The sequence below is a fragment of the Dermacentor silvarum genome, chromosome 4 (genome assembly GCF_013339745.2).
Source record: "Dermacentor silvarum isolate Dsil-2018 chromosome 4, BIME_Dsil_1.4, whole genome shotgun sequence".
Classification (NCBI taxonomy): domain Eukaryota; kingdom Metazoa; phylum Arthropoda; class Arachnida; order Ixodida; family Ixodidae; genus Dermacentor; species Dermacentor silvarum.
In genome coordinates this window covers 68,745,982-68,810,003 of record NC_051157.2, presented here as the reverse complement: position 1 = coordinate 68,810,003, position 64,022 = coordinate 68,745,982, and the positions used below count along the sequence as shown (strand labels likewise).

Sequence of the window (64,022 nt, the reverse complement as noted above, 5' to 3'; positions counted from 1 at the left end):
TACAGCGACGGCTGAAAATCCATTACCATTGCTAGAAGAACATGCGGCTGGTGTGGCGCCGACTTAAATCCCTCTCTTCTGTCACGCTGTGGCAAATTAATGGACTGGTACGATCGATGTAATGCACCGGCTACCGGCATACTTCTGATGCATAACGAATTATGATAGAGTGCGTGACGTCTGCACAATGCCCATCGTTCTTCCTTGCAGCTTCTTTGCCAACTATTATGCACAAACCCTCCCCGCGGCACGTCCCCGAAAAATCAAGTAATACGCAGGACAATGAAGAAAGCAGGAAGACACGAAGTCCTGCGTGTGGGACTCCGAAAGTAGGACGCGTTTGTGAGCGCTTAAGGTTAGCGAGAAAAGGACGCTAACTATGCTTTAAGTAGCAACGTAGCAAAATGCAGGAGCTTTACATATACTTTGAAAAAAAAATTTGAGGCTGGACTATAGCATGTACTTGCACATTCTGTGTCCAGAACATAAACTGCCGGGTCCCAGTGCACCAGGCGTCTGTACACAGAGGCCGTAGTCCATACATCCGGTGTATCAGATGCCGTGAAGACGTCTATGAAATATGTTTACATTCTAGTTTGTTTTATTGCGATAGCAATTATATGGACACTTCAACCGGGTTTATGCCGTCGTCGTCGCCGTGAGGTTCCGTATAGATTCCAAGGGCGATAAAATCGTCGACGCGAGCCGTATGCGCTAGCGAAAGCGCGCGGGGGACGCGCGCTATCACGGAGAGCGAGCGCACGGCGGAAAGCAAACGCGACCGTCGCGCGAAAGGCCGTGGGGGTATGGGAGAGAGGGAGGCGGGGCGACGCTGTGCTCCGGCACCAAAGGCGTATCTTGCAACCGGGCGTAAGGGGAACTTGCCACTTAATCTCTCACGCGAAAGCAAGAAAGCGGTAAGGCAGCGCGGGAAGGAGAGGGGGGGGGGGGGGCAGCTTCTCCTCTGCCAACAACTTCTCCTCTGCACAACTCCTCTGCACTTTTCCAGGCGTTGGTGGTCGCCCACACTGTCTCTTATCTCCACACGGCCTGACCTTTCTATGCGCTGTGCATTCGCCGCTCAGTTTCCGTTGAAACGTTAGACCGCGCGAGCCTTCGCCCGCTGCGGTGGCTGTGCTTGCTGCCAGCGTTTTGACAGTCGTTGTCTGCGGTCATTCAGTGTGATCTATTGATGTTTGCTTGTGCGCGCTGACACCACGATTGTTAATTCAGTTAGTGAGCGAATGTGTCCAAGTTTATGCAGCCGATAAAACAACTATCCGTACTCCGAATAGATCTCTACTAATTTGCTATCGCAATCGATGCTTCGCCTTTCGGGCGAAACTGCGACATTTTTTTTATTATCCCAGCATAAATCCCAATAGTAGCTTCATGTTTAAACCTATTATTCATATCAGTGGCACGATGCCAGAAGTTCCGTTTCTGGTTTGGCATAATGCCTCATGAACATTTATTTGAAAAAAACGTAAATACACAGTATATCAGTACAAATTTAATTCCTCCTATCAAATGTCACTTTACTTAAAGTTATTATGCGCCACAGAATGTCAAGCCGGAACGACAATATCATAAACCGAGGCTTGCCATATGAGCCCTTGTTTCTGTTTTAAATTTTCATTACCACACAAAGACCAAACTGTGATTTCCCTTGTAGGTTAGCGCGCACAGATTCATTTGACGTCCTTGGAAGTGTAGACTGCCTTCTGTGTTACTACAGCTCTTGCCTGTCGGTAGAGTTGAATATGCGTGCCAGTGAGTTCTTTGTTGCCAAAAGGCGGAGGTGAAAATAAAAACAATTTGAACCAATGCAGGTGTTGTTTATGGCTAATACTGCTACTTCTCTTATATCAGCATTAAAATGCCTTTAGCATTACCGGGGCAAAGCGGTTACTGTGTTCATCACCTGGGGAACTTGAGGCAAGTGCATCTATCAGCCTCTTGGTGTGTCCCGCGAAATATCCACCATCTCGTCTAATCTTTCCTCAACTTCGCCGGTCGACCAAGACTTCCCACTTTTTTCTTAGGCCTTCCCGTTGCGGAAGGGGCGAAATGACCGGTAGTAAACCGGTTTATGGCGTCAGTGATCTTTAAGTGTTTTAGTCGTCGTACGATCTTAGACTGTCCACCCAACGTCGTATACTTTCAAGCATCCCCGTTGGCACTTTTCTTCAAGCTTTGTGTTTTCTGCGGCTGTTTCTATGACTCTCCTAATTACTGTCGCATCGTTACAGTCTCATTGCATATCGCTGGTTGTATCGCCAGTACGTCTTACATGCCGCCTACCTGAACTGCTGTTTGTTCTATATTGTTTTTTAATATCTAAAAAAGATACCGATGCTAACTGGGCCTTCTAAGAATATGAGCTGAATCAATCATCTCCCCAAGACAGGTTTTACCATAGATCACCCTAATGACCCTTTAAAACCGTTTAAAAGTGTCAGCCTGGTGTAAGGGCATTGCGTCAATGGATTATCAAGACACCGAAATCTAAACGATTATCAAAGCAATTTTTATGGCATCTCTTCAGGTTGTCGTAGAGCCATCTACCTCACAATCACGCTCTGGCTCTTTGGCCGCTCACCCTTCAAAGGAAACGGGGTAAATGTCACCATATTATAATTGTGTGGCGATTGAAAACTCTGCCCTCGATAACAAACGAAATACAGTTCCACGATACACCTGAAACTCTGCAATTTATAAGCAAGAAGGTTCACAAGTTGTCGCTGATGGTGTTACATCTGACTTCAGCGTATCTGCGGGGTTACATTATGACAGCGCTAACTCGAGCAAGTAAAACATGAAACTGTATTTACCTTTGAAAACGGCTGATATGTTTCTATTATCGCTTCTCTTCCTCCAGTTAGTTCGCGCAAGCCGTAACCCCCCATCTCACCAAAGTCACGCAGTCTGCAACATCCGGTGCTGCGGCCGCTGGCTGATAGAGGTTACCGTATAAAGCAGACGTATATTGGAAGGCAGCCGGACTGCCGTAAAAAGTTTTGCCGAGCCTTATAAATACGGTTTCGCAAGTTTTACGAGCAGAGGCAGTTCGACGAGGTTCGTATCGAAGACTCCTCGGTATGAGACGGCTCCTTTTCGTTTGCGAGCCTATCAAAAGTTCATAAAATATATTTATTTGTTTACTTATGGCCCGAGTGCACTGTTCACTTGAATTTCTTGGTTGTGTTTGGCCCGGATCCGTCCCGCGACTGTTTGTTAGCTGTCCGAGAGAGTGGTATTTGAATCTCTATAATATTTTACATTAAATTTCCTGACGTCCCAGTGCACCCAGATGGTGTCTCTTCGTGGTTTTGGTATACGTTCGTTAAAGATCTCAGAACCTTCTTTTGCAACAGCGATGCGTACGCAAAACCAAGTGCAGTGATAGAGAGCGGCATACCTTAATGGCGCAAACTGCAAGAAACCAGTATCAATATGAATGTACAGACGTTTTTACGGACGTGTACTTTTTTTAGAAGAAAAACAGACAAAATGTTGCGAGAAGTATTACAAATTGATGCCTTAAAAGCAATCAAATTAATCAATTTGAGTAAAAATTCATTGAAGGAGAAGCAAGGCAACTAAATCAAAATGACTAAACAAAATGCATCGCATTAAACGCGATATACAGGCGTGAAAGGCCAGTGCCTTGTAGCCAAGCTACTCGACATAAAATGACCTAATTGCCGACAGGTGCAATGGTACATTACTATCTATATTGTGAAGTGTTCAGTGAAATGAAAATTGAACTGAGTTCTATCAAACGTAATATAGAAGTTGCTTTTCTCGCGCATCGCTTGTATAATAATCACGGCGTTATTTTCAAAAAAATTACAAGGATTGTAATGTTCTGCTCCTAATAGCAGCATATTATAGTCTTCACGTCTATAATGCATCAATTATTCTGGTGTAGAATTAGTGTAGAATGAGCCGCTCGACTTGTAAAACCTATCAAAAGTCTAGTGTCACCGTTAGTATTGTTACGATGGTGTGGGTTTATTTACAGGTGATTATAGATGAGAGCACATGAAGGGAGCAGCCGAAGGCGAAAACCAGTCCGGTACGATCAACCGCCCAGTTCAAGCGCGCGCTCCACGCGACCTCTTTGTCTTATAACCTCCGCGCATTGCCGCTACATTTTCCCCGGGGGCAGACGAAGCTCACCGAGCGATTAAATGGGTCGGTGATAATACTGCTTGAGGCGAGCCACATGAACAACTTGTGTCACGCGCGAGCGCCGATTATTTGCAGTCACTTGGGCGACAACGTAGCTTACGTCACTTAGACGAGCGAGAATGACGAAGGGTCCAGAGTAGGTGGCGAGAAACTTGCGGTGCAGCCCTTTTTTGCCAACTGGTGTCCACAGCCAAACATATTCACCGGGCGAAAAGCTCACGGGAATATGCCGGGCATCGTAGAGGCTCTTGCTGTGGCACCGTGATGACAATGTCCTCAGACGTGCGAGTCGCCGTGCTTCTTCTGTACGACACAAAGTTTGAGCGATGGACAGGTCTTCATGATGCTGGAAGGGTAGGAGAGTGTCCAGAAAGCTCCGTGGATTGCGCACGTAAAGCAAAAAGAACGGCGCTTATCCAGCAACTTCATGCTTGGCAGTGTTGTACGCGTACGTAACGAAAGGCAAGACGGTGTCCCAGTTTTTGTCGTCAGCGTCGACATACATCGACAGCATGTTGGTAAGGGTGCAATTCGTCCGCTCAGTGAGACCATTAGTTTGCGGGTGGTAAGGAGAGGAATGCCGATAAGAAGAACCACAAAGCCGCAGAAGTCCTTCAACAACGTCGGCAGTAAATTGCTGTCCACGATCACTGATACCAACCCGTGGAGCGCCGTGACGTAAGATGACGCGGTGCAGCAGGAAGGAAGAGACATCATCTGCTGTAGCAGATGTAAGTGCCCCTGTTTCCGTGTAACGAGTCAAGTAATCCACGCACACTATAATCCACTGGTAGCCGGATGATGTCTTCGGGAGTAATCCGAGCAAGTCAATGCCAACTTTTTGAAAAGGCGACGTCGGTGGCGTGACAGGTTGCAAATAACCTGCGGGGCCAGTCGTTGTTTGCCTGTGGCGCTGACAAACAGCGCAGCTGGCGACGTAGTGCTTCGTCGTTTTCCAGAGTTTCGGCCAGTAAAACCTCTGGCGGAGCCGGTGTAGTGTGCGTGCGAAGCCAAGGTGGCCGGACGCAATGTCATTGTGCATCGAACGAAGAACCGCAGGGCGCAGGTTTTCTGGCACTACTAAGAGCAATGGAGGGCCGCCAGCTTAGTAATTCTTCTTGTACAGCAAACCATTAAAAATAGTAAATGGCTGCCCTGGTGAATCATGCGCACATTCTAATAAATGTTTCAAGGCAGGGTCACGATGTTGCTCGCTCTTGAAACTAGAGGTCTGGGAAGTCGGACGAAATAGAAACTAAATAGTCGTCGAAGTCATCATCTTCAGCGTTTGCGTACGGTGACGGGAGGCGCGAGAGGCAGTCGGCATCCGTGTGGCGTCGTCCGCTCTTGTAGGTAATTGAAAAGCTGTACTCTTGAAGGCGCGGTGATCGCCGCTTGGGGGCCGAGCTGAGAAGCCGCACTATCCATGGGCTCCGTCAATTTTCCATGATTGTGAGCGAAAATTCAAGACTCTAAACCGTACTTCAACGAAGAGAGACGTCGGAACATCACTGCCTTCGGAGAACGACAAGTTTTTGGCAGGAGGGCTCCTCTCTGGGGCACAGTAACGACTTTCTTGAGCCGCCACGCCGGCGGCCCAGCTAACCCTTACCTGGCATACGACGACACCGACCCGCTGCGCCGGCGGGTCTCCCGCACCCTGGCCTGAGCGGAGACTGGGCCCCACTCCGCCAAGGGCCAACACCGGCAGAGGACATGGACGTCGTCGGAGTGGAGGGAGATACAATCTCCCCTGAAGAATACGAGGATCCAGGATGGATGGCGGCACACACCCGCCGAAAATCTAGGACTAAGGAACGCTCGAGTATCGGCGACAGCTTAAGGAACGCCGACGAGACGCATCGGCTGGCAACGAGACGCAACAGCTGGCGCAAGCACGGAACGCCGGCTCCACGACAGCCACAGCTACCAGAGGAGGACTACAAGGTAGTCATTCGTCCCAGAGGAGGTTTTGACACGATGCAGAGCTCTGCGATTATAAAAGACGGCGTTCTGCGTGCAGCAGGAATAACTATGAAAGACGCGGAAGAAGATATTCTTCGAGTGAACTCAAAGCAAAACACTTTCATCATGAGCACACCGAAGCTGGAAAACGCGAAGCGTTACAGTCAACTAAAAGAGATCCGGATTGGAACAGGCGTCTTTGGAGCAGCCGCGTATATCACGGCACCTGACAACACATCCAAAGGTGTTATAAGGGGAATCCCGGACTACGATGCACCAGAAGACATAGAGGAAAGTCTTGTAAATCGAAGAAATCCGACGATTCTCCATGCGAGACGCATAGGCCGAACGGACTCCGTAGTGATAGTGTTCGAAGGCACTTACGTGCCGCACTACGTGTACTATAGAGGCGCGGAATACCGCTGTGTGTTGTACCGAAAGAAACACGAGCTGTGCACTACATGCGGTCGCCTAGGACACCGAGCGGACGTCTGCCCGGCACCCAATACCAAGCACTGTAGAGGCTGCAGAATTCTGAATCCCACCGAGGACCACCAATGTGATCCGAGATGCTCTTTGTGCGGAAAGGCACACCTTAGGGCGCGTTCACACTGAGACATTCGGCGTCTGCAGCGGCGCGGAACCCAGTTCGGCGGCGGCGAGATCCGCCGGAATAGCCCTTTCCGCGCCGATCGGTCTCGGACCGATTTTTGCGGCAGCTGCCGCCGGATTCCCTCACCGCGGACCAATCGGAGCGCGAGTAAGAATTTCGAAGATGGCGGCCGAGTCGGACGCGCGCGCGTTGTGGCAGTCGTGTCTGTCGCGACGTCGTAAATGCTGATCGAATTGGTCCGAAACTTAATATTTGTTATCACGAATAACAATACATCTGAACTTACTCTCTGTAGTACTCCACGTCGCGATCTCGCAGAAGGGGTAGTAGTTTGGTGTCGTGACCAAGCTTATCGCGCTTTTGCAAAGCAGCATGAACACACCATCGCCGCTGGCGTTGTCTCTTCTGCGAATGCTTCTGCGCGTCATGCATCGCCAGAAAGGTGCTTGCCAACAAGCCTAGCAGTACTGCCTCTTCTTGCTCAGGGTTCATTGTCGTTGCTTGCAGCGATGAGGCGCAAAAATAAAACCACGCGAACTCTACGCGAGCGGAGATAACTGCGCAGTTTCGAGGCTGCGGGCACATCCGGTATATCCGGCGCTTGTTTGGAGGTTAGCGATTTACACCGCAGATGGCGCTGTATCGCGTTCCGGCGGCGCGGTGGGCTAGCAGTGTGACCGGCGCGAATTTCGGCGGCAGGAGAATTCCGTTCGCTGTAGACTCCAGATTCCCCAGTGTGAACGTGCCCTTACAGGGGACAAACAGTGCGGCGAGTGGTTCAAAACGCCGTGACTACTGAGAAAAAGGTACTGGGAGCGTGTGCAGCATGAACAACAAGAGACCAAGCAACCGAGGGACGACTCCACACTCACCACATCGGACCACCAAGGGAACCGCTCAAGCCATGAAACCCTCCGTACAAGACAAGACAACGCGATGCCGACGAGGGAAATTAGAAGGAGAAGCTGTTCCAGCTCCTTCCCAAGACTTCCCCCTCCGGAAGGGAAACACAGAGGACATCGCCAGTCACGGTCTCCATCAAGAACCCGGTCCCGGTCCCCATCGAGGACGAGGAGACAGGCGTCACCACAAAACGCGACCAGCAGCACCAGAGGAACGCCAGTAGACGAAGGTGTAAAGGTGAGCTGGGCAGATACGGTCTCCTCTGCTCCGAGGAACGGGAATAGATCCGCTCTAGAAAAAGAAATCTATGATATTAGGAAAGCACTCGAGGGGGTCATTCGTGAAAACGCGACACAGAGAGAGGAAATCCGGCGCCTCCGCATAGAAAATAAGGAACTTCGTCAAAACAAAGGGAAAGAGGCGAATCCCCCGACAACTTTGGGAGGAGAACCAGCAAAATGCACAACAGGAGCACCTCCAGCAAAGAGGAAAAATACTGAGGAATCTAGCACAGATGATATAACTGAGAGACTTGAAAAGATCGAGAGCATGATAACCAAACTGGCCGAAACCGTACAAAAACAGTATGTAGGCATACAAGCACCACTAGAAAAAATGCAGCAGATTATTGAAGGAATCGATTCTCGGGTTACAATGCTTGAGAACGTGCAAAAAAGTGGACGCTCGACGGGAATAGGACCGATAAAAATCCACAAAGCCTACGATAGGCCTGCGGGGACCGACGTCACTAGAGCCCCTGGTGAACTAGTTCCCAGTAAACATGGCGTCACGTAATCATTACAAAATTTGGCAGTGGAACTGCAGGGGGTACCGTCGGAAACGGAGTAACCTTCAGCAGTTCATAAATAACAAGGAGGCGCCAGACATCATTGCTCTGCAGGAAACGGGGGGACCGGCCAAACTGTCCGGATATAAAACGTATGGTACTTCGAGCGAGAAAACGCCCGTCTCAACTCTAGTGAACAGAAATTTAGCGGTATTAACGCACGATACAAGGGTTTTAAACGTAGACCACGTCCTGATCGAGATAATCCCTAGACGACAGCATCAGGGAAGTTTATTCGTACTAAATGTTTATAGCAGCCCTAGAAGCAACAAGATGAGGTTTGGAGAGTTAATTACACAAACACTAACTATAGCCAATCGCCAGGCAGTGGTAATACTCGGAGACTTTAATGCTCCACACCAGTGCTGGGGGTACAAAAACGACACCGCGACAGGCAGGAATCTATGGCTTGAGGCGCAAAGAGCCCACCTTACCTTAGTAACGGACCCACAAACACCCACCAGAATAGGCAATAGCGTTAGCATCGATACTACGCCAGATCTAACATTTATCAAAAACATGCCTGATGCCCATTGGACAAACATCCAGGAAAATCTTGGGAGGGACCATTACATTCTTGAGACAGTAATAAAGGCCGGCCCCCCGCAAAGGAAAGGAAAATCCCTCACCATGGTAGAATGGGACCTTTTCCGACAAATACGGGCGGAGGAAACAAACGAAGATGGCGACACAATTGAGTATTTTGAGGTCTGGACACAGAAACTTCTCAATAGTGTAAAGAGAGCCACAAAGAATATACCAGACGAGGCTGGGCTAGAACAAGCAGATGCAAAATTGCTACACTTATGGGAAGCACGGAACAGCATAGCAACACGATGGAAACGGAAACGGCTCAATAGAAATCTTAGGCGGAAAATGGCCGAACTAGACAGGGAAATCGAGAAACACACAAATAGATTGACACGGCAAAACTGGGAAGCTACGTGTAACAGAATGCAGAGAGAAGTAAACTCGGCAAAAACATGGAATATCCTACGGCACTTGATTGACCCTGAAAATGGCAAAATTGCACAAAGGCACAACATCAATAAGCTAACCCACCAATATGCAGGTACAGAAACAGAATTACTGCAAGAAGTCCAATCACTATACATAGGCGACCTAGCGCAGACTCCCTTACTGCACTATACCGGAGAGGAAAACCTTGAATTGGACATGCCTATAACGGAAGCAGAAGTTAGACAGGCGCTGCAGGACTTGCGCCCGAAATCCGCCCCTGGTCCCGATGGTATCCGCAACAAAATGCTACGGAATCTCGATGATCCCTCTATAAAGGCGATTACCCAATACATGAACGACTGCTGGGAGAAGGGGGCTATACCTCAACTGTGGAAAACAGCGCATATAGTCATGATCCCTAAACAAGGAAAAATGCTGAAGTTAGAAAATCTAAGACCGATATCATTAACATCGTGTGCGGGAAAATTAATGGAACACGTGATACTCACGCGTCTAGTAAGATACATGGACGACAATAACCTCTTCCCGCACACGATGATAGGCTTTCGATGTAAACTTTCCACACAAGATATCATGCTTCAAATCCAACACCAAATTATAGACACAGCCTCAAAAACAAGAGACAACAAAGCCATATTAGGCCTAGATCTTGCAAAAGCTTTTGACAACATTACACATGAAGCTATTTTAGGAAACCTCCAAGGATTAGGAGTTGGTAAACGGGCCTACGAATACATTAGAGACTTCCTATTAAACAGAAAGGCCCGAATTACGATCGGAGACATACATTCGGACGATATAAGACTAGGGAGCCGAGGAACACCACAGGCATCAGTTCTCTCGCCACTGCTCTTCAACGTGGCCATGATCGGCCTCCCGGAGAAGTTGAACACAGTGGAAGGGCTACATCATAGTTTATACGCTGATGATATCACGCTGTAGGTCACAGGGGGCAGCGACGGATACATCGAGGCTACCCTCCAAGAAGCAATACGCAGAGTAGAGGAATATGTTGGCAGTAGGGGCCTTCAGTGCTCACCACAGAAGTCGCAAATCTTGATTTACCACCCACAAAGAAGCAGCCGTAAAGACAACAGCATATCCCAAATACGACTAAGCGCGGGGGGCCAACAAATACCAGCAGTTGACAGTATTCGGGTACTAGGCATGCGGATACAAGCAAACAGGCGAAATAATGAAACGATAAAGGCTTTAGAAAGAGGGACGCAACAAACAATGCGCCTGATCGCAAGAATTGCAAACCGACACAGCGGGATGAAGGAAGCCAACCTAATTAAGTTAGTACAGGCTTTTGCTATTAGCCGAATAGTATATGTGACTCCTTATCTGAACCTCCTCATGGCAGAAAAAGCAAAAATTGAAGCCTTGATAAGGAAAGTATATAAACAAGCGCTTGGAATACCTGTCAGTACACCTACGGAAAGACTACTTGCCTTAGGTGTACACAATACCCTAGATGAATTAATAGAAGCGCACAAAACGGCCCAATACGAGAGACTAGCTCAGACTGCTATGGGCAGGACGATACTTGATTGCCTCCATATAGGCTATGCAACGCAACAGGGAATCAAGATGGACATACCGCGAGAAATACGCGGAAGGATAAAGGTTCTACCGATTCCCAGAAACATGCACCCGGAGAACGACGCGGGAAGGCGTGTGGAGAGGGCAAAGGCCCTCAGAAATAAATACGAAAACATCCAGGACGTGGTCTACGTAGACGCCGCGAAATATCCAAATGAGCAAAAAATGACTGTCGTAATCACTGATAAAGAAGGCAAGATGACAGCTGGCGGCTCACTACGAACGCACAACGTAGAAACGGCAGAGGAATCAGCCATCGCATTGGCGATAGCTTCCTCGTCGGCCAGACACATAATTAGTGACTCAAAAGCAGCAGTGCGAAATTTCTTAAGAGGGCGAGTATCGCCAGAGGCGATCAAGATTTTAACCAATTTGAAAGACTACAGACACATACAAATTATCTGGACACCTGCGCATGCCTCCCTCCCTGGGAACGAGGCGGCTCACACATTGGCTCGAGAACTCACTAACCGAGCCAGAGAGCAGCCTCACCCAGAGATGAGAGAGGAGCGCATGGTTAGTTACAATGAAATCACCAAATATTATAGATTGGCGAGGGTTCGGTATCCCCCCGCCCACCCAACACTCAGTAAGCCGCAGATGGTGGCCTGGCGCCTCCTTCAAACCAAAACCTATCCGAATCCCGTGGCCTACAGCCGGTATTATCCAGATAAATATGAGGGCAAATGTCGGTTATGTGAAGGATGGGCGGATCTGAGACATATCCTGTGGGCTTGCCCTCAGGTGACTCGACAGGGCCGCAAAATAGATAATGAGGAGCAGTGGGAGGCCGTACTACTCAGTTCTGACCCGGAAGTACAACTCTGGGCCGTCCAGCTGGCTGAAGACGCCGCCAGGGCCCAAGGGCTTCTGGCCGCCGTTTAGGCGGGGGCCTAGTCCCCAAAACCGCTGGACCTAATAAAGTTATTTCTCTCTCTCTTGAAGGCGCAACGCCCAACGGGCTAATCGGCCGGACGGGTCGCGGAGCCCAGCAAGCCAGCACAGTCAATGGTGGTCAGTGACTATGGTGCACTCGCGGCCGTGCAAATACGGCCGGAACTTCTGAATGGCGAATACAACTGCTAGGCACTCCAGTTCGGTGACGGTGTAGTTCTCCGCTTTGGTAAGTGTCCGACTAGCATAAGCGACGACATGCTGCCGACCGTGGCAGATCTGAACGAGCACAGCACCAACACCAACACCACTAGCATCAGTATGCAGTTCAGTGAAGGCGGAGGGATCGAAGTACATCAGGACCGGTCCGGAAGTCAGTAAAAACTTTATTTGCTGAAATGCAGCGTCACAGGAATCCGTCCACATATATGGCGTGTCCTTGTGAAGAAGGACGTCAGAGGAGAAGCAATCTGTGCGAAATTCTTGATAAATCGGCGGAAATATGAGCAAAGGCCCAAGAAAATTCGGTGCTCTTTCACCGTCTTTGGTTGCTGAAAGTTACGAACCACCACATTCTTTTGTGGATCGGGTCGTATTCCCTGGTTGTCGACCAGAAAGCCCAGTACAAGAGCTTCACGCTCACCAAAGTGACACTTTTTGGAATTTAAAATAAGGCCAGCTCGCCGTATTCGGTCAAGCACGATCGATAAGCGGTGATTATGCTCTTGAAACATCGTGCCATAAATAATCACGTCATCTAGATAGCACATACGAATTTCCCATTTGAGTCCGCGGAGCACTGTATCCATAAACCTCTCGAATGTCGCCGGAGCGTTGCACAAGCCGAAAGGCATAAGGTTGAACTCAAAGAGGCCGTCGGGTGTTACGAAGGCTGTCTTCTCCTTGTCCAAGGGGTGCATAGGAACTTGCCAGTATCCTGACCGCAAGTCAACGGAAGAAAATTATGACGAGGAGTGCAGACAGTCGACGGCGTCATCTAACGTGGCAGTGGGTACACGTCTTTTTTTATGACGGCGTTGAGACGGCGATAGTCCGCGCAAAACCGCCAGGAGTTGTCCTTATTTTTGACGAGAATCACCGGAGCTGCCCAAGGACTGCATGATTCTTGTCTGACTCCTTTCTGCAACATATCTTGCACCTGCTCGGCGATGATTTTCCTCTCAGAAGGTGAAACGCAGTAAGGCTTCTGACGAATCGGCGACACTTGCCCGGTATTTATTCGATGTTGCGTACAAGACGGCAGCAGCGTAGTGGTTGATTTTCGGTCTTGCGCAAAATCAAACACTGAAGCGTAACTTGACAGCACCTCTTGAAGGAGACGCCGCTCACCAGAAGGCAGCGACTTGTTGATCCTGCGCTCCAAGGGAATAATCAATGTAGGAATCAGGATAGGATTTCACTCCGGCAGACGACAGTTCCACGGTTTGGACGGTCATCGTAGTTTTTTCGTCAAAGCTTGACAGTTTAAGTCCTGCCGGCAGAGATATCGGTGGTATTGAGACATTTACTGTCCACAAGTGGGTAGAGCCGTCGACGGCAAGCACGAGGCAACGAGGCACTATCACATTTTTCTTGAGCGCGTTGTTGAAATTAGCCTCGACTATACCATAGCAGGATCCCTTACGAGGACTAGAAGAGTGTACGGTTACGAACATTGCTGTCCGTGGGGGCACACAAACATCTTGAGACACCGAGAAAAGGTCCGAGGTATCATTAATGAATTCGTTCACGCGAGTACGCAAGGCGCTGCGCAGAGAAATGGCGCCACTACCACAATCGAAAGTCACCCCACATTCACCCAAGAAATCAATACCTAAGATAACGTCATGGGTAGCGCGTGCGAGCACAGTAAGCTCATTCCTAAACTTTTCACTATCTATGGTGATCGATACACAACAAACACAAATTGGGCGCAACAGTTCTCTACCAACACCGCGAAAGGTAGCGTGCCGGTCCCAAGCAAACAATACTTTTGTCCAAGACGATTTTTGCAAGCCAGACTCATTAACGAGACTGCTGCCCAGGTATCAACTAATGCTACCGTACTCACATTGTCTACATAAACACACACTTTGTTCTTTAACATCACTGCACAAGGGGGTCTTGATGAAGGTGATCGTACTGCGGCCTCGCCCCATCGGTCGCACCAGCTAGTTTCCTAGCGGTGGCGGTGACCGAGAGCGACGACGCGGGGACGGGGATCGCCGTTGTCGCGTCGGTGGCGGGGCAAGGCTGCGGTCGGACATCGGGGAGTCAGCTCGTGTCGCGCGTTCCTGTTGCCGTCGTTGAAAGGAACTGGGGAACGACCACGGCTCGACTGCGGACGTAGGAGGGGTGTAGGCATTAAATCGCGGAGCTCGCTGCTGGCGGTGAGGGCAGTACCTAGCGATGTGTCCAGGCAGACCACAATGGTAGCAAGTGCGGGAGTCGCGATTTGTCGTCCCCGGTGAGAACGGGCTGGTTGGTTGGTTGTAGACGGGAGGAGCCCGAGTAGTAAATCTTTAATGTGGAAGTGGCCTACGTCCCTGATTTCCGAGAGGGCGCATATTCCTGCTTTCAAACCGCTCGGTATAGGTCACACGAAGTTCCGGATAACTCCGGCGATACCAAGATATCTGTGGTGCATGAGAGCGCTGGTCAAAGGCGCATTGATGACACGCATGAGCTGGGTTGGCAACTCGAAGCAGAGCAAGCTCTTCTTTGACTACTTGCCGTATTACCGAGGAGGTGTCATCAGATGGGACTGTGAAACTTGCAACAGTGGTGACATTGTCTAAGCGCCCAAATTTGGTAAAATTCTCCGCATTTTAAGGGCTTCAAACGTCCGACAGTGCTGTCTTAGGTCGGAAGGGGTTCTGAGGTCTTCTTTCGTTATCAGAAAATTATAAACATCTTCTGCGATTCCTTTCAGGAGATTCCCCACTTTATCCTCATCAGACATTGTCGCGCTGACTATTCCGCATAATTTTAAGACAGCCTCAATGTAAGTTGTGAATGTCTCGCCAGGTAATTGAGCCCTGCGTGAAAGCGACTGCTCAGGCTTCTTCTTTTTAGACATCGAGTCACGAAAGCACTTCTTAAATTCGTCGACGAAATCGTCCCAGGTTGTCAACACGCTCTCATGGTTATCAAACCAGAGAAGTGCTGTCCCGGCAAGAAAGAATACCACGTTCTCGGGCTGCTTCGTAGTACTTCAGCGGTTGGGGCGACTCACTCTTTGGTAGTGCTTCTACCAGTCTTACACGTCTTCATCCGGCTTCTCCGAAAATGTGCTTGGATGTGGCTTCGGTGTCCCGTAGTCAGCCTGACCTGTGTGATGGTCTTGGGGCTCACCGCCTATGGCGCCTTCTCTCGAATCTTCAATGTCCGCTGCCTCTGGTGGCAAGCCAGCCAAGCGTCTGCTGCGTCGCGAAGTCGGTAGAGCTGCGTGGTCGTCCAGGGCGATGTACCCAGCACCTCCACCAAATTGTTACGAAGGTGTGGGTTTATTTACAGGTGATTATAGATGAGAGCACATGAAAGGAGCAGCCAAAGGCGATAAGCAGACCGGTACGATCAACCGCCCAGTTCAAGCGCGCGCTCCACGCCACCTCTTTGTCTTCTTCTAACCTCCGCGCATTGCCGCTACAGTATTATTTCTTTGTTCTTTTATTATATTACTTTATTGACAATCGCTCGTGAACTCGTGTAGGAGGAGGAAAGAGAAAAGCAGAATACGTAAACTGTTACACTGCCTGTTCAGAAAAGCAGGAGTAAAAATGCTTTTTTTCCCCCTCATCTGAAGCAAAAAAAAAAAAAGTATGGCGATCGAAAAGGCTGAAGTTCTTATTGAAGTTTACTGCGATTGTTAATTCCTCGACAAAACTTGCCACTTAAACGTTACACTGTATGTTTCCTGTTCATAGCGGAGCCTCGATCGCGCATTATAATATTTACTGCGTATAAATAAGCTTTCTACAGCTTCGCAGTAAATGCTTCGATCTTCCTTTGCTCTAAGCTGCCGTTCCCTCATTTTCCTTCCCCCGACCGCGTCTGTCCTTGTCTTTTTCGATCTGACATTATGATGTTTGTTACGCCCTTTAATTTCTCCTATTTCAGTTTACTTTTTTTCCCCAATCCTCGCGGCCTTTGCTCCATCTTACCATCTCTCTGATTTATCACTTTCGTTCCGCACTGCTGCCTCCACTCTAGCTTTGATGTTTTCATGCTGGAGCGCTCGAGCGGGTGCATTTATTTCTTCGATGTCCATCTTCCTTCCAGCTTGTTTATTATTTCTGTCCCTTGCGGTGGTCGCGAGCGCTGCGATGACATTTTCCGTCGGAAGTTATGGTTCACAAAGCAGAAAAAAAGCAAGGCAAAAGCCTCTGTCTGCACCCACGCATTAAAGCCGCAGTTTCAGCATAATGAAGTATGCAAATGAAACTGCCAATGCTACTCTTTTTTTTCCTCTGTTTTTTTTTGCCACACGTGATTTATTATTGCACGCACCAGCTTATGGTTGTTTGTTTTGCACCCCATGCCTATTGCGATAACGACTGAACATTTAGAGTCATTAGCAAGTATCATGCTGGCAAAAAGTGCGCTGCGCAAGGGTTATTCCGTGTAAGCCATAGCGGCTGAACGTCTTTCATGTGGATGCGTGGAAACGTGAATGCGTATTCTGGCCATTGCCGTATTTCTTCGATTATGAAATGGTTGCGCTTCGATCTAAACTAACGCGGACGGGGTACAAGAAGCAATTATTTGTGCCAATTAGTAAAAATTATTAAAAGAAAGAGATAAAAAGAGAAAAAAAGAAAGTTGGTGTGGTTTGTTGCTTGAGGTGGGCCCCAGATGCGCCCTACCACTGCACGTGACATCTGGGAGTGCCGCAGTCGATTGGCTCACGGACTGCCTTGCAGTAGACCCCATGCTCGGGCGCGACCCACGTTTACCATCGCTTGATAACGTGGAGGCGCCGGCTAACGGGTTGACTCGTTAGCTCCACTGCAACCGATGGGAAGCCTGTGTCTGACCTTAAATTTCCCTTTGACCTCGCTGACTACATCATTCCAACTTCTGCGAGGATGACTGGGTGGTTCCTCAAACTCTGCTTCCAGCGGTGGTCGTCCTGCAGATTCTTTGTTCCCGTCCAACAACACCACACCTGGGCCGGGCAGAACATTGGGAGCGCGTGAGCTCGGAGCCTGATCGCTGGTGAGTTACCCCCCAAATACAGGCTGCATTTCCCACTACACAACCCGGGCCTATCGTCTCCTCCACACTTTGCAACCTAATGTTTGTTGGCCTTGTCCGGTGCTTACCCAACACAGTTCAAGTATAAATCTATGCTGATGACATCTGCATTTGGGCATTTGCTGTAACAGGACTGCGGGTATGAGCAAGGCTACAAAAGGCAGCTACTTTATCATCGTTGTACTTGCGAATACAGAATTAAGAGCTCTCTTCAGAGAAATGCTGATTTGTTCCACTCACTCGGAATACAATGGGGCCCTACTCTGTAAGTGTCAATGGGCAAGCAATTGCAAACACACGGAAACACCGCTTTTTGGGAGTAATTATTAACCGCGACCTGTCATGGGGCACATCAGTGTGGTCAATGCTGCAGCTTTCAAATGCCTTGTTCCTCGGTTTCGCAAGAGACAGCCTCTCTGTGCTAGGGAACACCTGCAAAATAAACCTGCGTGCACTCCAGGGAATACAAGCTCAAGTCCTAAAGACATCTCTCGGTCTTCTGAAGTGTGCGTCTATAGCGACAACGATTGTCATAACATGAGATCCCCCAATATCCGCGTTCATAGCCACCGATACTCTCAGGGCCCATCTTCGGCACGTCGTTCGACTACCTTCTCACCAACTTGCTTCTTTACCTGCAGAAAGGCCACACACAACCTTCAGTCACATTAGTGATGCCCATCGTACCTCGTTGCCGTCGAACTACATACCTGCAGTAAGACTATCCTGACCGTTATGGTTCCTGCACAAACCTGAAATACGCCTCACCATCCAAGAAATCACGAAGAACGCAACCACGCTGTTGTTTGCCCTGAAACAGGCCACACTAGGACTTTACATGAGGTGCACAGTGGCCGCGTACATGTTTACATGGTTGGCTCAGTCACACCTACAAGTTTAACTGCCAAGGTGGTGATTCCAGCAAGATCCGTCAACATATAGCTAAAAACGATATGTATATCATCGACGACAGCTCATGAACTAGTGACCCTCCCTGTGGCTCTTTATTTCATGCCGGTCATAGCGCCCCATGCATGGTCAATCGTCTGTGATTCCAAGGCAGCCTTCCAGAGTTTGCTCTCAGCATGCGTCATGGATCATTTGAGCAGCTCGTCGCAGAGATTAGAGAAGTCCACAATCGAGTAGTTTACGTAGGACGCTACATAAAAATTAGGGGCAGTTTCACACTAGCGGGGCGAAGACTGGGCAAACAGCGAAACTGGCGACCCCACCTAGCTTTATCTCGGTTCGGTCAAATTATTGCGATGTTATGCTTCGAGACTCGGCCACGTTTTGTGCAAGATCATCACAGAATCATCGACAGCCTAAGGAGCAAGAAACACTCGGTAAGTAAAGTATCTGAACGCTTCTGGATGCTCAAACGCTTTTGCTGGGTTTCGCGGGCTCGTAACTCCGGATCTTCTGCGAATCGCCGACATTTCGCCGCCACTTCGGCAGCGCGATACTCGGGATCGGACCGAAGTCTTCTCACTCGCTCTCGAGTAGCGGCGCGGCGGTTTTCGCGCCGCGCTTATTTGGAAGTGCGCTCTTCTTCGGCCGCCCCATCTTTGCGGCGATGTGCTTGGCGCGGAGAATACGGGGTTTTGCGTCGCCGCGGCATCCACTCCGCACGGCGCGGTGACGTCATGGCTCGGCAAAGCTACGCCGAAGCGATGTGGTGCGCGCGATGACGTCTTGGATCACGCAGATGGCGCGGTCGGCGCAGCTGGGGCGAAGCGTGGCTACGCGTCGCATGGTGATGCCATTGCCAGGCGGAGGTTTTGCGGCGTACACTCGACGGACCATCCTCGAGCTTGAACACCTTCGCAAGTTCACAGGAGTATGTGCCATTGCGCTAGGACCCTTTCTGCATTACCACCAGGGTCGGCTCACATTTCGACCTTACACCTGACGAAACACGCGCAGGTCAAAACAACTTCGCTGTTAATGTATAAAATGGTTGCCTATAGTCACTGTGGCATGCATGACAATGATGAGTGGACGCAGATGCCCGATCTACCCACGATAGCGTCAACTGCGTTGCCATTCCTCTTTCGAGAGCCGACGCAACGAAAAAACTTTCTGTGCTTACGCATAACCTAACATATTGTTTCAATAGAATTCATCCGACTTCTCAAGTGCACGTCTTCATACACGGGGCCCTAATTTTCAGCGCCACGACGTGACTGCATTTTTCTAGTCAATCTATGGCTTGGAGTAGCATTTTCAAATGCGTAGTCCTTTCTGATCGGAATTACCCATAGCCCACTTTGTGACTTCTGCGGATGCAGCGAAACGATCGTGCACCTTCTTTGCGAGTTCCCTTGTTTCAACCCGCAAATAGCAGTCCTCTCAGCCACGCTAGACCAACGGGACAAGCGCCCACTCACGAGAACAACATTCTTGGAAACTGCAGGCCTACACAAACATCAGCGCGAGCCGCTGTTAAGGCACTGTTGCGTTTTTTAAAAGACAACGGACTATAAAACAAGATGTGACAAGGTGTAACTGCGCTGTGGTGTGAAGTTATTAGTAGGACGTTCACACTGTATAACACTATGTAACGCCTTGACACGTGTGTGTGTGTGTGTGTGTGTGTGTGTGTGCGTGCGTGCGTGCGTGCGTGCGTGCACATGTGTGTGTGTGTGTGTGTGTGTGTGTGTGTGTGTGTGTGTGTGTGTGTGTGTGTGTGTGTGTGTGTGTGTGTGTGCGTGTGTGCGTGCGTGTGTGTGTCTGCGTGCCTGTGTGTGTGTGTGTGTGCGTGTGTGTGTGTGCGTGCGTGCGTGCGTGCGTGCGTGAGAGCGCTCGCGTGTGCATCCCGTGACAGGGCAGCCAACCAGATATATTCTCTCGTTAATCTCCCAGTCTCTGCTTTGTCTTTCTGTATACCTCTCCATGTTGGGTTGGCAAAAGGTTAAAATGGGAGAACTTATTTTAGCTTTGTATCCTAGAAACCTCTAGTGCTCTAGGCGAATCTTAAATATTTGAAAATCACCATTACCTTGTTGAGCTAATGAAACCAATAAAACGCGCTTACGGAATGTATGCAGTTATCTTGGTTTGCGCTTTTATGAGAAATACAAGCAAATGTAAAACATTAGCCTCAAACGCAGCAAAAACTAAGTAGTTCAGAATGAGTGAATATTATACCTTCAGATGCTCGTAATTTGTTAATTTCCGCTTTGAGCCACGTTATCTTTACGCAAAAAGGTATAAATTATTCATAACTACCCAAATGTTCTTGCTGTACCAGCGATTCTTACTGAGTTACTCTGCTTCATGACGCTGGAAATAAAGTTTTTTTTTCTCTTTTTTAACAGTGACGATGTTAAAGCTATTCGTAAAACCATGCTCGGCAATCGAAAAATATGGGCCGATCCTGGCGGTAGTGCACAAAGGGTCCAAGCTCAATGGCACATACCCCTGTGAACTAGCGAAGCTGAGCGTGGCTAAGTCTAACTATAGCATGGATGGGACTGCTTAAGCTTAGTCAGTCATCGATAGTCAATCAATAGCTAATCGATAATCGATCAATAATCTATATATTTCGGGAATGCTGGGGATGACTTGGTATTGTTTAGCCTAGCTCAAATACGTGGCCAATACCTTGCGATAGCCAATCGATAGCCAATAAATAGCTAATCGATAATCGATCGATAATAACTAAAGTCTGGGAAATGCTGGGAATGACTTGGTAGTGCTTAGCCTAGCCCAAAAGCCAGGACTAGCTAGGTGCCCATCAGCTCCGCTGTCTCTTTAGCATTGCGCCTCCAGTGCAAGCTATGCTAATTTCTTTTTCCTTTAGTGTTTATTACGAAGTCTTGCTGGAAAGCATCACAATCTATGAAGTAAGAAAAAAGAGGAAAATAAACACTACAGAACACGGTGTGCATAATGCGCTCAGTAAGTCAATATCTAATTATTCTTCGTATTTGGTGCTGGAATGACAATAATCCCTGTCGTCGGTGGGTGTAAAGAGAAAGTGGCGTTTTGGTATAACTGTAAGCATTGAATGATCGCGGTCCTATAGTCATCCTCAAGTATATGCAACCTATCCCTATAGTATTTACTTCTAGATTCCTGCGTGCGTTTTTCTTCTAGAAATTTTACTGAATAGGTGACAACCAGTAAAATAAAAACGACCGACTTCTACGAAGGGAAAAATTCAACGAGATACTAAGTTAAACTATACATAGAGGTGAAGCTGTCGTTTAAGCGGTAGAGCACGTTTGATGGGACTTCTGGTTGTTCTTTAAAGGAGTTATTGCTCGAGCGTATTTGCAAATAATTAGCACAACCGACACCGCGAGAAACTCTGCAGGACTTCCTGCGCATTATACTACATCAGCTATTACGTATTGCATAGGCGAAACTGCAATTTCTTTTCCAGAGTTTTGCGCAAACTTACTTTTTCGGCGTAATTGCGTTCGCTGTATAGGACAAAGGCCTCGTTGAAAGGTGTCGCATTACCCCGTTCCAACGGGACCGCGCCCAGCTTATAGCTGGTAATTTCGTAATTTCATTGGATGTTGTGACCCTCTCATGCCTTTGACGGCGCTTTTATTTTTCTTGGTATTCTTACCGCTACACCAATTGAACAACGGTTATGTGCTCTACGCATGACATGGTTACCTAACTTCTTTCCTTTTGTAGCGCAGGTTAACTACGCTAAAATGTAATTTACGGAAGTTCGTTTTGTTAGCCATGCTGGCCTTATTTTCTCTCTTAACCTGACTCGTGAAACCGTGGCTCGTGAAACCGTGGCTCGTGAAACCCACATAGGCTTCCATTAATTTTTTTCACAGCATATACGGCATGTTTCGACCCCGGAAGCCATTGCCAAAGGGATACATTAATTGACGTACACATGCCATTTGAAGTATACTTGTGATGACCTTTTGGCGGTTGGGATGGTAGAACAAAACACTTGCACCTATATAGTTGTAGATAGCTGTAGTATATGTGGTCTCGCTACGCCACATCTCAATGGACGAGGTGTGCAAACCCACTCAATACTTCCCTAAGCTCACTATACCTACCATAGGTTCTCCTAAATACCCGTTTGAATATGGAGCAACTCTTCGTGGCTTTTATATTTTACAAATCGCTAATGTAGCTCACGCTATTTCATTCTCGAGTAGCTTAAATTATTCTCGAAGGTAACGGAATACAACGCTACCTCCAAAGCACAGCTGGGTTCGGCATGCGTCTTTATTTCCTTGCCTAAGTCTTGAAAATGCCAAATTATTTCCACTCTCCGAAATCATCCCAGGAACCCCAGAAAGTGTGATAAACAGTCGTATTGCTTTGAAAACCTAGAATTAAGCATAGAAAAAGCTGTGGAATTGCGCACATTTAGAGCATTGCAAAAGGCAGAAAACATTTTCGACCACAGTGCTTGAAATTAGTGCTCTTGAATTAGTGAAGTGACCTGATGGTATGTGGGGTAAGCAGAGCTTTTTTCTACGAAAGCCCAAGGCTCTTCCTTATATTACTTTCAGTTGTCTGTTATACACACGTTCTCGCGGAAGGTACAACATTTTTTTAATTCACATGAAAGCTCCAACGCGGTCGATGATATGAACTTAGACTGTAGGGTGACGTTCCTTTACACTATCTACCTGAGCCGTATAAAATGTTTGGAATGCTCAATAGCCGACGCTAACGATAACATAATGCACAATGCTGATCCCTTGACGACAGAACCAGCTGACCAGAGCAGGAGCTTGTAAAGAACGGCAACGTTATTTAGCACACAAAATTGTATACCTGGACATTATTATGCCCGTGAGATTTGCATTTATCAGCGTTATTGATAATTTCTTCCTTACTGGTTCCGAAAAAAGAAAAAAAAATCACCAGCCCTTCCTCTGTCGAGAAAATGGGGGTAAGCGACGCTTGTCGTGTGTGTACCTGACCTACCAATTTTCGTTCCCTATCCTACTACTTTTCCTTCCCTTTCGCACTACTTGTCCTTCCCTTTCCTTCTACTTTTCCTTCCCTTTATCGCAACGTTTCCTTCCGTTGCGTTGTATGATTCTCTGCTCGTCGTTGTTGTCGCTTGCGTTCGATGTCTCGAGTGGGCTCGGCGGCATGGTTAGCAGCATTTGCCCGCCCATTGCCGCTTGCGATTCTTCGAAATTAAATTGCTTCAAAATTAAATCTGACCACTCGCCTTTCAACAGGCCAGAAGACAGGGAAGAAGCCGTCAAGAGCGACGACCTTGAAGTCCAGCTTAGGGCCGTCCGTCCGTCCGATCTAAAGGAATAAAGCAAAATAATGACAAAAACAAGGCCTCTGTTACAGTCTTTAGAAATGCCATCATTTCTTCAAAGCAACACATCAACAATTGCCTACACTGCAGACATTAGCGTATGTCCACAATTTCTTGCTTAACTTTCCAACGCCATTATACAATGGTAGAGTTTGTCTCTGGCATCATGTTTAATATAAAGAGCCTTACATGCCACAACATTTACTCGGCCGGTTCTTAAGATTCATCAAGCCACAATTTCGCCATGTCTTCAACCAGCGTGTTTCCTTCTCATTCGAATGCATTGGTGACCAAAAAGCATAGAAACACTTCGACTGCAACTTATAATACTCGTGCGTTCACACGCAAACATTCCTTCCTTCTTTTAATAAGGACAGGATGCATGCTTCAAGTACCAACGAATAAATTGAATGGCAAACGCAGAAATAGGGCCGATTATACAACGTTTATAACTTGTATCTCCATTGAGCAGTCACAATAAACTGTGGGCGTTACGTAAGTAAAAGGCACAAGCTCTAGGTGGAAACATAAAAGAACAAAAAAAGAGATGGCTATAGTAGTGATAGCGCTGTCATAATCAGTGCGGTGGTTAGCTAGTAAAAGTGACGTGAAAGGTTTAGCTCAAGGGCACATCTGCTTTTCTTTTTTATTATCTCGAAAAGCTGTGCCTCCTGTAGCGAAGTTAGCATGATCTTGATTGGACACCGCAGAAAGAAAAAAATAAACAAGAGAACCGACGATGTTCAAAACTAGAGAAGTCAAAAGACGGAGGTGAATGTTTAAGCCTGAGGGGAAAGCTGATATAAAAACACGCGTATAGATAAAACAAACCAATATTACAAAGAAAACCTCACGAAAATCTGGTGTTTTGCGGCTGCTTTATGTTGCTTCGCTGTAATACGCAGACCTTGGAATTGGCCGGACACGGGCCATTGCGAAAGGGCTGCGGAAGTGTGTTCCAGGGTGGGCAAAGGCCGAAAAATAGAAGCAAAAGAGCGGTCGCAATGGCAAGTGAGCGCAAAGCTAGACGTCATTTGCCAAACGGAAACGATCTCAAACCGGATAAAAAAATAATCTAGAATGAAGATAAGAAAAAAGACCTTGTGGAAGGAACAGGCTGAACATCCGAAACGACAGCCGCCTGACGGCAATGGCAGTTTGCGGTGGACAAGGCTGCGAGTGTCGCGGTGACAGGAAATCACTCGCTTCAATCTCCATCCGTCAGCGAAGGGCAAGATGGCATTTAGCGGCCTGGCGTGGTTCCTGGCGAGTCCGAAATAAGCACCAGAAGGGACATCCGACCGCTGACTACACAGCGTTCACATTCATTGGCTCTTTCTCTCTCTCTTCTGCAGGAGCATTTGAAACCTTCTGACCAAAGGGCCCACTTTCCAAAAGACGTCTTGTCAACTTTTCTTTTGGGGACACCGAGCTTGGTCAGAGGACATGGGCGTCCGTTCTCTGTCTTGCCTTCTATTTGTTCGAGTACTTTTTGTCTCAAGGAGACGTGATGTTGTCAAATTTCCTGAAATTTATGGAGCTGGATAACTTGGTATCGTGCCATCCTGCGGTCATGATTGCAGTGACAACTGTTAGGACTCCCGACAGATGGTCATTACATTTAATACTGACAATGAATGTTGTGAGCCATGTCATACTATTAAAAAAATTCCGACGTTTTTTTAATTGAAGCACAAAATGCCACATGTTTCTTCGAATATAAGTAAAGTTATGTAAGCAAATTTAAATTCTTATTACATAATTTATAAAGATGGATACACGTACCGGAGAAAGACAAAAGAGAGAACAAGGAGCAGGCTGGCAAAGGCCACCGGGAGGAACACCACGCCTGGCTACTCTTCAGAAAGGAGGATACACAAAGATGAAAAATGGGGTTAGGAAGAAGGAAAGAAATGAGGAAAGAAATAACAAGATCACCGATATAAAGGAATAAAGCAAAATAATGACAAAAACAAGGCCTCTGTTACAGTCCTTAGAAATACCATCATTTCTTCAAAGCAACACATCAACAATTGCCTACACTGCAGAAAACTTTTAGCAGTACAGAATAATAGTCCGTATGTGCTTTATTCCAAAAAAATTGTGGGACTGCAACATTCATATGGGGACGCATTACCAGCGAAGCTGTTTAGGCTGCATACCCGGGTTGCATCTATGAGCTGCATATATCATGATATTTTTTATACGGCACCACACTATGCCGACACAAGCGCAGCCGTGGTCTGCCGCAACCACAGCTGCAGCCGTGGCGGTCCCTCCGACGCGTGTGCCATTATAACCGCAGAAGCCCAGTGCACATGCACAGGCGCCTTCACCACAATCGCTGCTGCAGCCGCACCGGAACCTTCGACGCGCGGGACGTTATAAACACCGAAGCGCAACCCACGTGCACAGGCACCGTCGCCACAATCATTCCCCCTCTCCCCCTGCAAGTCTCCACTGCTGCAGCGCTTCTTATTTCTGGGGTCTTGCGTGTTAGCTGCAGCGCTGTCGCCGCTTGCTTTCTCCCTCTCCCTTACCCGTATCCATTCCAGTCCAAGCGCCGTGGTACGGGCGTAGTCGCCCAAACGATCTGCGAAGTGGGCCCGCGCGGGCATCATCTTCAAAGTGATCTGCGATGTGGACAATGTGCGCCGAGTGCCGATAGCTTCGTATGCGCTCTGCTTTCGACGTTTAGTACGCGTTGATGCGAGAGACAGCACGAAGGTCAATTCGTTCCTGCTCTAACCACGCTCCCTCACTCCAGCGTTTCAACAGTGAGTTCCCGCGGTAATCGAGCGAGATGTGTTCATGTTTAACTGTGATCGCGTGACCCCGTGCTTATTAATTTAGTTAGTAAGCGAATGTTTGTAAGTTTATTGGGCCGATAAAACGAATGTCCCTACTTCGTATAGCTGTCTACTAATTTGCTATCGCACTCGAATCTTCACTTTTCGGGCGAAATTGCGTCTTTTTTAGTTACGTTGAAGCCATGCGTGCTATTTTATGAACAATTCGGGAACATAGGTTCGCGTTTTTCGGGGCACTGGTTTCAATGAGTTCCTCGCAGACGAAAATCTGTTTTAAAGCGAGAGCATCATGCTTCCAGGGTAAGAGCACTCTGTGAATGTTTGGCGTTGCACCCGTCATTAGGGGAATGCAGTGGAGAGGATATTTGTATACACGTATATCTCAGAAAAGCGTGGAAGGCTGAAGGAAAGAAAAAAAAGCAATGCGCACTTCGCAACTGGACGTGGACGAGATGGTGTGGCGATACCCCAGGGTGTGTTTTCTGTGATATAAATATATGTTGTAAATATTGGTTATTGTATGATCAATCTTTTTATGTGTTTATTTTAATGAGTGGCTCAAACGGTTCCGTATGATCGGGCCAGCCCTCGTAACGCTGACCGTTTTTTACTGCAGATGGAAGTGCTTGATGGTGATGGACTTATTGTTATAGAGCAGCGACCGGATCACTGTTGGCGATTGTGTGCCAAGTATGTCATAATGTCACTGGCTCTCACGAAACGTGTTTGTCCAATCCATTCATACTATTTCAATCTCTCTCCTTCCCCCATCTTTTTTAAAGCAAAAACTTATGGGAGAATGTAAGTTTGGGCATGTTGGTGTTCTATTAAGCCTTACAGCGCTCAGAAAATAGGCAGTAACAGTGTAAAAGACGTAGACAAAGCGGCAGCTTTTTATGTACGTTTTAATGCTGTAGCTGCGCATTTTTGTGCCCTGAAGTCTTATAGGAATGGATTTCCGGGTTTATTCGAGCGTGGAACAGGATACTATGGAGCAGTTTTGCAACTTCGTAGTGAATTTCCTTATTGGCCCCAGTGAAAAATTACGAATATAGCAGAGAAGTTGTTCGTCCGAAAAACAAGAATCATTTCGCAAGTGCGCGGTAGCAATCTGATGACGTGACACTTACGGTTGAAATTTCACGATTGTTAAGCTCGTAAGTAGAGAAAACATTTTGAGCTCATCAATGGCCACGACGACAGTACTGCTAGTCTTTGAATTTGGTGCCCGTTCTCATAAACGTACTGCGTTCTAGTTTGACTACCCATATCACCCGCGAATGGGGAGGGGGACAGATTTATCACCTGACGTGCTTATGGGCACTCAGAAAAAGTACTGCACGCGCGCCAGCTGCACGCAAGTTTTGGGGCGCCGCCTTTCAGCAGCTTATGTTTCAGCTTTTCAGCAATTTTGCTCTCACATTATCACGCAACGCCATGTGGAGACACCTTCCGCCCTTTTTCTCCGCATCTCGCGGCCCAATGTGTGGCGTGGTAAGAAATTCTGTCGACGCCTATGGACGAACTTCTCCGCACGGCATCGGCCTTTGTTTCCTCAACGCTGTCGTGCACTTGAAGGCTGGTACCGCCCACATTGTTTCTAGGCAGGGCGGCTCCATGGCATATTAAAGTTACCATCAACTGAACCAACGGAAGTAAAAAAAGAAAGAAGAGAGAGAGGAATCTGCGTAAGTCTATACCTATCGTTACGCAAGCCGCGTAGATGGTGCCGCAGGGACGTATGCTGTGGTTGGGGAATCTAAAAAATGTACATGTATATTATGCAGATCCGACGAACATTTTGGATTCTATGTGAAGCAAAGTTATAGTGAACTATAGCATTAATAAATCCCATACTACAAATGGTGACGTGTACAATTGTGTTTATTTTCATCCTATATTCTTCCTACTTTGCCTCGCATTCATACATCATGCAACCTCCTACGTTTTACAAGTCACCGCCTCAAGTCACAAGTCTCATTCAACTGCTATGTTTATGTGCTACACAGCTCACAAACTCTTCCGAAATGCGAACACAAAATCAGGCGGATACACAGTGTGAGATGTCTAGGCAGCGATGTCAAGAGGACGAAGGGAAGGTATACATGACACTTGTTGAGGGAAGAATGTCAATAACAAACGCATGTACAGAGAAGTATTACATATACCTAGTTGCATTGAAGAATGCTGTTCTGCTTGGGTCACAGCGGCACATACTCATCCTCGAGGATTAGTCATGAATGGGCACGCACCCAGTGGCACATATCAAATAGCTAAATGAAAGAAAAGCAAGCAAATAAAAGAACCTGTTGAATATAACGCGGTATTTCATTATCAGGTCGATGTGGCTTAGAGATGCCTGTCAGGCGAAAAAGTGTGTTGAGGATTTCGAAGGTATTCTTTTTATTATTACGTTGAACAGGGGCTGCGCTTACTGCTGCCACTTCTTTAATGAGCGCACAAAAGTTATATAAGCGCGTTCGCTAGCATTTGCATAAGGCGTGCATGCCAACGCAGCCACGCCAAATACGGCAGGCTAGGCAAAGAACGTATCGCCTCAAACAAAAATGCGCTGCTGTTGACTAACGGGACACTTAAAAAGAAAACAGCGAAGCTGTCTAGTATATGACTCTTTCAGAATGGCCTTTAATTTTGACAATTTTGACGTTGTAGAGGGACTGCTCATTGGATAAGAAAATAGTCCAAAGTTCTCTATATTGTTCTCTATCTCCGGAACACTATTTGCGCCGTCCACGATGCATATATGGACTGGAGAACTGGAGAAGCTGCTTTCTTTCCTGGTTTTTTTTTTTCAGCAGACCGTTTACATAGTCCGCTAAAGGATTTCTGTGCGCTCCTATGGTGCGTCTATGGTGCGTCTCTCGAAGGTAGTAAAATGATTTGTGGTTCAAGCCCTGGGTGGTTCCATGAGCGAAACTATTTATTGTAATGAAACTCCCGTTAGAGCACTAGTGGCAATTGGGGCATCAGCAACTACATTGGACCATGGCGAAGCTGCATTTACTGGCTGTAAAACGCTTCATCTGGCATTTTAAAGATATGTTAGTTGTCTTGTTGACAGAATTCTTGATGTGTGCCTGTTTTTCTACACAGGAAAGCTGTTCGATTTTAGTGTTATATCATGACTTGGACACTCTATTATCCACTGCCTTCTAATTTTTTGTTGTTTTCTTGTTTTACAAGCTAAAAGATAAAAAAAAACTGGCAGAAAAGAAGTCAGAACATACATTGTCTTTCAATCAAGGCATCTGTGGTTCACGCTGTGCTCCTTACGAAATAAACGCAATGAAAACAAGTATTCTAAAGATGGAAACACTGCGCACTCACTAATAACGGACAAAGGCCTAATTTACTGCGTTACAATGCCTCTGCAGATACTAAGAAAACTGCCGTAGATCCCAACTACACAAGGCAACAACGTATCCTTGATACGTGAATTTTCGGCCAAAGTAACTGCCGAGGTAAACATTGATATATGTAGCCGCCCTTACAAATTCATGCGTATATTGGGGCCTGCCATTGACTTTACACGTTTTCCTGCGCTCTTTTCAAACCAATTTTCGGCACCTGTTTTGGCACTGTAAGTGCTTCACCTCTTTTCCGGCTACTCGACACTGTACTAGTGCCTTCTCAGAAATCTGCGGTGTTGGTTTTACTGTGGCAAAACTGGACATGGAAAAAATTATTAGAAGACGAGGCCACCCTTCAGAATGACGGCGCGGTTCTTGTCAGGTTGTCTATTCGTCGTTACTCTTAATTGGTTATGCTGGAAAACCAGGAAATATCATAGACAAAAAAAGAAACAATTTATTACGTTCACTAGAACACGTAGGAGTCAGAGGCTTTGGTCAGTTCCCAAAGAAAGAAATCCAAATTATGGGCTTTTACGGGTCACTACCACGATCTGATTATGAGGCACGCCGTAGTAAGGGACTCCGGAATAATTTGGACCACCTCGGTTTCTTCAGCGTGCACCTAAATTTAAGTACACGGGTGCTTCCGCATTTCTCCCTCATCTAACTGCGGCCGTCAAGGCCGGGATTCAATTCCGCGAAGAACAGTATTTAGCTTTTCTAAACGCGAAGCGAAAATTGTCGTCTCTGGTAGTTGCTGTCCTAGTTCTTGCTGTTATAGTTCAGCGAAACTTTGTCGACATTCCGCCCTCGCGTCTTTGTGCAATTGCGCATTTGCAAGCTAAACGTAAGCACACTTACGCCAGGCGTCGACATTGGGCTGTTTAACAGTGGACATAACAAGAATTTTCTTTTTCTGTAGCAGCGCTTCAATATTTCCCAGCGCGTGGGCATTCATCCTTCATGATATAGTGGCCCACGGTATAACACACCAAATGGCGCAACGACGGCTAGTCACAGACTGCACTTACACAAGAGAAGATGTGTGAAACCGTACTAGTAGAAGAGCAACTAGTGGTGACAGATGGAATTTCCGCAGTAAATTATCGCAGGTGGGAAGATACAGGTGAGTGCAAAAAAGAAAAAGAATGCTGTGAGTCTGAGACGAGAACAACCTGCCTTTTTGGCACATGGATGGAAAAGCGCAGCTTAAAGAGCAAATATCTGTGTCGTGCAGACGACATGACGAAGAGAGCTACAGGCAAGAATTTGTGCACTGTATTCACGGAACATGTTGGGTTTTGCAATATGGATGAAATGTTCACGAAAAATAAAAATAAAAAGGCTCTCACCCGTAGATTTCTACGCGAATTATGCGAATGCCTGACTAGGGTTTCATGTTTTCTCTTTCGTACTCGCCATCAAAAACCACTAGGCTTTCTGTTGCTTATCTGCCTTGCGACATCTGTACAACGTCTGATTGCTTAATCTCTCGGCATACTTCTAGCATACATTTTTCGTCAGTGAATGTGAGTTCTGCGCAAGGCATACTCCGATTTATACTTTCTGTAGTTGAAGCCAATTTCGCTGTCTAAAAAGTCTGGAAGTACTTTTCTTGCTGTTCCGAAGTTGGGGGAGGTATGTGTGTGTGTGTTTAAGGGGGGGGGGGGGGGGGGGGTCGTGTTTTAAAAGCGGTGCTGTTTAAGCTGGGCGTAATGTGTCTGCTGAATCCAAAAATGTGGGCCGATCCTGGCGGTAGTGCAGAAAGGGTCCAAATGCATGCAATGGCACATACCCCTGTGAACTAGCAAAGCTGAGCCTGGCTAAGTCTAGATAAGCATGGTTGGGACTACTTAAGCTTGGTCAATCATCGATAACCAATCAATAGCCATTCAATAGCTAAACCGGAAAATTCTGGAAAATGCTGGGCATGACTTGGTAGTGCTTAGCCTAGCCTAAAACGTGGCCAATACGTTGCGATAGTCAATTGATAGCCAATCAATAGCTAATAGATAATCAACAAATAATTATTACATTCTGGGGAATTTCGGGGATGACTTCTTAGTGCTTAGCCTAGCCCAAATACTTGGCCAATACCTTGCGATAGCCAATCGATAGCCAATCAATAGCTAATCGATAATGTATCAATAATGAATAAATTCCGGAAAATGCTGGGGTTGGCTTCGTTGTGCCTGGCCTAGCCTAAAAGCCAAGGACTAGCTAGGTGCCCATCAGCTCCGCTGTCTCTTTAGCATTGCGCCTCCAGTGCAAGCTACGCAAATTTTTTTTAGTCGTGGTTTCGTCGGCTTTAACGGCAGTACAAGCGAGCAGCGAAGTCCCTTCCTTGGAGGGCTATGCTAAAAGGCTGCCGTACTGTAACGAGGGGTAGTTGGACGGCATGGGGGGAAGTGTTTGTGGGTACTGAGTTTGGAAGGAGTCGAGAGCATCCCGAGTTTGACGCGGCTTTTGTGTGTAAGTGTCTGCTGCTTTTCTCCGTGAACTAGAGAATAACACCTCGTAGCCATTGAGCGACATCCTCACTTCTTTTCGAAGCACTTCAGCCAAGCAAGGAAAAGCACTCAGTCCTTGTTTATTCCTGCTGAAGCGTCAATCTGTAGCGAGATTAGGCATTCCCGAGAAAGTTGCGAAGGAAATAAGTGGGTTTCGAAAGCAAGAAACCGCCAGTATCATCTGGCTACAACAAGGCACTTCAAAAATACGTTTTTTCTTGTGAATAGTGGGCAAACCCAGACGCTAACTACAGTAGCCTATGGTTCTAGCTGCTTTGCGTTTCTTCTGGCCCTGCCGACAATTTCGCACTGCTTCAATTTCCACGTTCCCATACTTATTACTGCATACGCTTAGCCCACTTGGTTTTAGATCAGTTCCAACATACAGATGCACCACGAGGTGTGCGTCCAATAGTTCACACTTCATTATGTGTATTTTTCGACCGTTTCCCCAAAATAAATCTGACCGTAACAAGTTCTGTGACTCCATGCGTCCTTGAATTGAGGAGATAAGCCACATGACGCAACATATATCGCAGGATCAATTTTCTGGTACAGACATGAGGCAGCATGCCCATTCCATGAAATCTTTAATTAACTCTATATGCACTGAAAATTTATTAAGTGATAGAATGACCAAATTGAGCTTGTACTTTTCGATACCACTTCTGATATTGCGAGAGCGCCGCCACGAGTGGCCTTCAGTTTGGAAAGGCCAGTGCCGCAGTGACCGTATGGACAGGTACAAAGCAGGGAGCACGGCATGATACCTCTTGTACTAATGTGTGTGTTAATAGTGCCTCAGGGAAACAGGGAGAGAAAAAAAGGGAAAGAAGAGCAGGTTAACCAGGTTTCACCGAGTTCAATGTCCAGCAGTGAGCTCTGCGACTGCCCTTGGTTGGGTGGTAAAGGCTGTTGTATGTGCGCGCGCATCGCTAGTTATTCTTTCTTCTTTCTTTTTGTTCCCAATTTCCTCTTTCCCCAGTACGCTTCGGCAGTTATGGTCAAACATCCAGAGTTGAAGTGAGGAACACGTTACGAACGACACGCCATCATAAAAAAAATTATCCTTGCCTAGTGGCCCTATGTCGTAGGCACGTCCTCTTCGTAACTAAACACACGAGTGACATTTATTCACACATTACAAAGCTGACATGTTTAACTTATGATAGATATAGTGGGGGTGCTGTGAACCGCCTTCCAAATGTGTGCGCGTCGGACGCACGCCGCTCTAGTTCGAGTTGTTTCGCCGAACTCGGCGCATTGCTGCGAGACATAAACAAGTGCGACGGTGTAGTCTTCCCTGGCGCTCTTTACTTCAGGTTCCAACACCAGCGTGCACATCTCTCCGAGCGAGTGGTTCATGTTCACCGCACCTGCAGCTCCGGCACGTGGTTGGATTTGGATCCTCTTGAGTAGCTCTGGCTGCAGCGACCCGTTCCCCGCCTTGGGATCCAGGGACTTCCCTAGCTGTGAAGAAGATATATAATCGAGTGCATCGTGCAGACCATGGCTGTCTCTCCCATACTCCCATCATGTAATATAGCCTTTGTTTTCCTAATCCTCGCATCGTCCCTGCTCGGGGTGCCACCACCACATCTCCGCCAACCAGAACGTTCGCACATGAGCTCCGCTATATGGAGCATCCTTGGAAGCCCCTCAGCCACGCATAGCAGGCGGTACTACGGTCTAATGTTGCAATCGTGCTCACTCACTATTCGTAGTGGGCCACACGTGGTCAGAGGTGGTGGGCGAAAATTGGCAACCCTCTGCCTTGTGCACGAGGCTTGGTCCATTTGTGTCTTGGTCAATTTATGGACCCTACGTGGGGGGGGGGGGGGGGGGCGCCATACTTGTGCAAGCGTCAAATTTCTACAACAGACTGCACGACTGAAAGCCTTATAACTCCTGATGGCCACAAGTTTGTGTTTGATGGGATATGCTTACTCTAGCTGTGTGGGCGATCTCAAACACAACCACTTCTACTCGGATTGACAAATGTACTTCCTAGCTATGCATCTCAGAATGCCGAGCGAGGAGCTAAATTTAGCTCCGATAGCGTCATGCATGGCGTGACAACGACTACATTTACTCACGTAAACTATGCATAATCGAGTAATTGTTTCTTTCTTCTACACGTTGATGCTAAAGTAAAGCGCGTGGGTAGTACGACTGCAAAGATATAAGCCAGAATAGTATTACCAGTTTTCGCCGCATGCGGTTTCAGCCAGCGACCCCCTATGCTGACCGAACTGAAAGATGTTTCACGTGAAAAAGTAGCCGTACTTGCGTCGAGAAACGGTAAAAAAATATTGCCGTCTCTCGCACTAATCTTCATCGAGAGAAACTACCCATTGCCTCAAAAGCAACCGGTTGACTGCTATAGAAAATGAGCACTGCCACAGCAAAGCCAATAACATATTTTCATGCAACATTTGCAGTTCTGCTCCTCCCGCCGACTCGTTTAAAAAATACTCTTTTTCTCTTCTCTGAAGCATTTCTTTTTCTTTTTAACACGAAAGTGTTTTATGCCGGGGTCCACCAAGACTTCACTGACGTATTTCCGTCACGGAAATACGTCAGCTTACAATGTACACGAACATAATACAAAGAAAGAAACCAGAAGAAAAAGTTCCACAAACATGCAAAATCTGGAAATCGAACCCACGACCTCTCGGTCCGCGACGATAGATCGCCGAGCGTTTAACCCATTGAGCCACAAACGCATTTGCAGAGAGCTACACAGACGCGCCTTATATATCTAACACTCCTCCGTGTACCCGCGCTCTTGCTCGGGGCGGTGCCGCCGCCTACGAGCAGAAAAGAGAAGTACTGCATTATGACACTAACGCGCACCGACAGTGAACGCTTCGGTGGTCTCAGCACTACGACGCCTCGATGCCAGCATTCGAAGGGACGCTGGCATCAAGAAGCACTACCAACGCCAGGTGGCGTTCACCGTACTCAGCACAGCGGAGCGTGGCCTCCGCAATTAGCTCTGAAAATGTTTCTGAAGTTGATCGCGGAGGCTGCAATTACGACGCGCTGTACGCGCTAATTTGACTCGGTGACGATTCAGTTACGTGCTTTGTCTTGCGCGTTGTATTAGTGTGTCAGTTACGTGCTTCGTCTTTCGCGTTGTGCTAGCGTGTGCAGCGTAGTGCAGCTTCCATATGCACGACGGTTGCTCATGGTCATCGACGTTGGTAGTCGTGATGGAGGAGACGTGCCACCAGGCGTCAGCGTGGGTGCATCAACGCCTAAGGGCGCTTTAGCCACAAAACACCAATAGACATTATATATCAATGTGCAATAAACATTACACTACTTCTGTGAAGACACGTTTCACTTTCGTGTTCTATACCGATTCCTATATAAGAGGGATCAACCACTATTTTTTTAACCTTCTATAAGCATCGTGCTCTAGCGACGCTTGTCAGGTCCCTTATTCTCCCTCTCGCCCTTCATTTACCCAAGCCCTGATATGGATGCTCGGCACGTCGTCATCGTCTTTCGCTTTTCATGCTTGTCATGACCCTCGCTGCTTTAGAGACACGAGCATGGAGATGCGAACGAATGCCGATTGGAAATCTGAGTCCCGCTTTTCGGGCAATTTTCTCTCTTCTTTCAGAGTACATTATTAATGTTAGATTTTTCTTAGTTTTCATCATCCACAATCGACATCTGATTTCCGTTTCTGAAAGTTAGTTTTTTTTTCCTAAAAGCATTTCTTCTACTTTCAGTTATTTTTCACTTCACCAATCGAGCAGTATCTGCCTCAGCCTAGCAGGAGCCACCACGTATATAAATAGGCTGCGGTATACAGATAGAAAGACAAATGGCGTCTGTATATTCACAGTGATGCCATGTCACAGTCCAAGTGCGCTCGAATCAGCACATTTTGAAATGCACGCTGGCATGATAAGTGCAGGTTGACAAAAATAGGAGGCTCTTTTTTTACTTCCTTTACTTTTTTGAGGCGGGAAGGGGAAGGGGGGGGGGGGGGGCGCGACCAAGTTCTACTAACTCCCATAAATATGTAATGCTGCAAGCGCACCGCTGCTCTTCGAAACAGAACACGGCAGTCTTCAAATTTTCATTTTCAATTTGAGTCGGACTAGCGGGTCGCAGCAGCCCTATCTTGAAGTATGATGAAAACTCAGGTTCAATATATATTTTTGCCTTCTCGCACGCCACACGAAGGTGGCGTCCACTCTTAGTTTTTATTTGTTTTTTTTTTTTTTGCTTCGTAAAACCCTTTACTGCTTTTATTGCGCGTTTATGTGTTTATATCAATATCACCGAGCTTACCTGCAAGAATGTAGTCTCACGAAAGCATTGTGATCTTATTGTTATAATGAGTCTGGGACTGGGCACTTGGTCCTTCAATGTAAACAGGTAAAAATGTACCGAGGAATCCCAGGAACTTTCAATAACGCCTTTCTTCGCCGGCCATCTCTGAGCGTCGAGTTGTTCTGGCACCGCGTTTTGAAGCGAAAGCTTCATTACGCTACCTCGGGCAGCCGTCGGCGACTCAACAGTTTTCACCTTGAGAGCTAGAGGTCAAACTACAAGAGAGCATTAAGGCGCGTTTATAGTCCGACGTTACACGCGCGCGGGCAAGCGTCATCAGACGCCGGGCGCGTCGGAGTGCATTGGCCGCGCGTGCGGTTACGCTGGCGGCGCCAGTACGTCGAACCATTGGTCGAACTATAGCCGCTGTTGTTCTCGCCAACGTGACATAACGTGTGCGCGCGTTCACGCTACGTCGGACTATACTTAGGCCTTTACGGAGCCCTGAAAGGAGACCTTGCCGCCGTTGCCCGAGTAGAGTTGGGACCGGCTGCGAGATGCAACCAAGTCTCACTACTTTACTGATCACCGCAGTGTCTTCATAGGCATAAAAAATGACGAATAAAAGCTGTATTCATTGCAGACATGTCTGTATATCATCGCGAAACCACACCTGGGCCACAGCTCGACAATCGGCCTAGCCAGGGCCGTGAAGTTTTCTCTATCAACCAGGGTTAATCGAAGCTAAACCACACCAATTTTTCCTTTCTGGATTTTCAAATACATGTTCAAAAAAAAAAGAGCTAGAGAAAAAAACGTGTAGTTATCTGAGGTTTTTGAGCGATGGCGTCTATAGAAAATTCGAAAACGTGCATATAAGGACAAACATAAGCAAAAAGCAAAACCAATGGCCGTTCAACCGTTCAACCAAGGGATGTACTAAGCTGTTTTGTTCTCTGATTTTAAAGTGAAGGTGTGTTAAAATTTACAGTGTGAAACAATTTCTTAGTCGGGTAAGAAAATATAAAGCGCAAAAAAACTTAATATAGAAAGAGTTCTGTAGATTTATGCATGTGTAGTTTCTATAAAAGTGAGGCATACATAAGGTGCGCTGTTAAAATCTGGGTCACTTATTCGTTACAGTAATGCAGCACTGGTACAAGAACAAAAAAAAAAAGAAGTGGGGTACGTCGGGTGCATTGCGAAGGCCAAGTGCTTCGAAGGCATAGCAAACTTGCTTGGATCAATTTTCGAAATTGAAATGCTGTTCTAATCATGTATGGATTACTTATCATACCATGTATTATTTCCTATTATCTAGAAATCGTACAACTTGCACTGTCTTCACTGCGCAGTCTAATAATAATAATAATAATAATAATAATAATAATAATAATAATAATAATAATAATAATAATAATAATAATAATAATAATAATAATAATAATAATAAAAACAGACAGCGGACGCATCGATTCTTCTGCACTGAACTCATTTGCCTTGACGTCAGCAATTGTCTCTCAGGGAAGACCAACATTGTTTCTGCTCACTTGTTCCTCAAATAACTGCGATCACCCGCTGCGCGGAAATGACCAAGCCAGTGATTATATGGTGGTTGGTGGGGTTGAGAGGTGGGGGTGCGGTAGAAGAGTATTGTAATAAGGTAAAAAAAGAATTCAAAAATAATGAAATGTTTGAAACAATATTTAAATGATAATTATAAGTGATGCGATTTTATATGAATTGATGTGTTGGGTAGATATATAATATTGATGTTATCTTCTTTGTGATGCACGCAATTTGCTCTCTGCATGTTGTGAAAATGCATATTGTGGAATTTTAAATTTATGCACAGAATTTTGCTCTCTCAGAATTTGCATATTCATTTAGACTATACTATGGAACCAAATGTTCTCTACTGTTAGGCCAAATACACGTGGTTATATTTTGTTAGAGGTAGTCCAACTTCTACTTATTTGAAAATATAGGATTCAGACTGTCTTGGTGCATGAAGTTTGTTTTTCTTTCTTTTGAGTATCATGATGGGGAAGTTGCCTTGTCATTCTAATGAGATTTTGGCAGCGGAAAATAGTCATATTTCTTGTTTGCATCGTGTGGAAGCCCCTACCTCTCCGGTGTATCGGCAGTCTAGAATCTGAGATGCCCCCCCCCCCCCCCCCCCCCTTGGAACCATACAGGTTGTCTCAACTATCAGGCACCAATATTAAACATAGGCAGATGCCACGTAGCTGGACAGAACCAAGGTAATGTTGTTTGCAGTTACTTGGAGATACTCAGATAATGTTTTGCATTCCACCTAATTACATCATTAGTCTCAAATTGAAAATGATTACCCCTCAAATAGTATAATTACATGTAAAGTGTCAGTGAGAAAATTATTGAGCAACATGAAATAAGTCGCCCGTTCACCCGAAAGGCGAAGCATCGATAGCGATAGAAAATTAGTAGAGAACTATACGAAGCAAGGCCAGTAGTTAAATGGGCTGTATAAAGTTGTAAACATTCACTTACTAAGTAAATAGGCAAGCACGGCGTGCGCAGGTAAAAATGAACACATCTCGCTCGATGATCGCGGAAGCTCGCTGTTCGCGGAAGCTCGCTGATCGCGGTAGCGCGCCAGCAGCAGTGGACAAATTGACCTTCGCGCTGTTTCTCGTCTCACTTCAACGCGAACAAAACGTCGAAAGCACAGCGCATACGAAGCTACCGGCACTCGGCGCATGCACTTTGTCCCTATCGAAGAACGCTATAAAGAAGAAGCATGCGCGGGCACGCACTTCGGCCGCATCGCAGATCGCTTTCAAGATACGGCGCCTGCACGGCCGTGCTGTGCGCAACAGCCGACGCAGCATAATGAACCCCCTCACACCCTCTCCTTCACCGTCGCCTTGCCCCAGTGCCTCGAGGGCGATAGAAGACCGCGCGCTTCCGGCCTGCCTTCCTCCCTCGCGTGCGCTACATTCTGCCGCGATTGCTGACTAACCTTACGCGTTCACTCGCACACTCAGCGTACTGCGCGCGGCGAGGATTTTTTATTGCGATAGCAATTATATGGACACTCAAAAGCAGATTTCTGCCGTCGGCGTCGCCGTCGCCGTCGCCGTGAGGTTCCGTATGACGTCAATGGAGATGAAATCGTCGCCGCGCGCCGAACGCTGTATGTGCGAGTGAAAGGGCGGGAGGGGCGCGCGCTTTCACGGGGAGTGAACGCACGGCGGAGAACAAACTCGCGTTCAGCGCCGTGCTCCCTTAAGGGCTGCAGAAGTAGGCGGCTCTTTCCTCCTTTACAATCACCATATATGTAGAGCAAACGTGCCTTCTTCCGACGCGCGAGAGGCCGTGGGGGAGGTGGGGAGGGGGAGGGAAGGGAGGCGACGTTTAGCTGCGGCACCAAGTGCCTATTTATATCAGAGGCTCCGGCAACAGTCACCAACGCCGCACGCATTTTGAGCGAACGCGGGCAAAACGCCGACGGCGTCGACAACAGTTCTGCGTGTTGCCGGTGCTGCTGCATGTCCAAGTTTATACAGCTGATAAAGCTAATACCATTACTCTGTATAGCTCTCTAAAAATTTGCTATCGCAATTGATGCTTCGCCTTTTAGGTGAAACTGCGACAACTTTTATCGCAACAGGCCTTCGAGCCATCCTACAATAAATACATTTTATTGCAATTATATGGACACTTAAACTGGATTTCTGCCGTCGGCGTCGCCGTCGGCGTCGCCGTGAGGTTCCGTATAGATAACATCATCGCCGCGCGCCGTATGTCCGAGTGGTAGCGTGCGGGGGACGCGCGCTATCACGGAGAGCGAACGCACGGCGGAAAGCAAACGCGACCGGCGCGCGTGGGGGTATGAGAGGGAGGGAGGGAGGGAGGGAGGCGGGGTGACGCGGCGCTCCGACACCAAAGGCCTATCTTGCAACCGGGCGCAAGGGGAACTTCCCACTCAATCTCCCACGAGCAAGCAAGGAAGCGGGACGGCAGCGCCGGAGGGAGCGGGGGGGGGGGGGGGGGGGGCCTTCTACCTCTGCCAACAACCGCGCTCGTCGCTCGCCGGCCGCACTGTCTCTTATCTCCACACGGCTCTGACCTTTTCTATGCGCTGTGCATTCGCCGCTCAGTTTCCGTTGAAGCGATAGACCGCACGTACCTTCGCCCGCTGCGACGTATATGCGCTTGCTGCCAGCGTTTTGACAGTCGTTGTCTGCGGTCATTCAGTGTGATCTATATATGTTTGTTTGTGCGCGCTCACACCACGCTTGTTAATTCAGTTAGTAATAGTCGGGCCACATTTTCCAACGCACGCTACACATGCAATGCTGCTCAGATCGGCAATGCAGCGCTACACGTGTGTCCCTTCGCACGCGCTGCCCACGGGAAGCGCTTCTCATCAACACCACCGTTTCACACGCGCCTTCTCGTGGTCATCGAGTCTCTCTTCATGTCGGTCTACTTACGCCGCAGCACACCTGCTTACTTAATCAGCTCATGTTTACTACAATTCATATTGCTACCAAAGCCGCTCACCTTACTTCGTGTCACATTGCTGTGTTGCTATCGCTTTCATTGCGTCGCCCTTAGGGCGAAACTGTGACATTTTTTATTATCATCATCATCGCCGTTGGACTTGATCCGAAACCTCACGGCGAAGGCATACGCACCACCGCATTAAAAAAAACGCGCAAAACGTGTACAAACGCACCACAGCGTCGCAGCACGGTGAGAATGAATGAATGAATGAATAAACATTTATTAGGCCCAAAATATATTGGTGGTGCCCACAGGTACCAGACGAGGTGGTTCCCTAGTTACGGGACCCATATGTTCCCAGCAGCTCCTGGCCCCTGTCCTTCAGTGGGAGCTGAATCGGTAGGGCGGGGCTGGATAACAAGGTCTCCCATCGCTCAAGGGGTTGGGGATTGGGGGTGTTGGCGGGAAGGGGAGGAGGGGGGGGGGGGGTCTTGAGTTCTGTGCACTCGGCCAAGATGTGCGGCAGGGTTCCCTTTTCCCTTTTGCAAAAAGGACAGAGCGTATCATGTTCCGCGGGGTTCATGCGGTTCATCAGTACGTGATGCGCAAGCGATCCCGCCTGCGCTCGACGCAGGATGGTCTGTTGTTGCCTGGTGAGTTTGGGGTGCGGTTCTGGCAGTTTGCACCTTTCCTCTCGGTACATCCGGGTGATGTCCCGAAAGCTGGTAACCGGGTGCGGTAGCTCTTCCGGCTCGTGCTCTGCCCGGATTGACATTTCTCGGGCATGGTAGTCGGCGATGGTGTTGCCTGCTACCTGTGAGTGAGCCGGGACCTACACGAGCTCTATGGCTCTTCCCGGAGGCTTGCACTTGGATAGAATGGCTCGGGCCGCGGAGGAGATTACCCCCCTGCGGAAGCTTCCGTAGGCTGTCTTTAAATCGGTGACCACGGTGTCCACGCTCGGCTGTGTGAGTGCGAGGGCCACGGCCGCTTCTTCGGCAACTGCGGGGTCTGTTGTCTTCAGGGACGCGCTGACGATCAGCCTGTCTTTTGACGTAACCACCACCGCTGCTCGGTCACTGTGTTTTCGGAGCGAGGCGTCCGCGTAGAGGACCCTGGGGTTCTCTTTCAGTTTCCGGGCCATGGCTTTAGCCCGCGCGGTGCGCCTCTCGTCGTCCTTGCCTGGCGTCATGTTCCGAGGAAGAGGTTTGGTGTGAATGGTCGTCTTCCAGTCTTCCGGAAGGGTCGCCTTGAGGGGTACTGGCTCGATCTGCCATCCTATCTTGCGTAGGACGGCTCGTCCGTGTGACTGAGCCGGATTCTCCGATTAGAGAGTTGGGCTTCGATGAGCTCCTCCACCGTGTTGTGGGCGCCCATGTCTAGCAGTCTTTGCGTGGACGAGTATATGGGCATGCCCAGTGCTTTCTTCGTTGCTTTACGAAGCATCGTGTTTAGAGTGTCCCTATTCGCCTTCGTCAGCTGGAGATACGGGGCGGAGTAGGTAACCCGCGACACGACGAACGCGCGTACCAAGCGCATGGCATCGTCCTCTTTAAGGCCTCGGTTTCTGTTAGACACCCTCCGAAGCATACTAAGTACTTGTTCGGTTGCAGTTTTGATCTTTGTGACGGCGGCGTGTGCCTTCCCGTCGCTTTGAAGCAATAGGCCGAGAATCCTAATCTGCTCTGTTGGCTTGATGGCCGTTCCGTCGATGGTGATAATCACGTTCGGCGGCAGCTCCTTCTTTGGTTTTCCCGGTTGGATCATGAGCAGCTCCGATTTCTGGGGAGCGCAGCTCAGTCTGCACGACTGAGCTGCGCTCCGTCAGCACGACTGAGCTGCGCTCAGTCGTGCTGCGCGTTTCTCATCGTGCTGCGTATTCGCAGCACGATGAGAAACGCGCAGCAAATTTCGGCGCCGAACGCATCCCGCCACTTCTATATCATCATCGTCAGCTGGAAGGTGCGCGCGCTATACATTTATAAGTAAACTGTTTCTATGTTGCTTGCCTAATTTTAAGACCTGCGGCTTGGCTAACACGCCAAGCGTCTCAAAGCACTTGCTTTCACAAGGGAAAAACGTTTAGGGTGCATTATTCCGTCTTTTCACACATGTGTTTCGGCCTAATAATTAATTAGAACACCGAGCTTCTGTGGGGGAGGGATACCAGATACGCAGGTGTGACAAACAATCAGTGCCATCACTCTCTGTATCGTTGCCAAGGAGGCTGATCATTGCGTATATGGCGGTTAGGGATTACCACTTCCCCATCACATAGGAAGCACGTCTTTTAACAGCGGAGCTGTTTAAGCCCTTGGTTAGGTGTTTATTATACATAAGGAAGAGAAGCTTAATTAGGCCGCGTAGTGTGAACAAAAAACTGCGCCTGGCGATGAAGTCACCACGCGTTGCCTAGCAACCACCTCACGAAGCGGCGTGTGCTTCAGCCTCCTCTCCGTGCCATGCACATGTTGCTTTGACATGGGACGTTAAGGAGAGGGAAGGAGAGCATGCGCCCGGCGAGCGCTATGCCAACACCCTCTAGAAAAATATGAAGGCCTTAGCTCTCTTCGCGTGACGTCACATGATGGGGCGGATTGAAAAAAAAAGATATGGAACGCTGTTCAAGAGAGGTTGTCTCGCAGGTGCATTGCGCGGAAACATTTTTTTTCTGCAAGAACAAGCATGCATGTATTTAAAAAAGAATAGAACGCCAGAAAACTGTAGCAGCAAAACATTTATTTACGAAGCCCAGTTTCTTTTTGTGCTGGCTTTATATTAGAAGCAATGCATGCAGTTACTTGGCCTCGAGAGTTGTGGTTTTCCTTTTTTTGATTTATCGGCAGCGTCGAGAAGTTTGTCGTTCAGCTTCCTACAAAAGTTCTTTAGCAGAATGTTGGTGCTGCACCGCAGGATGTGTTTAAGCACTAATTCAACTGTGTGGCCATTCTCACACGTATCGAAGTCGGACTGCTCTTCACTAGCCAGCAATTGTAGCGTCATTTTCGTTACCACCTGGCGTTGTTCAGGCATCATAAGCAGTGCTGGCTCTGTAGCGAGCTGCTCTACTACAACGTAGCTATGAGCAACTGCGTTAAGTGCAAACATTGATGGATAAACTAAACCTCCTCGGTCCAGCTGCTTCACAAGACCATAATGTTCGTTTGTGGCAGAGACTGTGATCTTCTTGTCCACGGTCAACGAGTCCCTGCATTGCTCGCACTTCAACTTTTTAAGGGTCCCGTATACTGCATAACCTGCAACGTAGACGAGGACTGGGACGACGTCCTGCATCTTCGTAAGAGCCTGGCTGGTAACAACAACGTTGCTGCTGGGAAGCAATGCCTCGACTTGCTTTCGGACACATTCCCAGTGCTGGTCAGGGGAAACTGTAGGCAAGGTGCTCTGCAGGCGCAGCTTGTTTTCGACTTCATATATCTGCCTGATGGAGATGTGATATTGCGCACCTGCCAGCTGCCTATACTTTCCAAACCGATCTTCAAGGCAGTCTGTCTGAATCTTCCCAAAAAGGACATATGACATTCCAAGCTCTTCGAAGCTGTACCTAGCGAGCTCAACAAGCGCATAGGTGGTGTGTTCGAGAGCAGCGTGAGTCTCCTTTGTCAGAGTACCGTTGTCAAAACCTTTGTTCTTCCACTCATCCAGCCACTTCAGAAACATGTGCAAGAAGTCAATTTTTGGATCGTTATCAATGGAAAGCACTGGTTGTTGGAAGTGATCTCTAAGCCTTTCTCCCTTCCATGGAGTTTTGACGTTTACAATTTTCCACCACTTGAGTATGATCTCGACGAATGTAGCCGTGGCCTCGAAAGAGAATAGGTTATGCTTTGCTCCAAGAGCACGTAACGCCTCTGGTAAATAGTCATTGAAGATTTGTAAAGCAAGCTTTACGTCCTGCCTTTCAAGACTCGAAGGGTAGAGGGCTTTTCTTGACAGCCCATAGCCATATTTCAACAGCTGGTCGCACTCTTTGCTGTGAAGGTCCCTGATTGTTGCAAATGACACTGTTTGCATTCGCTCTGATTCTGGTGTGTCTCCTTGGATCTCCGGGAAGTAGAAACAAATTTGGTCATTCTTCTGATTGATCCAGTTATTTAGTATGCATTTTAGAATGTGCACTGGGTCTATAACGAAGAACAGCGGCCTTGAAGGGTCTGATGGATGTTGGTACACAATTCTGTTACACGGAGGTGATTCGAAAAGTGACATCGCTTTTCTGTTCACAAAGTTGTTGTCGCTGACGACGCACATAACCCGGTACCCAATCTTTTTCAGCCCACAAATCACGTCTTTAAGCGTCTTTTGCAGGAACTCCGCCTCTACTCGGTGCACCGGCACGATGTGCGCAACTTCTTTGAATGTACACGTCACGCTGCGCACCATGAAAACGAGCGCACAGTTAGCAGCTTTATTTCTATTAATTGCAGCGCCGGTAATATTGCCTCCTTTGTAGTCAAAGTAAGGTTTTATATGTATTTCATCAACCATAACTGTGACAAAGCGCTGGTCATCTTTCAGGTCAGAAATTCTTGTTGTCATGTAGCTGAGGAATGTTTCACTCTGAAGCTCTTGTTCAGGACTCCTACCATAAGACGAGCACACTGATCTTATCGTCATAGGATGCGGCAAGGTGATGCTTCCATGGCTACGTATGAACGCGTATGCATGGGGCGATATAGTTAAAACAATACAGCAAAACATCATGAAATCAGCAGAGTAGCGCCTGCGCTGTTTTTTCGATAGGTGCAAGGTGACTTGCTCTTTCAGAAATTGAATACAGTTGGCGTCATCTTCTGCTTGGGACGTGCAAAGCTGATCAAGCAGTAAACAAACAGCCTCGCAAATTTCGGCGACTGAGTTGGACATCAGGTCACAGTCCCACTTCTCGATGCCTTCCAGGAGTTCCACCATACCCCTTTTACTGTTAGCGATTTCGGGAACGCAGAGATTTGCACTGAGCTTTTTTACGGCCGTTTTCATAACGTGTAGTGTCACGCTCAAATCTCCTTTCACGCAAACAGAGTATTTCAACCACGGTGCTTCATCGTCGACAATGTGAATGAGAAGAAGCCTTTCATTTCTTTCGATAACATCCCAGAACTTCATCCCTTGGCTCCTTAAGTGGTTGGCAAGTTCGCTCACACTGTTGACTTTATCCTCCTCGCGTGCTCTGATAAATGCCTCGTTGGATTCAGCGATGGCTTTCTGAAGGGCTGCATTCTCTATTCGCGCGCGCTTGGAGTCAGGATCTTCCCTCCTCGCGGTCTTTCTGGACAAGTAGCTCGAATGATTCGGGAACTTCGACGGTACAGCGTCTGGGCGAAGGCGCACATGAGATAGCGGCACTGTCATTACGCGGCCAGTTGCTTGATCTGTATGCGTCGCGTCTCGAATAATGTCCTCGTTCATGAAATGAAGTTCACATACCTAGAAAAAAAAATACGCTCCAATCAGCAAACCGACGGCTACAGGTCACACAAACATGAGGCTCATGAGCCACTTACACATGTACGTTTATATTCTTTCAATTAACTAACACCTAAATAAAAAAACTTACCCTGGAATGTTCGGTGACCGTGAGGTTTTCCCGTGGCACAGCGCGAATCCAAGCGTCCCTTAGAGCTTGATCTCTCGGAAACTTGAAGACGTGCACCTTCGTGTCCCCCGTGTAGTTTCCGCGGAATCGAGGTACACAGCATTTGCACGGCATCGCGGCGGGATTCTTTTCACAGCGAGGAAAACACGTCCGACTGAACAGCGAAGAGATGTACGAATGTACATACGCGCCGGGGAATGAGTTTCTGGAGACGCGCGATCAACGCGCACCAGCGCGATCCGGACGCGCGGACGGGCAAAACCGCAAAACGCGCTCGCCGCCTCATGCGTCCGCCCCATCTGCTGACGTAGCGCGAGTGGAAAGGGAAAAGAACTAAGGCCTTCATATTTTTCTAGAGGGTGTTGGCTATGCTCGGGAGAAAGAGAAAATGAGAGCGAGAGAGACGAGAGAGAAAAAAAATCACAGCATATCCACGGGGTGAATGATGATGAGTGGGCGAAGCTCCGGAGGGAATCATCGGATCTCCCGCTTAAGGGGACGCTAGCACAAACGCGTTAGAAACGTGCAGTACTCTCTAGTAAGGAGGAGCGGCCACAGCGTCTTACGCAGCCATTTACACATGACGGAACGTGCACCGCGTTTGCCGACGCCATCACATGACTGCTGAGAGAGTATACCCCCCGTATTCATAAACGCTCCTCGACTTGAACTTGACTTGCCACCGCTTTGGGCAGCGCGTTCGAAACGCGTTTAAGGTAAGGCGGAGAGGCCACAGCGTCTTACACCAGCTTCTTACACGGGCCGTAACGCGCTAGCACAAACGCGTTAGAAACGCGCTAGAAACGAGGCCTTTCGTTAATGTTGGGTATTTATTGCCATCGTGGTGCGTGTGTCCATGTCCGCTTCGTGGCGTAGTGGGCTAACGCCGCGCGCTCGGAAGCGAGGGGTCCCTGGTTCGATTCCGCGCTACGGACACAACTTCGGAATTTTTTCTCTCATTTTTCTCAGACTGGTTACACACTACTACTACGACGACGGGTACGAACAGGTGCCGCTATAAGGAGCTTCGCCCCTAAAATTGTAGCAGCACCAACAAGGCAACTCGCAGATACAGTGTGCTGTAGCCGAGAGCTGCTGCCGACACCGTCCGCGTTTCCAAGTTTCCCCGCGTTCGCGCCGAACGCGCGCGGTGTCCGTGACTGCAGCCGCCGCCTCTGGCGGCAGCTCGGCAGGTTTCGACCAGCCACGCCCCGGCAAGTGTGTAGGCGCAGCTTGGCCGCGATCTCACCGGGGAGATGAAGCTCACAGCCGCCGCGACGGTGGCAGAACTCTCGTTGACTCTGTGGCGAGTACATGTATCCTTGCCATGGGACGACCAAAGAAGATTCGGACACCCGGAAAAGAAGCCGCTCATCTTGAAGCGCGTCGCGCGTCCAAACGAGAATCTGTGCGTCGGCGGAGAGCCGATTCGGAATACCGTGCCTATAGCAGCACTTAGCATTTCCTAGTAAAACTTAGCCAAGCCTAGTAAAACCTTGAAGAAGCTAGGTCGATCATCAGCTCCGCTGTTTAGTCCAGCCTTGCACCACTAGTGCACGCTGCCCAAATTTTTTTATATAGGATGAACACGAACGGGACGCAACATGCAAATGCGTCTCCCGAAGCAAGACGGTCCATACAATTCTCAAACATTTGGAAGAGTACAACCTGTTTATATTTTATCGGGGATGTGTACAACCAAGCCTATGCTCCCCAACAGATCACATCACTATAACCATGTCACGCTACCACTGTCGACATATGCGTGATCACTGCGATTCTACAGTACCGCCTAAGGCTATACTCAACGCTTGGCGTATAAAGCTCACTCGTCAGATAAAACAAACGGCCCTGCGGCACACGTCTTTGTCTTACAGAGTGCAATCTCATTTTCCTCGAACGACAATCGGCTAAACTCAGGAATTCCGGAATAATAATTTTAAAAATTCGTAAACAGCGCCGACCGCTTTGATGTACCGCTTGTCGTGTGGTGTTTACATATTGGTTGTGAGCAGGAATGCGTGCTTATAGGTGAAAATAACAAAAAATATGATTCACACTCAAAATTAAAACGTCTTCAGCGACACCTACGGGGGAAAGAGCACGCGTGTTTTTACCGGTGAACGCCACTGGAGGCTGAATGTTCCTTGCGGCACACCATGTCGACGAACTCGAGCTGCGGCAGCTCACGTACGACTCGCTCTCATAGCACGGTGGATGCACCGCAAACATCCACTACTACGCAGCTCCGAGACGGTAAGGAGCAGTTTCTCAGGAAAGCCTAATTAACTGCGCTGCGAGGCGGTTTTTTTCTTTATGCAGAAAAAAGTCACAAATGCACGCGGTGGTGGTATGCGGCAACTTCTACGCACTGTCATCCCATTCGTGGAGGAGAAGTGCCTGACTGCAAACATTTACACGCGGCGGTTATTACTTCCATTCCTGCCGGCGGTGGTAACGGGAAAAACAAATGGCTCCTGCGAGCGAGCGCCGTGGACGCAAAATTAGTTGCCACCATTTTGCGCGCATGGGCTTAAGTAAGGAACACTTACCGCTGTTTCTTGCTGCGGGTCCTTTCCTTAACTTCGGTTTTATGGCATAAACAACGTCTGGAAGATATAATAAAATAGCATTCTCAGTTTGTTGCTTTTTATCCAATCAGTTAGAACTGTCTAACTTACTTGATCAAGGATGATTACGCTGCCCGAAGAAAAAAAAAATAGCGAAGTTAGACAGTTTGCAGTGTCGTTCGCGTAGTTAATCAGAAACGTCGTAAATTAGGGGCACTTTACCAGCCTGGGGAAATTCAGTGGAAGGCAGTAGCCCCGCCTTAGCTGTCAAGGACACGACAACGTCATTGCAAACGGTCCAATGACTAAGGGAAAACTGAACCCCAAAGTCATTAAAAGTAATTTAGTGATAAGTTATTGCAGTAAAAGTTTGAATTTAAAAGGGAAATAGCGTTTCTCCTTTGTTTCTTTAGATTCTTGAGAGAGAGATAATTCTTGAGAGGTTTGCTTGGCGGCATGCCTAGCATGCTACTACAGATGGATGATATGAGAAATGAAATGTGCACAGCTCACTACAACGACACAAGACACAGCACTTAATATTGAACTTCTTGAATTCTGCTATTGAACTAGCTGAAAGCCTCTTCATAATCAGTCTATAGATGATAGGATGTAGACAGCCATCTACTTTTAAACACCTCATTAGTAATAAAGCATGAAGAGCAGCTTCAATTGGCAACAAAGAGCTGAAGAGGGATTTTTTTTGTCTTCGTTTGGTGCGTATTGCTGGGATTTTGTGCCATGATGTAGATAATATGTGAAAATTACATAGTGTTAAATTCTGATGGCATGTTTGTAACATGTTATGGGTGTACAGTTTTGTAGATATGCCTGCGAAACTTCACCAAACACGCGTGTTGGTTTTCTGTGTCTAGATGTGCATACTGTGACATGCTAAAAGCCGTTTTATGCTTCTATACGTGTTTCGTTTTGATGCACTTCTCTCTGTTCTCTTTGTATGCCTTTCTTGATGCGAAAGGATCAAATTGATCAACAAGCGAAAAAGCCGGCGTCTGTAGCAGCAAAATGGTGCCTAAATTCCCATTGGCTGCAGCGCCACGTCACAAGCACGTCTCGACGGAACAGAACGGGCGAATCGGAACGCCTGCAGCGGCTATAGCGCGCCAGATATTGCGTGAGGGGAGAGGGCATCGCCGCTACGCCACTTAACCAGCGCACCTCGACGGAACAGACTCAATGACGCGACGACGGGTTGTCGTCAGCCAGGCAGTCGCGCTTTACGCGCGCATGCGCGTGTCGTATACTGAGTGGTTCGTTTGAGAAAGGAAAGGTTGGCGCTATCTTCTGCAGCCCTTGAGACAGCACGGCTCAGCGCTCTCGGAAGCTGGTGCGCAGTGTGTATCTCTCTCTCACCCCCACTGGGCTTAGCTGCTGCTGCTTCCTCAGTCTCTCGTCGCGCAGGACGTCGGTTGTATGCGGCGTCCTTGATTTCTCAGCAATATCGTCCAAATGATTCCGGTCTACAGCCAACATGCTAACGTAGAAACTATAAAAAAATAATAACCTGCCCCAATTTAATTGTAAAACTGATAGCCCGTAGCAAAACTCGAAAACAATACTCGAAGCGCCACACTCGAAGGAGCGCGCAGCGGCGATCAATTAGACATTAATGCTTTTGCATTCGTAACTCAAAAGAAATGCTTAGGTGCCCTCGTTTCCTTTTTGTTTCTGTGCCTTAATTATACTACGGAGGTACTTGACTTCTTGAATGAAGCTGAATTTGGGAATGCAATACCTAACTAATTTTTGTGGTTTTCAATCTTCATGGTAAAGACAAGAAGCCTAGTTGAAAATTTCTGCACCGGCAGTTAGTCAGGCTATGCACAAACCGAATAGTGATAAATGTAATTTCCTATATACACGTAACTATCAAGAGAAACCAAATAGTGTTGATTCCGCTCTTCCGTGACCGAACGAATGACCTGCTGCGAGTATTTTAATGCTGAGTGGTATATAGGTGAAAAACGACCTGCCAAGAACGTACTAGATGACTACTCATTTGATTCGCCTCTTGTTACTAAGCCGCTCACGTTGTGGACTGCTTATCCTGCGGATTTCTGGCAACGCCGACGGTCAGGTCCCTCATTAGAAAGCCGGAGAAATTGCTGTCATAATTACGGCGCGCACTCTAATTAGCGCTGACAGGCGCTCCGGTACTCTTACCAAATCGATTTGGACCCATGTTTTACTTTTTTTATCTACGTTTCAACTTGCTTCCCTTCGCCTCTTCGCGCATCTTCTCCAATTTCGCAAACTAAACAACTCGCTGTCTGTGATTGATGGCGAAGATAAGGAGGCCAAAGAAGCGTAAACACTGGGAGCCCTCGGGGTTCCTCATATTAGGGAATAAAGTGTTGTCTTTTGTTTTGCATGCATAACAGAACGGCAATGTTAACATGGTACAGTTTGTTTGGGCTGTTTTCAACCTATTCATGAGGTGGTTGCTTCGGAATACTTGAACGAGCGGCCAGAGTCCCATCAGCCGCACGAGCGTTAGCCCGTAGCGGCTACAAAGACTCTGCCAGGGTGTTAGTGAAATCCGTCTGTGTGTTAGCATACCACTCTATTGTTCTGTTATTTTAAGTTTTGTATATATTTGCAACGTACACAGCATTAGTTTAGGGTTTCCAGCTTAGCATATATATCCTTGTTGTTCAGTCATAACGTTGTCATAACTTACACTGTTTCGAACAACTATCGTCGTTTCGAGGCCTGATTGTAATTTCTTGATGGTCACAGGGAGTTATTGAAGAAATATATCGCCACCTTCCCGCTTTCCTATCTACTCATCTTGAAGATTCCCTCGTGTGAAAAGCAATATACAAGATGCATGACAAAAACAATAAAGACAGCGAAAAGACGAACCTATTCAGTTATTTTACATATAATCCGGCGACTTGCCCCATGCGAAGCCACCGAAGAAGTAGTGCAGCTGTTAAGATAGGAATGGTAAAGGCGGGCGAAATAAACAGACGCAAGAAAGAAGTAAGTGACTTCGTACATCTTAAGCCTTAATTTCGTCAGTGCCTTTCGCACTGCCTCACTATTCCTAATGTCGAACCAAATTTTCAAGCTTTTATCCTGGTGAGCTATTGCGGTATTCTGGTTGAGCATTTTATCAGCCTCTCATTCGCTGTCACCTTTTATTCCGATAGCAACTATATGGACACTTCAAACGGATTTCTGCCCACGGCGTCACCGTCGTCGTCGCCGTCGCCACCGCCGTAAGGTTCCGTATGAAGTCCAAGGGTAATAAAATCGACGCAGCGCACCATATGCGCAAGTGAAAGCGCGCGGGGGACGCGTGCTTTCACTGAGAGCGAACGCACGGCGGAGAGCAAACGCCACTTCTTCCGTCGCGCGCAAGCCGTGGGGGTATAGGAGGGAGGGAGGGGGGATAAATGCGTATCTTGCAACCGGGCGCAAGGGGAACTGGCGACTCAATATCCCATGCGAAAGGAGGAAAGCGGGAAGGCAGAGCGGAAGGAAGGGGGAGGGGGGGCAGCTTCTACTCTGCCAACAACTGCGAACTTGTACTTTGCATTGGTGCGGGCTGTCGCGCGTACCGTATCTTGAAAGCGATCTCCACACTGCTCTGACCTTTGTATGCGCTGTGCTTTCACCGCTCAGTTTAGACCGCACGAACCGTCGGTCGCTGCGGCGGCTGCGCTTTCGCACGCCAGCGTTTTGACAGTGTTTGTCTGCGGTCATCGAGTATGATCTATCCATGTTTGCTTGTGCGCGCTGACACCACACTTGTTATTTCAGTTAGTAAGCGAATGTGTCCAAGTTTATGCGGCCGATAAAACTATTATCCCTACTCCGTATAGCTCTCTACTAATTTACTATCGCAATTGATGCTTCGCCTTTCGGGCGAAACTGCGACATTTTTTATTTACTAATGTGGAATTAAAGGATATGTTGGCACCGTTATTGCCACCGCCTACTCCTGTTATCAATGGAAGCAAACATTAAGGCACACACAAATTATAAGCACTGGTGATAGTCAAATGACGTGATAATTTGCGAAGTTCTGCGCACAGAAGAGGGCAAAAGGACACTAAGAGAGACGCAAAGTTCTGTAAACAAATGAAAATGCATGCCACCGCATTTGCGCTTTCGTGCTTTCGCAGCAACAGCGTGTGTTATTTTTTCTTTATGCAGGTTCACAACGCAAGCTACGTCTGGGGTGGTTTGCACATCCCAATGACAGCGCAACTTTCAAGCAGATCGTTCTCCGTCCGCCCTGCTTCGTCCGAGCCGGTCCCGTACGGCTGGAGAGTGCATTGCGGCCTACGTGATTACCTCACTCGTACTGCTCGCTGCGTTTCTACTACCTCTGTTCATCGAATGCACGGTTCGACGAACGGGTTCCTCTGATTAACCCGGTAATCGACTTTGGCTCGCATCAGTGGCTGCCTTCCTTCGGCAGCGATTAGGCGTCGCCATCTACGAACCGAAACGACAACGTACTAGAACGTCTCCAGAATTAGGTCGTCTCGCACCCGCTCTCGGAGTTTTCCTTCTCTCCGCCTCTTCACGTTAGACATCCTTAAAGCCTTCTCTTCGTTATCGCCGAGGCTCTCGCTCCTAATGATCGAGGCTCTGTCTCTGTACGTTAGAGAAATGGCACCGCGTCCTGCACATGTACACTCTGTTGGGGTAAAGTTTGGAGCAGGGCAAGGTACTCCACCGATACGGTAACAAACATCCACAAAGGTATGAAAGACTGAAATTCTCGAGTCAGATTGAAGTACTGAACTTTTCTCTTCATCTTATGCACCTTCTACTGTGTGGGTTGAAATACTTTAGGCGCAAGTTTGCCTAAGCGCATGCACATGAATCCGGCCGTATACAACACTGAAATGTGGAAGCTGCTGATAAAAATTCGGCATGCTGAAAGCTAACTTGTTACGTGTTTTTTCATCAACGTTTTGAACTTCAGGAGAAACAAAGGCAGAGAGGGAAATGCAGGTAGGTTATCCAGTGCGTAGACTGGCTGGCTACTCTGTGCAGGGCTAAAGAGGATAGAAAAGAGGAGCTAAATAAACACAAAAGACAAGACAGAACTCATGTCACGATGACTGTCGTAGGTGATGCAATTAGCATTCGAGCAGTGCAGCAACTCACCGTATTTTTGAAGTTACGTTTATTTAGCATCCGTGACGGCATCACGCCGACGGTATGACAACATATTCATGACGACGGCTGAATGAAAATACAGTGACAACGATGACACGAGAATGGTATGAGGACCATGTGATGACGACCAGTGCATGAGGACAAAGGCGTGGCGAAGACTGCATTACGAAGCCTGTATGAAGACGATGGCATGACAATGGTGCCATGAAGAGAGTCGACTGACGAAGCTGGAATGACGACGATTGAAGGACCACGCCGGCATCATGAGGGCGGTGTGACAGCGAATGCATGACGACTGTATGTCGACGATGACGTGACGATGACGGCGTGACGAGAGTAGGATCACAAATTAGGACTGACGACGATGCAACTACCACGACGGCATCGAGATCACGAGCACATGCCTAGTGGCCAAGCTATAAGACAACTTGAGTCACTGGTTTGGCTTAGAAGGCGGTACGACGACTCTATAACGAGATTCAGAGCGCAAAGCTGGAATGAACTGTGGAACGACCACGACAGCGCCACGAGCACGAGCTAGTAGACAACTTCGAGACTTGGGCCACTATGTCGCCGTAAGAGAACGAATAGATAGATGGATAGATAGATAGATAGATAGATAGATAGATAGATAGATAGATAGATAGATAGATAGATATAGATAGGCTCAAAACGGCTGCAGTACGTAAAGAATGCTAATCACATACAAAAACCGAACACGTGAACGACATAATCCACGACAATTTCCCAAATCTGTTACTTAGCCCACATTTCGTCAAGATGCGCAACAAAGCGTTATATGCCACGTATCCTCTGCTGAGAATAGTCTAAACTTGTGTGCGAAGTTTCCCTCTACTGACAAAGGCCTATTGGCTAGTCTCTAACGTGGCTGAAGGTGATTGTGTAGGCACACTTCAGCTTGACTATATTAACAAACAAGATGGGTAATCGTTCCCTAGCGGCCACAGTTGTCGCACGTAAGCTTGTCGTCCATTCCGATGTGAAATAAACAGGCGTTTGTGAAGGGCACGCCAAGTCAAAGGCGTGGTCTTCACATATTATATCTCCGGCTTATTTATCACCTTAAAAACAGCAAAAATTCACAGCGCTTTTACTACTGTGAAGGTGGAAACCAGCGAAGGTGTGACTATGGTGCGTCTGCTATAGTGCACATTGCTATAGTGAATTTATATATTATTATTATTGACTATATTGAGCGTCTTCGGCATGTTCGTCAAAAAGAAAGGGCACCGGCGTCTTGTTTTCGCCCCGTGCGATGGCCAAGAAGTGCGTTTGCTGCGCCAAGTCCGCCCCATCGTCATAGACTAGCGAATGAGCCACAGCGTTCATAGCCGCGGCACACTGCACGGCATCATCATGGTTCTGACGTCTGGATCCTGGAAGATGTGGTTAAACGAGCGTCCATCCCATAGCGAGCCCAAAGGGCAACTGCTGATAACAGCGCTAGCGCGATATCTACGTCACGAGAGAAAGGGGCCAATGATTACTGGGACGTGCCGCCGCCGAGTATCGCGACACTTGTGAAAGAGGCATCGGCAGTGGTGAGGGGTATAACAATGGCACCATCATAATCCGTTTGGACACCTGTGCTACGGCACAACTGGCGGGAAACCGCCACGCACATGGAGTCAAACCACCATGCACACGGAGCCAAAGCGAATGCTGATAGTTTTTCCTACACCCGGACACGATCCTCGGGAAACTAGCCCTTAACAGCTTCGCTGTAAAGATAAGTTCTATATACCCATCGTTGTATTGGCTGGCAGCATCAATAACGTAAAATTGTAATGCATCGAATGGTCGCAAAGCTTCGCAACAGATATCTAGAATGGAGAGTCAAAATGATTTCATTTTGACTACAAGACAAAACTTTACAAGATGGAGACTATTATCGTGTCGACGTTATCGACAGGGGTCCAACAAAAAAAGTTGCACTTTCACCAGAAAGGCGAAACATCGATTGCGGTAGCAAATTAGTAGACAGCTATACGAAGCAAGAATAGTAGTTTAATGCGCTGTATAAAGTTGTAAACATTCGCTTACTAACAAAATAGACAAGCACGATGTCACGTGCGCACAGGTAAACATTAACACATCCTTCTCGATGACCGCGTTTTCTCTGTGAAAACGCTGGAGGGAAAAAGCGCTCCAGCAGCAGCGGGCAAATTGACTTTCGCGCTTTCTCTCGACCCGCTTCAACCTGAACTAAACGTCGAAAGCACAGCGCATGCGAAGCTGTCGGCACTCGGCGCATGCACTCTGTCCCCATCGCAGATCGCTTTGAAGATGAGCGCCGCGTGGGCGCGCACTTCGCCCACATCCCAGATTGCTTTCAAGATACGGCGCCCGTGCGGCCGCGCTGTGAGCAGCAGCCGACGGAGCAGAACGCACCCCCCTCCCTCTCTCTCGCTCGCCCCTATGCCTCGCGCGCGAAAGAAGACCGCACTACTGGCCTGCCTCCCTTCCTCGCGTGCGGTACACTGAGGCGCGATTGCCGGCTCACCCTTGTACGCTTTCACTCGCACACACAGCGTACGGTGCGCGGCGACGATTTGATTGCCATTGGACTTCGTAAGGAACCACACGGCGACAGTGACGACAGAAATGCGCTTTGAGTGTCCATATAATTGCTATCGCAATAAAATGCCGGTAGAGCCAATCATCCGGTTTCGTCAGGGCTGTGAGCCTGTTACATCATGGGTTCTCACTGAACTATACACTGTACATCGGTCAACGAAAATGCGCTACAGAATAAAAATCATTTGTGGTTGTTTTACGTTGGCAATATCAATATATCTCAATAAATCCGTAATTCAAGCAACTATTTTCTCCACGAACTTAATAAAAATGGTCACCTTGTGCAAAATATTGGCTCCATACCGGCTACATTTCTTATTACACCACTTTGTATTATTCATTTGTTATTATCACTTCGTTAAGGCGTTGTCTACTGTCACGGCCAACCTTGGCCACAAGTGAGGGGGCATTCACAGGGTACGATGATGTAATAGCATGCCACGTACCTTAGACGGTCGCGAAATAAATGTAGAATGGGCAAACACATGTCAATATATTCTTTGTGTTTGCGGTACATATGTTGCTTCATATGAATAAAAACGCGGTGAAGTGCTGCACAGGTGCACTGAAGTTACAGGTTCACGGCATTCTCATGCTGCCCTGGTATTCACGGTGATCACTAGGTTTAGTGTGTAGCGAAGCGTGTAGAAAAACATCGCAGAGCGATGATGTAACCGCGCGTTGCCTAGCAACGACCTCGCGGAGCGGCGTGTGCTTCACCTACTCTCCGTACCATGCACATGTGGCCTTGACATGGCACGTTAAGGAGAGGGAAGGAGCGCATGCGCGCGGTGCGCGCTATGCTCGGGAGGGAGCAAGAGAAAATGAGAGCGAGGGATAGAGAGAGAGAGAAAGAAAAAGAAATTGTAGCAGCACCAACGAGGCAACGCACAGAGCTGCTGCCGACGTCGTCCGCTTTCCCCGTTTCCCCACTGCGGCAGGCGCCTCTGGCGGTGGCTCGGCAGGTTTCGACCAGCCACGCCCGGACAAGTGTGGAGGCACAGCTTGGCCATGACGTCACGGGTGAGATAAAGCTCGGAGCCACCGCGATGGCGGCAGAACTCTCGTTGACTCTGTGGCGAGTACATGTAGCTTTGACATGGGACGACCAAGGAAGATCCGGACACCCGAAGACGAAGCCGCTCAACCCGAAGCGCGTCGCACGGCCAAGCGAGAATCTGCGCGCCGGCGGCGAGCCGATTTGAAATACCGTACCTAGCAGCCCTTAGCATTTCCTAGTAAAACTTAGCTAAGCCTAGTAAAACTGGAAGAAGCTAGACCGATCCCCAGCTCCGCTGTTTACTAAAATCCCAATATAAGAAAAGTAGCGCCATCCTTTGATAAACGCCGCTTCTCTCTCTCCTGTATCTCCGTGGACGATGATAGCGCGCGCTTTTCACTTCTTTATATTTTTTTTTTCCGCTTCAAAGCCATGTTGAAAGTCCTCTGCGCAGCCGCAGTCGCTGGCGGCGGCGGCGGCGCGCGCCCGGCTTGAAAGCTTCAATGTGGACTTTCTAGGTGCGCCACCGTCGACTTAGCTTTCGCAAGCAAAAAGTAAAGAAAAAAAGGTGGTTGATCCCTCTTATATAGGAATCGGTATAGAACACGAAAGTGAAACGTGTCTTCACAGAAGTAGTGTAATGTTTATTGCACATTGATATATAATGTCTATTGGTGTTTTGTGGCTGAAGCGCCCTTAGGCGTTGATGCACCCACGCTGACGCCTGGTGGCACGTCTCCTCCATCACGACTACCAACGTCGATGACCATGAGCAACCGTCGTGCATATGGAAGCTGCACTACGCTGCACACGCTAGCACAACGCGAAAGACGAAGCACGTAAATGACACACTAATACAACGCGCAAGACAAAGCACGTAACTGAATCGTCACCGAGTCAAATCAGCGCGTACAGCGCGTCGTAATTGCAGCCTCCGCGATCAACTTCAGAAACATTTTCAGAGCTAATTGCGGAGGCCACGCTCCGCTGTGCTGAGTACGGTGAACGCCACCTAGGTGGCGTTGGTAGTGCTTCTTGATGCCAGCGTCCCTTCGAATGCTGGCATCGAGGCGTCGAAGTGCTGAGACCACCGAAGCGTTCACTGTCGGTGCGCGTTAGTGTCATAATGCAGTACTTCTCTTTTCTGCTCGTAGGCGGCGGCACCGCCCCGAGCAAGAGCGCGGGTACACGGAGGAGTGTTAGATATATAAGGCGCGTCTGTGTAGCTCTCTGCAAATGCGTTTGTGGCGCAATGGGTTAAACGCTCGGCGATCTATCGTCGCGGACCGAGAGGTCGTGGGTTCGATTTCCAAATTTTGCATGTTTGTGGAACTTTTTCTTCTGGTTTCTTTCTTTGTATTATGTTCTATGACGTATTTCCGTGACGGAAATACGTCATAAAACACTTTCGTGTTAAAAAGCAAGCGCTTTAGGAGAGGAGGCGGCGGAGGAAAGAGTAGATGGCGGTACTTTTTTTATATAGGGACTTTACTGTTTACTCCAGCCTTGCACCACTAGTACAAGCTGGTCACGTTTTTTTGAGCTTGTCGATGAAACACTGCAAACCTCTCATTTCGTAAAGCGCTCTTCACTCCGTGGGCGCGCGTGACCCTTATAAACAGGAAAAAGCTTTCTTTAAAAAATCATGCTTGTGAGGCAGATTTGCCCGCAACAAAGCCGAGTTATAGTGGCAAGTCGCGTGCAGCCAGATTAATCCCCAATCGGCGCGAAATAATAATATTCTCCGTATTCTCCGGTCTGGATAAATTATTTGTTACACACATTTTTATAAATGTTTTGCTTCGTTAAAACAAGCTTAAAAGCTCATGGCATGGTATGGGAACTTCAAGGCAAGTTTTCGTTACTTTGTTACATCCAATGATTCGTCAGAACTTGTTTCCTTATAAAAACGTTTAACTGCCAGTGTGAGAGCATGCAAGGTAGGTTATACAAGTATCTATGAATCTCGATCTGTACATTGTTTGTTTCTGAAATGGAACGACTTGCTCACGTTGCCTGCATTTGAACAGCCCACATGTGAAGCGCATTTTCGTGGGGTGCGTAGTGGATGCGGTTACATGCGTCATCTCTAGGCGACAGCTAAATTTAGCTCCCATGTGAAATTTCAATGGATTTCGCATAGTGCAAGGCTGCTACACAGCAAAAACAAATGTCTGAAAGTGCCGTCCAGTTGTCCCTCATCAAAGAGATGTAAAATTTCGCAGTCACAGAAAAGGCGGAAAAAGAAAGTTGTCCCAAACTGTTGTATTGTAATAAAACTTATCAACGCGGTCATTCGCCACGGAATTTTGCTGGTGAAGGCAATCACCTACCAACACTCGAACTTCTTTGTTCGAGCACAAAAACCAATGACACAAATATAATGTTCCAATAAACGCGAAAAGAAGGATAATTCAAATAACCTCTTTCGCGTAATGATCAATATACTGCACTAGCCATTCGTGTTACTACCTTTTGTCCGTTGTATTCGTGATCAAGAACGCAACGAGCTCGGGGTGGGCACTGCGTTGCTCCAGCGGGCAGAAGCAGCAGGCATTTTTTTACGATGTAAGTATAGCAGCGAGCTTTAAAAATGAGCAAGAAAAGGGCACTCTACTGTATAAAGGGATTGAGAATTATCAGCAAATAACCTGCCATTACAGCACGACACAGAACGATATAAATGAGATATATAAACTATTTTACAGATTGTGATGAAAACATATGTTACGTACATATGTATCTGTGTCGATAACGCAAGCTGAAAAGTAGCTCAAAGCTACAGGTCTGGCGAATCAAATGGCAGCAAATCAGAAACGTTCCAGAAAGATGGCCAATGAAATGTGCACTGCAACTGCAGTTCACACACACACACACACACACACACACACACACACACACACACACACACACACACACACACACACACACACACACACACACACACACACACACACACACACACACACACACACACACACACACACACACACACACACACACACACACACACACACACACAAAGTTTGGTGTGTAGGGTGTACTTTATTGAGATCGTTCCTCGTTTTTATTACAGCAGGGATGACCAATGTCCAATTATCTCAAAACTTTTCCCACGTTGCCAGCACATTACTGTGTCGCCGTGTGGCTTTGGTATTTTCTACTAGCAGGAAACGAACCATAACGGAAGGGATGACATCCGGATCTGGTTGGGAGCTCAGAGATATAGCACCGAGCTGAACGAGAAAAACACATCTCATGCCGTCGAGCACAACAGTAGTAGTAGAAAAAAAAACAAGCGAAACACTGGTAAGGCAGTGGGTGAAGCAAATACGTAAGACCCAAGTCCGACGTTATGGCTCTCGTAGCTTCCGCGGCAGACGTCAAATGTGTTGCCCAGTTCAATCTCCATCCGTCAGCAGGGATAGCATGATGGCGGCCAATCAATGTTGGTTTCCCAGAATGTCATGAAGAAGCACGCTTTATTTTATGGTTGATGTCCTCGCCTTCCTTGTGGTTTTATTTATAATTAAACTTCAGAAAGATCAGAAGCTTTGGTTATGCCTCAGCCCTAACTTTATTTATTTTATTTTTATTTCTTATACACTGAAGACCACCATCAAGGTAGTTGTAGGATGGGCATACATTTTTATATACAGAGTAAGGATAAAAAATACATCATTCCAAATAAAATAAAAATTAAGAAAAAAGAACGTATACTATAGGCGCCTAGACATGTACATGTACAAGGTCGACCACATCTAAGGTGAGCACCTCATTAGTATTCAAGCGGGTAAAACTTCAGCGTTTATTCTACTTCACGAGTGAAATGTTCGTTATAGGATGTGTAATCATGGTGTCGATAAACATAATAAGGATTTTTCGAATCATGTAATGCATCAGCTTCTGTGATGTCTTGAATAATAATGAGGTGTTCACCTTAGACGTGGTCGACCGTGTACATATTCAGAAATACAGTCACAAATTATGCGGTAGATATGGTGTGGTGACGGAAGTCCATTTAGAAATGGTGCATGGAAGGAATGAAAGCCTATACGTGTCTATGCTAGCATAATAAAGTGTTATTGAATCTGGGTGATGATGCCGTTTATGGTTTGTGCAACGAGGGTTTACATGTAGTAAAGGTCGAGGGCTGATTTGTGTTTGATTAGATGATGCAGAAAATCTAGGCTGTATTTCTGCCTTAGTTCCACGGAGGGAATACTGTTAGCCAGCAATAATGCTGATGGGGAGTCAGAACCTTCTTAATTAGAATAAATAAAATGAACAGGCTTCCTCAAGTATTCCGACAGGTATGTTAATGTTCCGTTTATTATACGGATCCCAAGCAATGCAAGCATATTCTAGTTTTCGTCAGATAAAAGTTGGGCAACTGAGTAGTTTATCAGTTGAAGGGGGATTTCTAAGTTTCTGTAGCAGAAAACCTACTTTGCAAAAGGCAGAGAACATAAGTCATCAATGTACAGATTGCAAGAAAAGTTGTTAGTGAATGCTTTGCCAAGGTACTTATAACTTTCAACTTGCTTTAGTGGTATTGGCCCAATTATTCACGCACACTAGTGGATATTTTTGTGTGCGTTATGCGGAGGCAATCTGTTTTATCTGTGTTGGCAGCCATGCCTCATTTTTCGCACTACATCGGTATCTTAGCTCAAATAAAGTTCTCTCTTATCTTCCACGCGAAATACAACACAGTCATTCCTGTCAAATAAAATTGCATGCAATACAATACAGTCATCTGCCAACAGTCTTATTTGTGTTCCAGGCGTGACAACAGGAAAAATGTCATTAATATACAAAGGGAAGAGCAATGGCCCCAGGACACTGCCCTGGGAACACCTGATATAACCGGCCGACAGTCCCAGGCTTTCCCATCAAATGAAACATATACTGCCCACGGTTAACCAGATACTCTGCAATCAAAGAATCTATGATATCTGAAAGAATATTGTTGCTTAATTTTTGAGTTACTTAAAATTAAATTAAATTATGGGGTTTTACGTGCCAAAACCAGTTCTGATTATGAGGCACGCCGTAGTGGGGGACTCCGGAAATTTAGACCACCTGGGGTTCTTTAACGTGCACCTAAATCTAAGTACACGGGTGTTTTCGCATTTCGCCCCCATCGAAATGCGGCCGCCGTGGCCGGGATTCGATCCCGCGACCTCGTGCTCAGCAGCCCAACACCATAGCCACTGAGCAACCACGGCGGGTAATTTTTGAGTTAGTTTTTTATGAATTGCGCTATCGAACACATTGCAGAAGTCTAAGAAAGAGCATCAATTTGACGGTTGCCATTCAATGTTTTGGCGAATATATAAATTACTGTCATAACTGTGTGACAGCGGAGCAGCCTCTTCTGAAGCCATGTTAACATTTTGTTAGTGTCGAATTTTGTGCTGTGAATTGCATAATGCGTCAAATAATGTCAGTATATATTGGTATTTTATTTAGGGCAACACATGTCATGTTTATGTGCTATCTGCATTCATTATTTCAACTATTCATAAAAAAATCAAGATAGTCCAGACGTAAGGAAAAAAGAAGCGTTTCTTCTTTGGAATATAGAGGCTTTGACTAATAACTGAAAAGAATAGAACATTGCAGTATCTGATACGGAGGTATTACCTTCTGTTTCTTCGGAGGAGGTTTCCTCTATTTTACAGGACAAAAGTTAACGCGCTTAACCATGCAGGTTTTTATCGAAAGACCAATCAGATAAAATTGATGATAAGATTTAAATTTGCATGCATATTTGTGTAATACTGTGACGCACCTAACCGAGGCACCTTCTTGTCTCTTGTAATAGAGTTCAAAGCTAAAACATCAAAGTATTCGGACGAAAACAGCGTCAGCAACATTGCCTTATAGTCGAAACTCTCACAGTTAATCTTTCTTGAGCTACATGCTCCAAAAACGTGGCGCATTAAGCTTAAGCCAAGTTTGAATATTTAAAGTCAATTGCCTTTATGCACTTTTGTATTCTTGCAACTTTCTCAACAATGGAGCACTGTGGGCTTAACTGACTACTTGACTT

At 47.4% G+C, this 64,022-nt stretch overlaps 1 protein-coding gene across 1 annotated transcript; it reads right to left on the bottom strand.

Annotated features, from left to right (window-relative positions):
• Positions 1–12,116: 12,116 nt before the first annotated feature.
• LOC125944973 (uncharacterized) lies at positions 12,117–46,747 on the bottom strand. The gene is made up of 5 exons (XM_049666458.1): positions 46,595–46,747; positions 43,851–46,464; positions 42,547–42,830; positions 33,547–33,699; positions 12,117–12,266 (listed from the first exon to the last, which is right to left on the bottom strand). Exons 1-5 carry the CDS (start codon positions 46,745–46,747, stop codon positions 12,117–12,119), a joined length of 3,354 nt encoding a protein of 1,117 aa, XP_049522415.1.
• Between the last annotated feature and the right edge of the window lie 17,275 nt (positions 46,748–64,022).

Coding starts and splice junctions, on each gene's coding strand:
- LOC125944973 (XM_049666458.1), bottom strand. CDS start 46,747: ATGCCGTGCAAATGCTGTGTACCTCGATTCCGCGGAAACTACACGGGG. Junction 42,831..43,850: donor TCTCGACGCTGCCGATAAAT/CAAAAAAAGGAA, acceptor GACGGAGCGCAG/CTCAGTCGTGCAGACTGAGC. Junction 12,267..33,546: donor CGCTGGTGTTGGAACCTGAA/GTAAAGAGCGCC, acceptor CACGGTCGGCAG/CATGTCGTCGCTTATGCTAG.